The sequence below is a fragment of the Mastacembelus armatus genome, chromosome 19 (genome assembly GCF_900324485.2).
Source record: "Mastacembelus armatus chromosome 19, fMasArm1.2, whole genome shotgun sequence".
In the NCBI taxonomy this organism is placed as follows: Eukaryota; Metazoa; Chordata; class Actinopteri; order Synbranchiformes; family Mastacembelidae; genus Mastacembelus; species Mastacembelus armatus.
Genome location: NC_046651.1, coordinates 4612839 through 4677987, shown reverse-complemented (window position 1 = coordinate 4677987; position 65149 = coordinate 4612839). Strand labels below are relative to the sequence as shown.

At 42.7% G+C, this 65149-nt stretch overlaps 1 protein-coding gene across 5 annotated transcripts; it reads right to left on the bottom strand.

Moving 5' to 3' along the window:
• Positions 1–16538: 16538 nt before the first annotated feature.
• On the bottom strand, positions 16539–61284 carry acbd4 (acyl-CoA binding domain containing 4). 5 transcript variants are annotated; one of them, XM_026315146.1, is made up of 11 exons: positions 61198–61284; positions 60046–60167; positions 48939–49059; positions 33156–33240; positions 30390–30513; positions 28085–28213; positions 19955–20052; positions 19561–19747; positions 19212–19423; positions 18047–18106; positions 16539–17325 (listed from the first exon to the last, which is right to left on the bottom strand). In XM_026315146.1, exons 2-11 carry the CDS (start codon positions 60134–60136, stop codon positions 17197–17199), a joined length of 1236 nt encoding a protein of 411 aa, XP_026170931.1. In that variant the 5' UTR covers positions 60137–60167; positions 61198–61284; the 3' UTR covers positions 16539–17196. The 5 variants fall into 5 exon arrangements, with proteins under 5 accessions (XP_026170931.1, XP_026170933.1, XP_026170932.1 ...); XM_026315148.1 differs by having other exon boundaries at positions 30390–30510; XM_026315147.1 differs by having other exon boundaries at positions 61218–61247.
• Positions 61285–65149: the final 3865 nt, after the last annotated feature.

The window sequence follows — 65149 nt, the reverse complement described above, 5'->3', positions numbered from 1 at the left end:
ACTCAATTGCAACCTTGCTCGCGCTTAAATATATCTCCTGTATCTCCTGTAGTAATCCATCAGAGTGGGTAGCTGCTCCTGAACAAACCACGTGGTTTGCATGAATTCACATGTGAAACAGTCTAAACTAATGCCAGAATTAATGTGGTTCTTTAACTCAAGCAAAAAGAGCAAATTCTTGTTTATTTCACAGACTAAATTCCATAACTCAGAGTCACTGTGGAACTATTTATTCACTAAACACTGAGAGCAGAAATACGTCATGTGGCTAATGCTAAACCAGGTTAAATACATCACTGACTGACACTTATTTAAGATGTTCTACCAGTAGGTCTGATTTTTACTCTCTGCTAAATTCAGTAGTTACCAGTTTTTCTAATGCTATAAGTTTTCATTGCACGTCTTGGTTATTATCAGCCTGTCAAATTAAAAATTTACAGAGACATAAATCTTGTCACTGTCTGGAGAGGCTTCTATAAGGTCATTAGTTAGGTTCAAAAGTAGACTCTCTACAGGAGGGTCTGAGCCAAGACAGCAGAACCAGAAAAAATATCACAAAATAAAAGTACAATGAATTAGATGGAGTAAATGCTCAAATAATCAAGATTCACACTGCATGAAGCATGGCATAAGGTTGGTAAAACAATATAAAATCATATAAAAAAGTATAAAATTCTTTAAAATACATACATGTAATGAATAAATAAAAGTTTACAAAGGATGGCATGATTGATCACGAATCCTAAATTTGAAGTGATTCCAATAAATATGGTATTATAGTTAAACTGGGCAACTACTTGAAGTGTTTTGTCTGTGCAATAGATGTCCTCACATTCAATGGAAGACAAAAAGCTCCTAAATTATATTCTACTACTAATCTAAATACGAATCTATACTAATTATATATACTAATACTAATTTTATCCATACACAGCAGTAGGATAGGTTAATTGCTGTTATGTGTCTGTGCATGAGATTTGTTGACAATCAGAATAGAATCACTAAAATTTCTTACTGTACACAGGGCAAGCTTAGATTAAGATTCTCTGAAAAAGTTGCCCAGTAGACCCAGTGCAGTTAATAGCAGGCCATTTCTACACACGTACCTTCCATTCTACCTTTGAATGCTTGCTGCTGGAAAAGAAAATGTTAATATCTGACATCTTACAGTGCAAATATTGATGTAAACTATGCCAAGCTCTCCAAATTCTATTCAAATAATCCTTGACCCACACTCCCCTCCAGAGAGAGGTCTTCAAAGTTGTTGCATACATTTCATAACAACTGAAAATTGAGAATAAAACTGGATCATTTTGGCTTCTTTAAATATCTATTCCTTACCAGATAATTGCAAGTCTTATCATTATTTATGTTGAACATGAATTTATTGCATTGTGAACGTGGTGCTGAGAGATTTTATTATCTGGACACCAGATGTTCAAGTGTAGATTTATGCCAGAATTGCATTCATTTTCAAGGCTGCGGCAGGCCAGTTGGTAATTAGCTGTCATAAAAGAGGCCTTAGGAAACCACGGACATGGGACTGAAGAATGAGCAAAACACTGATGACAGAAAAGCAATTCTGAATGCATTTACTTACAAAACACTTTGGCAAGATGTGAACTCAATTAAAATCAATGGAACGTCTTTCCTCACCTATTCCAAAAAAGACTCACTTATCAGTCTATGCAAATAAATCTAGTGCAGTCTGAGTCCAGGTGCCCCCTGTTAGACTGATTCATGTGGATAGCACAGTAAATGCTGGTTCATTTCAGACGTATAACTCAGATCTACTGATTGTGTGATCAATGTACAATATGTGATTATAATAGATCCCTTAAGTACCAAAATACTGTATTTCATTTTGTTTGATTTAAGGCTAGACAGTGCTAGAGGTCATGTCTAGAAGGATCAACCTGGAAAATTAATAGTATCATGAAAGGGTGTAATAAGTTTCAAAGTGGAGAACAAATGTGTTGACAGAGAACTCAAATCTGATCAAGAAAAGCGAAAATGTTTCACTGTAAGGGCAATACTAATAACTCTGTTTCCTGGTAAGTGTCTGATGCTGTTAATAAATTTAAGAAAATTATTCCATCTTTATTTACATCTATGCCAAGTATAAACATAGTGGAGGGCAGCTGCTTCAATCCCACTCCCTACCAAATTGATCATATTGTTGACAGCGCTGTAACCTCACTGCGTGAAACGCTTGATTCTGTGGCCCCTCTGAAAAAGAAGTTAGTGAATCAGAGAAGACTAGACCCATGGTATAATTTACATATTTGTACCTTAAAGCAGGCATCGCGAAGGCTGGAAAGGAAGTGGCGTTCCACAAACTTAGAGGAAATTTTTCTAGCCTGGAAAAACAGTCTACTAACATATAAAAAAGCTCTCCGTAAAGCCAGAACTACATACTATTCATCACTAATAGAGGAAAATAAGAACAATCCCAGGTTTCTTTTGAACACTGTAGCCAGGCTGACAAAAAGTCACAGCTCTGTTGAGCCCAGTGTTCCCTTAGCTCTCAGCAGTGATGAATTTGAATTTCTTTACAAATAAAATCACAACTATTAGAGATAAAATTCAGCAGATGCTTCCTATACCTGCAATAAATGAATCTTCTACTACAGTAGCTCTTGAATCATCTGTAAGACCTCATGTTTAGACTGCTTCTCTCCCATAGATCTCTCTGAATTTACATCAGTAGTTGCTTCATCGAAATCATCAACGTGTCTCTTAGACCCCATTCCGACTAGACTGTTTAAAGACACCCTGCCATTAATGAACTCATCTTTATTAGACTTGGTAAATTTTTCTCTAGTATCAGGCTACGTACCAATTCAATTCAATTCAATTCAATTTTATTTGTATAGCGCCAAATCACAATACAAATCATCTCAAGGCACTTTACAAAAACTAAAACTAAAAACCCAACAATTCCCTTATGAGCAAGCACTTGGCGACAGTGGAGAGGAAAAAACTCCCTTTAACGGAAGAAAAAAACCTCCAGCAGAACCGGGCTCAGTTTGGGCGGCCATCTGCCTCGACCGGTTGGGGTGAGTGGATAGAGCAGAGAGAGAAGAACAGCAACAATAAACAACAAATAGACACTGCAAGTTGGTGGGGCCAGTAACTGCACATCAGCGATAAACAGCTCCAGGACCAGGGACACCTGCAGAAGGTACAGAGAGAGAGAGAGAGAGAGGGAGGGAGAGAGCACAAACTAGGGGAGAGAGAGAGCACAAGGTTAGTAACATTCAATGGTGGAATATACATGAGGTGGGAGAGAAGGGGGGGGGGGGGTAGGGTAGGGGAGCTCAGTGCACCGATGGTCCTCGGGCAGTCTAGGCCTATAGCAGCATAACTAACTAAGGGATGGTTCAGGGTTGCCTGAAGCCAGCCCTAACTATATGCTTTGTCAAAGAGGAAGGTTTTAAGTCTAGCCTTAAAAGTACAGAGAGTGTCTGCCTCCTGAACCCAGGCTGAGAGCTGGTTCCACAGGAGAGGAGCTTGATAGCTAAAGGCTCTGCCTCCCATTCTGCTTTTGAGAACTCTGGGAACCACAAGTAGGCCTGCACTCTGAGAGCGAAGTGGTCTATTGGGATAATATGGTACTATGAGGTCTTTAAGGTATGAAGGAGCTTGATTAGGAAGGGATTTGTATGTGAGAAGAAGGATTTTAAATTCTATTCTATATTTTACAGGGAGCCAATGAAGAGAAGCCAATATAGGAGAAATATGATCTCTCTTGCTAGTTCCTGTCAGGACTCTGGCTGCGGCATTCTGGATTAATTGGAGGCTTTTTATTAAGATATTAAAACATCCAGATAGTAATGAGTTACAGTAATCTAGCCTTGAGGAAACAAACGCATGGACTAGTTTTTCTGCATCATTTTGAGACAGGATGTTCCTAATTTTGGAAATGTTGCGCAGGTGAAAGAATGCAGTTCTAGAAATTTGTTTTATGTGTGAGTTAAAGGACATGTCCTGGTCAAAAATAACTCCAAGGTTTTTTACAGTAGTGCTGGAGACCAGGGCTATGCCATCTAGAGTAGCTATAATTTTAGAAAAGTTATTTCTGAGATTTTTAGGCCCAAATATAATGACTTCTGTTTTCTCCGAGTTTAAAAGTAAAAAGTTACTGGTCATCCAAGCCTTTATGTCAGTTAGACAGGCTTGAAGTCTGGTTAACTGGTTTGTGTTAACAGGTTTAATAGATAGATATAACTGAGTGTCATCCGCATAGCAGTGGTAATTAATAGAGTGCTTCCTAATGATATATCCTAAAGGAAGCATGTACAGGGTGAACAGAATCGGTCCTAGCACAGAACCTTGTGGAACTCCATAACTAACTTTTGTTCGTGTGGAAGGTTCATTATGGACATGAACAAACTGGAATCTGTCCGATAAATAGGATTGGAACCACTTTAACGCTGTTCCTCTGATACCAATCACATGCTCCAGTCTCTGTAATAAGATGTTGTGGTCAATGGTGTCGAATGCTGCACTAAGGTCTAGGAGGACAAGTATCGAAACAAGTCCATTATCTGAGGCTAAGAGAAGATCGTTGGTAACTTTCAACAGTGCTGTTTCTGTACTATGATGTGCTCTAAATCCTGATTGGAAATCTTCAAATAGTTCATTCCTGTGTAAGTGGTCTGATAGCTGCTTAGCAACAGCTTTTTCTAGGATTTTAGAAATAAGTGGCAGGTTGGATATTGGTCTATAATTAGCCAAGACACCTGGATCAAGACTAGGCTTTTTGAGTAAAGGTTTGATTACTGCAGTCTTAAAGGCCTGTGGTACGTAGCCTGATACTAGAGATAAATTTACCAAGTCCAATAAAGATGAGTTCATTAATGGCAGGGTGCCTTTAAGCAGTCTAGTCGGGATGGGGTCCAAGAGACACGTTGATGATTTCGATGAAGCAACTACTGATGTAAATTCAGAGAGATCTATGGGAGAGAAGCAGTCTAAACATAACTGAGGTCCCTTACAGATGATTCAAGAGCTACTGTAGTAAAAGATTCATTTATTGCAGGTATAGGAAGCATCTGCTGAATTTTATCTCTAATAGTTGTGATTTTATTTGTCAAGAAACTCATAAATTCATCACTGCTGAGAGCTAAGGGAACACTGGGCTCAACGGAGCTGTGACTTTTTGTCAGCCTGGCTACAGTGCTGAAAAGAAACCTGGGATTGTTCTTATTTTCCTCTATTAGTGATGAATAGTATGCAGTTCTGGCTTTACGGAGAGCTTTTTTGTATGTTAATAGACTGTTTTTCCAGGCTAGATAAAATTCCTCTAAATCTGTGGAACGCCATTTCCTTTCCAGCCATCGTGTTGCCTGCTTTAAGGTATGGACTGTGAACTGTACCAGGGAGCTTATCTCCTCTGATTCATTAACTTCTTTTTCAGAGGGGCCACAGTATCAAGCGTTTCACGCAGTGAGGCTACAGCACTGTCAACAATATGATCAATTTGGCTGGGAGTGGGATTGAGGCAGCTGCCCTCCACTGTTGGTACTTGGCATAGATGTAAATAAAGATGGAATAATTTTCTTAAATTTATTAACAGCGTTGTCAGATAAATATCTGCTGTAGTGGAATTTTCTTCCAAACGCTGCATGATCCATCATTTTAAATTCAGAGGTTATTAAAGAATGATCTGACAAAATGGGATTATGGGGAAAAACTATTAAATGTTCAATTTCGATGCCAACAAGATCAAGGGTGCGATTGAAACAGAGGGTGGGTTTATTAACATTTTGAGTGAAACCAATTGAATATAATATTGAATTAAATACAGTGCTGAGACTATTATTTTCAACATCTACATGAATGTTAAAATCTCCCACTATAATGACTTTATCTGAACCAAGCACTAAATCAGACAGAAAGTCAGGGAATTCAGTTAAACACTGAGTAAGGGACAGGTGGACGATACACAATGACAAGTAGAACTGTTTTTTGTGTTTTCCAGTTTGGATGCGAGAGACTAAGAGTGAGGCTCTCAAATGAGTTATAACTGTTCGAGGATGAAGGTTTAATAAGTTTGAGTGGAAGATTGCAGCTACTCCTCCACCTTGACCTGTGCTTCGAGGAACATGACAATTTATATGACTGAGGGGGGTTGATTCATTTAGATTGATATATTCATCCTGCTGTAGCCAGGTTTCAGTAAGGACAGAGTAAATCAATTTGGTGATCAGTTATCAAATCATTTACTAAAAGAGATTTAGATGAGACTTAATATTTAATAAACATCTGACTGTTCTGTTTTTCTGTTCGATAGGAGGAGTGGACTTATTTTTTATTAGATTTTTATAAATAACTCCTCTTCTGTTAACTTCTGGTTTATTTGATTTATATGTTCGAGGGGCAAACACAATCTCTATGTAGTTTGAGGGGGGTGACAGCTCTAACTGTGGAGAGGCGTTTTAGACTGAGTCTCTGCGCCCTGGTCCCCACTCTGGATTGTCAGGATGTAGGTCGGCTAATAAACTCGGCCAAATTTCTAGAGATGAGAGCTGCACCATTCAAAGCGGGATGGATGCCGTCCCTTGCTACCAGACCGGGTTTTCCCCAGAAAGTGGCCCAATTGTCTATGAAGCCCACATCGTTTGCTGGACACCACCTAGACAGCCAGCGACAGAACGACGACATGCGGCTAAACATGTCATTGCTGGTCAGATTGGGGAGGGGTCCAGAGAAAACTACGGTGTCCGACATTAATTTGGCGAAGTTACACACCGAACTCAATATTAATTTTAGTGACCTCCAATTGGCGTAATCAGGTGTCATTGCTGCCGACGTGAATAACAATTTTTCCATATTTCTGATTAGCCTTAGCCAGCAGCTTCAGATTTAACTCGATGTCGCCTACTCTGGCCCCAGGAATACATTTGTCTATTGTTGCTGGTGTCTCTAGCTTCACGTTTCTGACTCTGGAATCGCCAGTTATCAGAGTCGGTTTCTCAGCCGGTGTGTCGCTGAGCGGGGAAAATCTATTAGAAACGTGAACAGGCAGGTGATGAGCCATGGGCGTCTGCTTAGGAGTATGTTTCCGTCGGACTGTCACCAGGCTAATTCTCCAGGCTGCTCCAGAGCTGCTCTTGGACCGCTAACAGACTTTGAGCCTGAGCTCGGTGGCTTCACACCTGCTAACGAGGCTAGGCTAGCTGGCTTTTGTTCAAAGTTGCGGAGCCGTGCTTCAAAATCAGTGATCCTCGCCTCCAAAGCTAGCAGAACGGTGCCCTTATTGCAAGTATCATTATCACTAAAGGAGGCAGAGGAATAACTAAACATGTGGCACACAGAGCAGGAAAGAGAGAGAGAGGGAGAAGCCATGTTACTAGCTAGCTAAGCTAACTGGTAGGCTAACGAGTGCTAAGTCAGGAAATAGTAATAAATACGGTCAAAATCGAAAGGTACTTGCCTAGTACCGGAATGTAGCGGTTAAAGAATTGTTTAGAGAGTTTAGTTCATTTTTAGGTGTGTTAGACTAAAGCTAGTCTATTGCTAATCTGTAGACGAACTATACAGCACAACGCGCTTGCAATAGGAAGTGATTTACTTACCCGGAAACAGACGGAAAGTTGCTCGTGGGAAACAAATACCTTGTTTAATAATGACTTAATATGAAGAAACTACTTCAGACAGAATAATTTATATTTATAAATTTTAAAGATAAAAATGTGAACTATTTTAGGTGACAGAGTTCAACCTTCTGAGCACCCCATCACACTCCACTGCCATGTTTCCAGGTGCAAGATAGGGTACTGTGGCCATCGCCATGAAGAGAGAGAGAGAGAGAGAGAGAGAGAGAGAGAGAGAGAGAGAGAAAGAGAGAATATGTAGAGTGATATATATTACATCTTGAAGACAACTTATATTTCATTTGGGGAGATATAGCAGTGTATCATAAGCAGCAATGTTGAGACATGCTCTGTTTTTAAAAAAAAATTGACAATTTTGTTGTATCATAAAATGAAAAAAACAAAAAAAAAAAACAGGTCAGTATGGGGCCTAAGATCGAGCCTTATGTACCACAGAAGATGGTAAGGAAGATGAAAAATTGTCTGTTTTGATCGATACAAATTTATATTGCAAATGTGATGTGAACCAGTCTAGAGCGTAGACATAAAAGTCTATAATATTTCTGAGACATTTCAAAAAAGTGGGATGGTTAAGTGTTGAAGGCTGCACAAACAACGGAGACAAACTGTGAAAGAATAACTTTTTCCAGGATCTTAGACTGAAACAATAACTTTGAAATGGGCCAGAACTTAATGAGTACAGTTGTAGTTCTGTTTTAATTAAAAGTTGAATTTTAACTGGTTTGAGTGTGTCCATAGAGGTATCCTGGCTTTCTTTACATGTTAAATGTTCTAGAATGGCACCTGTTAGGTGGCAGCCTGTTACAGCAGCTCCTCTGTTTGTTTTTTGCAAGTTTTTTATCTGTTAATCCAAGTCAAGATCTATGCTGTCTCTCTGATAACGGATGAAAGTGGATGAGTTAGGATCTTCTAATTCCAGTGGAGAGACATATGGAAATTATGGAAACTGCATCAGAAAATATACGTTTCTGTGGCAACGGCATCTATACAAGGGAGCAACTGTTAGCTCTCAAGGGAACAATTCAGCTTCTTGGTATAAAACCTGGAATTCCCCAAGACCTGAGGAGCTGTAGGAGGGGCTGCAGAGCAGGAGTGAAGCATCGAGAAAACCGTAGGAAATTTAAACCATTTCTCCCAAAAATTATTATTGGAAATGTGAGATCACACTGCAACAATGTGGATGAACTTACAGTTTTAGCTAGCAGCCAGCGAGAGTACAGAGAGTGTAGCTTGCTTTGCTTCACTTCACTGAGACCTGGCTGCATGAAAATATACCAGACAGCTCGCTTTAATTGCCTGGGTTCTCACTAGTGCGAGCGGACAGAGGGAAATAGAGTGGCAAGAAAAGAGGGGGTGGTCTCGCAGTTTTTGTTAACTCTAAATGGTGCAACCTTGGACATGTAACAGTGAAAGACTGCATTTGTACTCCAGACATTGAGCTGTTGGTGGTTGGACTGAGGCCATACTACCTGCCCCGTGAGTTTTCACACGCCATTGTTGTGACTGTTTACATTCCTCCATCAGCTGCAGCACAGAGCGCATGCGGTATCATCCACACAGTTGTCGCTGCTCTCCAGACAGAGCACCCCAGTGCTCTTATATTAATTAATGGGGATTTTAGCCATGTCAGTATTTCGGGAACTCTGACCAACTTCAAACAGTATGTGGACTGTGCAACACGAGAAAATAAGATTCTTGATCTCCTTTATGCCAATGTGAAGGAGGCATACAGCTCTTCAGCCCTACCCCCACTTGGTGGATCAGACCACAACTTAATATATTTAGTACCAACATACAAGCCCGTAGTAAGACAGCAGTCTGCTACCAAGAGGTATGTGAAAGTTTGGTCAAAGGATGCTGAGGAGGCCCTGCAGGAGTGCTTCAGGGTTACAAACTGGGACCTTTTCATGGACGCTCATGGTGAGGACATCGAAGGCATCTCTCACTGCATCACAGATTACATCCACTTCTGTGAGGACAATATTGTTCCATCCAAAAAGTTCGTTGTTTCCCCAATAATAAGCCATGGATAAATAAGGACATTAAAGGCCTCCTCAATAAGAAGAAGAGGGCATTCATGGCAAGAGACTAGGAGGAACTCCGAGCCACACAGAAGGAACTCAAGAGGAAGCTGAGGGAGGCAAAGCAGCTCCATAGAGACAAAGTAGAGCACAAGTTGAGCCAGAATAATATCAAAGATAATATCAATTCAATTCAATTCAATTTTATTTGTATAGTGAGAAATCACAAAACAAATCCTCTCAAGGCACTTTACAAAATCACAGCAACATGGTGGAGTGGATCAACCTCACTGGGCGGCCACAGTTTGTTCGCTTAGATGGCTGCATATCTGATGTGGTGATGAGCAGCACCGGTGCACCTCAAGGAACTGTATTGGCACCATTCCTGTTTACACTCTACACCTCAGACTTCTGCTGCAACTCAGGAACCTGTCACCTCCAAAAGTTCTCTGATGACTCTTCAATCATTGGATGCATCAACAATAATAACGATGAGGAATACAGACGCTTGTTAAAAAGCTTTGTTGATTGGTGTAACAACAACTGTCTAAAGCTCAATATCAAGAAAACCAGAGAACTGGTGGTGGACTTTAGGAGGAACAGGAAGACCCCAGTCCCTGTCTCCATCCTTGGAGATGAAGTAGAGATTGTGGACTCCTACAAATACCTTGGAGTCCACATTAACAACAAACTGGACTGGTCAAACAATACAGACGCACTCTTCAACAAAGGACAGAGCAGACTGTTCTTCCTCAGGAGACTCTGTTCTTTTGGTGTGTGCAACAAGGCATTGAAGATGTTCTATCAGTCTGTAGTAGCAAGTGCACTGTTCTTTGCAGTTGTGTGCTGGGGAGGTGGCATCAAGGCTGGTGAGGCCAACAGACTAAATAAGTTGATCAGGAAGGCAAAATCTGTTGTTGGACTGGAACTGGACAGTCCGGAGGCTGAGAGGAGGATGGTGGACAAAATAAACTCCATATTGGACAATCCTGCCCACCCACTTCATGAGGAACTGTGGCGAATGGGAAGTTCATTCAGCCACAGACTAATTCCCCCTAAAGCCAAGACTGAAAGATTTAGGATTCAGGAAGTGTCCACGGCCATAAGACGTGTGTGTGTGTGTGTGTGTGTGTTATAATTCCTCAATATAAACAATAACACACACACACACACACACACACACACATGCATGTACGCACACACACACACACACAAACCCCCCCAAATAAATAGTTAATTACTTCATTACTTTATTAATTACTTTATGAATTACTATTAATCAATATAATTTAAATAATCTCAAATTTAATAACTGCTGTAACAATTTCTTCTTCTTCTTCTTCATATGATACCTTATTGATTGTCTTGTATCGCTGTATCTCTCTGGTTTGTTTTTGTACAATACACCTCTGATATTCAATTCAATTCAATTCAATTTTATTTGTATAGCGCCAAATCACAATACAAATCATCTCAAGGCACTTTACAAAAACTAAAACTAAATACCCAACAATTCCCTTATGAGCAAGCACTTGGCGACAGTGAAAAAACTCCATTTAACGGAAGAAAAAACCTCCAGCAGAACCAGGCTCAGTTTGGGCGGCCATCTGCCTCGACCAGTTGGGGTGAGTGGATAGAGCAGAGAGAAAAGAACAGCAACAATAAACAACAAATAGACACTGCAGGTTGGTGGGACCAGTAACTGCACATCAGGGGAGGGGAAGGGAAGGGCGGGGAGGGGGCGGGGAGCTCAGTGCACCGATGGTCCTCGGGCAGTCTAGGCCTATAGCAGCATAACTAAGGGATGGTTCAGGGTTGCCTGAAGCCAGCCCTAACTATATTCTTTGTCAAAGAGGAAGGTTTTAAGTCTAGCCTTAAAAGTACAGAGAGTGTCTGCCTCCTGAACCCAGGCTGGGAGCTGGTTCCACAGGAAAGGAGCTTGATAACTAAAGGCTCTGCCTCCCATTCTGCTTTTGGAAACTCTGGGAACCACAAGTAGACCTGCAATCTGAGAGCGAAGTGGTCTATTGGGATAATATGGTACTATGAGGTCTTTAAGGTATGAAGGAGCTTGATTATGAAGGGATTTGTATGTGAGAAGAAGGATTTTAAATTCTATTCTATATTTTACAGGGAGCCAATGAAGAGAAGCCAATATAGGAGAAATATGATCTCTCTTGCTAGTTCCTGTGAGGACTCTGGCTGCGGCATTCTGGATTAATTGGAGGCTTTTTATGGAGATATTGGGACATCCAGATAGTAATGAGTTACAGTAATCTAGCCTTGAGGTAACAACTGCATAGACTAGTTTTTCTGCATCATTTTGAGACAGGATGTTCCTAATTTTGGGAATGTTGCGCAGGTGAAAGAATGCAGTTCTAGAGATTTGTTTTATGTGTGAGTTAAAGGACATGTCCTGGTCAAAAATAACTCCAAGGTTTTTTACAGTAGTGCTAGAGGCCAGGGTTATGCCATCTAGAGCAGCTATAATTTGAGAAAAGTTATTTCTGAGATTTTTTGGCCCAAATATAATGACTTCTGTTTTCTCCGAGTTTAAAAGTAAAAAGTTACTGGTCATCCAGGCCTTTATGTCAGTTAGACAGGCTTGAAGTCTGGTTAACTGGTTTGTGTTAACAGGTTTAATAGATAGATATAACTGAGTGTCATCTGCATAGCAGTGGTAATTAATAGAGTGCTTCCTAATGACATATCCTAAAGGAAGCATGTACAGGGTGAACAGAATCGGTCCTAGCACGGAGCCTTGTTCGTGTGGAAGGTTCATCATGGACATGAACAAACTGGAATCTGTCCGATAAATAGGATTGGAACCACTTTAACGCTGTTCCTCTGATACCAATCACATGCTCCAGTCTCTGTAATAAGATGTTGTGGTCAATGGTGTCGAATGCTGCACTAAGGTCTAGGTGGACAAGTATCGAAACAAGTCCATTATCTGAGGCTAAGAGAAGATCGTTGGTAACTTTCAACAGTGCTGTTTCTGTACTATGATGTGCTCTAAATCCTGATTGAAAATCTTCAAATAGTTCATTCCTGTGTAAGTGGTCTGATAGGTGCTTAGCAACAGCTTTTTCTAGGATTTTAGAAATAAATGGCAGGTTGGATATTGGTCTATAATTAGCCAAGACTCCTGGATCAAGACTAGGCTTTTTGAGTAAAGGTTTGATTACTGCAGTCTTAAAGGCCTGTGGTACGTAGCCTGATACTAGAGATAAATTTACCAAGTCCAATAAAGATGAGTTCATTAATGGCAGGGTGCCTTTAAGCAGTCTAGTCGGGATGGGGTCTAAGAGACACGTTGATGATTTCGATGAAGCAACTACTGATGTAAATTCAGAGAGATCTATGGGAGAGAAGCAGTCTAAACATAACTGAGGTCCTACAGATGATTCAAGAGCTACTGAAGTAGAAGATTCATTTATTGCAGGTATAGGAAGCATCTGCTGAATTTTATCTCTAATAGTTGTGATTTTATTTGTAAAGAAACTCATAAATTCATCACTGCTGAGAGCTAAGGGAACACTGGGCTCAACAGAGCTGTGACTTTTTGTCAGCCTGGCTACAGTGCTGAAAAGAAACCTGGGATTGTTCTTATTTTCCTCTATTAGTGATGAATAGTATGCAGTTCTGGCTTTACGGAGAGCTTTTTTATATGTTAGTAGACTGTTTTTCCAGGCTAGAAAAATTTCCTCTAAGTTTGTGGAACGCCACTTCCTTTCCAGCCTTCGTGATGTCTGCTTTAAGGCACGAATATGTAAATTATACCATGGGGCTAGTCTTCTCTGATTCATTAACTTCTTTTTCAGAGGGGCTACAGAATCAAGCATTTCACGCAGTGAGGTTACAGCGCTGTCAACAACATGATCAATTTGGTAGGGAGTGGGATTGAAGCAGCTGCCCTCCACTATGTTTATACTTGGCATAGACGTAAATAAAGATGGAATCATTTTCTTAAATTTATTAACAGCGTTGTCGGATAAACATCTGCTGTAGTGGAATTTTCTTCCAAACGCTGCATGATCCATCATTTTAAATTCAAAAGTTATTAAAGAATGATCTGACAAAACAGGATTTGGGGGAAAAACTATTAGATGTTCAATTTTGATGCCATAGGTCAGAACAAGATCAAGGGTGTGATTGAAACAGTGGGTGGGTTTATTAACATTTTGAATGAAACCAATTGAATCTAATATAGAATTAAATGCAATGCTGAGGCCGTTATTTTCAACATCTACATGAATGTTAAAATTTCACACTATAATAACTTTATCTGATCTAAGCACTAGATCTGACAGGAAGTCAGGGAATTCAGTTAAAAACTCTGAGTAAGGGACAGGTGGACGGTACACAGTGACAAGTAGAACTGGTTTTTGTGTTTTCCAGTTTGGATGTGAGAGACTAAGAGTGAGGCTCTCAAATGAATTAAAATTGTTCTGAGGATGAAAGTTTAATAATAAGTTTGACTGGAAGATTGTAGCTACTCCTCCACCTCGACCTGTGCTTCGAGTAACATAATAATTTTTATGACTGAGGGGGGTTGATTCATTCAGACTGACATATTCATCCTGCTGTAACCAGGTTTCAGTAAAATAAAGTAGGTCAATTTGGTGATCAGTTATCAAATCATTTACTAACAAAGATTTAGATGAAAGGGACCTAATATTTAATAGTCCACATTTGACAGTTCTGTTTTTCTGTTCAATAAGAGGAGTGGTCTTCACTTTTATTAAGTTTTTATGAATAACTCCTCTTCTGTTAACTTCTGATTTATTTGATTTATATGTTCGAGGGGCAGACACAGTCTCTATGTGCTTTGAGGGGGGCGGCGGCTCTAAGGAAACTGCAGAGAGGCGTTTTAGACTGAGCCTGTGCGCCCCGGTCCCTACCCTGGATTGCCAGGCTTTAGGTTGGCTAATAAACTCGGCCAAATTTCTAGAGATGAGAGGTGCACCATTCAAAGTGGGATGGATGCCGTCTCTCGCTACCAGACCGGGTTTTCCCCAGAAAGTGGCCCAATTGTCTATGAAGCCCACATCGTTTGCTGGACACCACCTAGACAGCCAGCGACGATATGACGACATGCGGCTAAACATGCCATGCTGGTCAGATTGGGGAGGGGTCCAGAGAAAACTACGGAGTCCGACATTAATTTAGCAAAGTTACACACCGACTCAACATTAATTTTAGTGACTTCCGATTGGCGTAATCGGGTGTCATTGCTGCCGACGTGAATAATAATTTTCCTATATGTACGATTAGCCTTAGCCAGCAGGTTCAGATTTACGGTGGCCGAGAAGGGCAAACGCGCTGCAAAACAAAAATGCTGCAAAAGAGAAACGCTGCAAAACAGAAACGCTGCAAAAGAGAAACGCTGCAAAACAAAAACGCTGCAAAACAGAAACGCTGCAAAAGAGAAACGCTGCAAAAGAGAGAACACAACGGAAGTGCGCCAGGCCGATAGGGGGACCCCGAACTGAGGGGTGCAATGAACAAAGAACTTTTACAGAGGCGAGAGAGACACATGTAGTGACATAAGTCACGTCTCATTTTGGAGGCTGCGTAATGACGCAGGTTATAGTGTTGAATTGCAAAAGAATTGAATGAGCGACCTCTGATGATTGTTCTCATGTGCTAATATGTGCTAACATGCTAACAATGTTCTGTTACATTTGTTTACTGGATCAAAATGTCATACAACGTCGGGAGACGTGGCGGGGGGCGGGGTGTGTTGCAGGGTGGGAGATCTGAAGGTGCTGTAATGACTATAGGTAGTTGTCTTGTTCAGGGTGTTCTTTGGGGAGTCGGTAGGGTGAGCTAGAGGGAGATGGGTCAGGGAGGAGGGAAGAAGTGTGTGTGTTTTCTCTTTTGCAGCGTTTCTGTTTTGCAGCGTTTCTCTTTTGCAGCGCGTTTGCCCTTGTCGGCCACCGTACAGATTTGACTCGATGCCGCCCGCTCTGGCTCCAGGAATACATTTGACTATGGTCGCCGGCGTCTCTATTTTCACGTTCCTGACTATGGAATCGCCAATTATCAGAGTCGATTTCTCAGCGGGTGTGTCGCTGAGCGGGGAAAATCTATTAGAAACGTGAACAGGCAGGTGATGAGCCGTGGGCTTCTGCTTAGGAGTACGTTTCCGTCGGACCGTCACCCAGGCTAATTCTCCGGGCTGCTCCGGAGCTGCCCTTGGACCGCTAACAGATCCTGAGTTCGATGGCTCCACACCAGCTAACGGGGCTAGGCTAGCTGGCTTTTGTTCGAAGGTGCGGAGCCGCGCTTCCAAATCAGTGATCCTCGCCTCCAAGGCTAACAGAACCTTACACTTATTACAGGTATCATTATCGCTAAAGGAGGCAGAGGAATAACTAAACATGTGGCACACCGAGCAAGAGAGAGAGGGAGAGGCCATGTTAGCTAAGCTAACTAGCTAGCTAAGCTAACCGGTAGGCTAACGAGCACTAAGTCAGGAAATAGCAATAAATACCGGTCAAAATAGAAAGGTACTTGACTAGTACCGGAATGTAGCAGTTAATGAATTGTTTAGAGTTTAGTTAGTTTTTAGGTGTGTTAAACTATAGCTAGTCTGTTGCTAGTCTGTAGACGAACTATACAACACACACAACACGATACGCTTGCAAGACAAAAGTGATTCGCTTACCCGGAGAGCAACACCAACAGGGGGCCACTTACACTTCTCCCCCCTCCCCCTCTAATATAATGTGATTGGTAAAACAGCCAGTATCACCTAAAGTTTGACAATCCAAAGTGGGGACCGGGACGCAGAGACTCAGTCTAAAACGCCTCTCTGCAGTTTCCTTAGAGCCGTCTCCCCCCTCAAGTTTTTATTTGAACAGAAATAAGCACAATAAAACATTAATAATTTCATTTTTATATTCCTTTTTATATTCAATCTAACCCACAACAAATGAACACATATATATCACTATTTTGTGGATTTTTATAACATTTGCTTTAAATCACAGAATAACAATAAGAACGCAAAACAAAACAAGAAAACAGAGGTCTTCATTTGTGGAGTCTAGTTGTAGTTAAGTAAGAATAGTAAGAAAAGTCTTAAAACCAGTTTTGACTGCATCATTGTGTATTGTGATGTGTTTAACTATTTGTGCTGAAAGGCATTAACAGAATAATGAGATGATGACTATTAATCCATGAACAGAAATTCAGGTAATTTCAGCTCTATATACCTTATCAATGTAAGCTATATTAAACAAGTGAAGTGCAAGCATAAACAAATGCATAAATATTACATGATAGAAATTATCCTGCCAGTTAACATTGTGGAGTCAAAAATGTTTCTATTTCATATAAGCATTATGTAAATACCCAGTGTAAATTTAACTCATGAAAAGGTGATCATTGTCTATCTGCACAATCTTGTCAATAATGCCTTGAACTCACAGGGCAATTTCTGGGCTGTATCTGCATCCTTAATCCAAACTGATCCTTTCTTATGTTATGTTATCTTGCACTAGTCCTACAGCAGAGGATTTGTTACATGTCTTCTGCAGCCTATTTTATGGAGTTTTGCGACCTCTCTTCTGGGCTTTCTTCAAAAGGTAGATCAAACCCTGAGCAATAAATGGCCACAACAGGAAGAGGAGGACAGTCCGCCCCGACACGTCAAACAGCCACCACCTCTTCACCTGAGAGAAAAATGAAACAGCTCACAGATCACAGAAATTATAAGCTGTCACAATGCTTTTTGTCAAATAACATCACACATCTGACAGCTGGCTTTCACTACATATTCAGTGTGTGTAATTTTGTCTATACACTGGCAACTGTGACCATAAATAGCAGCTTAACAGGAATGATACCAAACCATTCAACATAAAACCACAGTTCACTGTTGTTTGCCAGTGTGTTTTTATCACTAGGTGGCAAAATCTGAAATGGTTGAATTAAACTGGATAACTTATGTAACATGGTACACATACACTTTAATCCAATATCAATAGTCCCTGGTCACTTTGGGACTGCCTAGCAAGCTGTAAATTAAACACTGATATCACATTACTTATTTTCTGGCTAATCTGTTTGTACACACAACCGGCAGACACATGATCTTGGAGTGTTGGTGGCCTTTATTATTTCTAGACATACATATAAAGACAAACCACATTTGTTTGCCAAACAATAAATTCTTGACTAGGTTTAACTTTCTTGCCATTTTCAGTTTTCACATTTTATATCAACAATTACATGGTGACAGAAACTACATCTCTTAATCAGAAGCCTGTTTGAATCTTTAGTACCTTTAGTAAGTTCAGGAACAAAACCAAAAGTTGACAGAACAAAGTGAAATTTGAACCTGAATTACTTCTCAGGGTATCTAGTAGACTTGGGTAAATTTGATGCTCTCACCTGTTGTTGTGAAGCTGTGGCTCCACACTGTAGACAAGGTCTCCACTCTAAACTGTGAGCCTGTCCCACAAAAAAGAGCAGCAAGTTTAGAACACTGTATTTGTAAAAATCAAAGCCTGATCTATCTTCCTGTGCCATAAAGCTCACAGCAATCAATGATTACACTGCTAGGTGATATGTTCCTTTACTACCAACACACAAGCTGTAGTTTATTTTGATTCAGCCACACATACATACATTATGCTGGTCCACCAAATACTCACTAGAGCAGTACGTGTGTGAAAATGATGCACAGTGCTTTAAAAATTAAAAATATAATTGTGTTTTTTGTGTTCTTAGGAACCTATGGGCTTGCAACTGATAGCCTTTGATTTGCTATGATTTTAGATTTTAAGCTTATATATTTATATTTTAAGCTTACAAACTATTCATTTTTGGAGAAGAAAACCTTTATTTGTCCCACAATGGGGAAATTTGCATTGTTGCAACAGCAAAGTACAAGTACACAGCAGAGTGCCAAAAATAGCAAAGATGTGAGATAAATAAGAAATTAAAAAATATTAAAAATGATGGTCAGACATTTTTTCCTCTTCCTCTGAGTTTCCAGCAGGTTTCTCCCCTGAGTCCCGGACTAGCTCTTCGCCTCAGTTTCTGGCCAGCTTCTCTCCTCAGTCTCTGGCAGACCCGTCACCTGGTTTTCCAGCTGGTCCCTCACCTGAGTCTCCAGCAGGCCTCTTCCCTGAGACTCCGGCTAGTCCCTTGCCACAGTCTCCAGCCAGCCCTTCATCTGAGTTTCCGGCAGGCTTCTCCCCTGAGTTCCTGATTAGCGCTTCGCCTCGGTTTCTGGCCAGCTCATCACCTCAATCTCCAGCAGGCCTCTCCTCTTCGTCTCCAGCCAGCTGTTCACCCCAGTCCCCGGCCGGTCTTTCACCTCACTTTCTGGCTAATCCCTCATCTGACCCTCAGGCTAGCCCTTTACCTCAGTCTCTGGCCAGCTCTTCTCCTGAGTCTATGGCCCGGCCCTACCACAGACCCCATCTACTTTAATGTGAAAAAGCAATTAGTCTTTCTCTCTAATGTCTATAAAGATTCTCAGTGTTCCAGGTGAAGTTATGTACAGGTTGAGTCATGGCAACTGGACTTCTAGTTTTTAGGTCGAGCTTACGTGTATGGCAGCAAGCCTCTCCACCACCTCCAGCCTGTCCATCACACTTCTCATGTCCTCTCTGAGCCTCCGAAGAGCCAGGATGATCTGCTGCTGTAGCTGGGTGTCATAGAGCCTCTCTGTGGCGCCCTCTAAACCATCTCCTCCTCCTCGTCCAACCCCGCCACCACTGCCCAAGGCCCTATGCCTTGGACTGCCCTGAGGTACACCACCTGTGGGCCATGATATAGTCCTGATTTACCAGACAAGCATTATATACACCGCAGGGTTAACAGGCATGGAGCACAGCACCACTGTTGTGCTTTTCCAGCAGAAGATTACATTGGAAGTATCAGTAGAAATAGCTTACGGTCTCTCCAGTTATGATAGGAACCTTCCCGCTGACAGTCTCGATGACTTCTAATGGGACCCTGACCTTTCTCATCCTCAGCCCCCTCTCCACCTTGACCTGCTCCAACCTGTCGGGCCTCCAGAAGGAGAGATGACTCCAAAGACATGTGGCCATTCTGAAAACCACTGGATTTGACTACTGGAATCTGTAAACAGAAGTCAGTCTTCAAAATAGTATTTTGAAGTATTTCCATATATGGAAACGCTTCGATTATTCTTTTCATTCTTTTGAGTTGAACTGTTCACTGGACTAGTAATTGCACAGTCTGAAATCCAGCCATCGTGTTAACATGCTCTTTATGTTACCAGTGTCATAATGCTATAACCTTTTTAAGGATGTGAGTGAGTTGTACCTTAATGTTACGGAGTTGCTCCACTGAATCCACAGAGTCACAGAAGATTTCACTCTCTGAGTCGCTAGTCAACACTAAACCCTCAGATACTTCAGACTCTGCAAGAATACAACATGTATTGTGGACATGTAAGAAAAACTTTTTTTTTGAGCGAGATGAATCATGTCTATTTATATTTGATTTAATAAATTTTAGTCTGGTGTGCCTGAAAACAAATGTGAAAAAAATCTAATAATGAACACAATGATTACAGTTATTATAGGTATATAAAATACTAGCTCAATTGATTTTTTTGGTAGGTGCCTACTAGGGCACTGTGGGAACCACAAAGCAGCCCCCCACAATCTCTACCTACTGTACCTATTTCCTTAAATCTAGTTGTGGTGCCCTCTCTCTGTACCTTCTGCAGGTGTCCCTGGTCCTGGAGCTGTACATCGCTGATGTGCAGTTACTGGCCCCACCAACCCGTGTCTATTTGTTGTTTATTGTTGCTGTTCTTTTTTCTCTCCTCTATCCACTCACCCCAACCGGTTGAGGCAGATGGCTGCCCAAACTGAGCCCGGTTCTGCTGGAGATTTTTTCTTCTGTTAAAGGGAGTTTTTCTTCTCCACTGTCTGCAAGTGCTTGCTTATAAGGGATTTGTTGGGTTTTTAGTTTTTGTAAAGTGCCTTGAGATGATTTGTATTGTGATTTGACGCTATACAAATAAAATTGAATTGAATTATACAGTGACAAAACTGCAGTGGATAAGAGATGACATTGTCCTTGCAGACCAGAGAACTAAGAGCCTTGTGGTATACATACTGATGTGCCAGTCATAAGCAAGCTATGGTCATTTTTATCTGTGATCAGCTGTTCTGACCCAGTTAATATTTATTGCAAATCATACAATTTTCATAAAGAACTAGAACTAAAGATACACTATTTTCCTTACTCCCCCAAATGTCAATGGATCTTCACCAAACTTGCTGGAGGAAACAAGGTCTGTAAATCTGTTATGTGTTCGGTGGTGCTGGAGAGAAGAAGGAGAGGTAGGACCCAAATGCAGAACAAACAAAGCTTTATTTCCTTCCTGGAAATTCCAGGGTTCAGGGAAAATGCAGAAAGTAGCCGAATGAAATGGAATACAAACATTAACCAAATGAAACAGTAGCGACAACCAAAAAACATGGAATACTAACAATGCCTTTGCAGTATATCTACAACACATATAATGCTTCTGCACAGAAAGGGCAGCAGGGAAGTATTTATAGGGGGTGAAACAAAAGGTAATTAAACACAGGTGAAACAAATTAACTTAATTAACTGGTAACGCTGCCGGGAACCAGTGCGGGAAAGAGGAAATCTCTACACAGTACAGTCATGACAGTACCCCACCCTGGCTCCCAGACGACCACAGTGCTGACCAAAATCCGGGGGGGGGGGGGGGGGGATAAGAGCCAGAGGGTGGGGGGAGGATAGTCCACAGTCTGGGAGTCTGCCCCCATACTGGCGGACTTAGAGGACCACCTTCAGGGTAGTTGAGCGAGGAAGGTTGCTCTGGAGGTCGACCTCTTCGGTGCTTGAAGATCTGTGGAGAGCAAGATCTCCTCTGGCAGGTCTAGACGACGGCCCCTGAAGCTGGCAAAGGTCTGAGGCCATTCAGGAGATTGGCCCCCGAGGCGGATGAAGATCCGGGACCATTCGGGAGGACGGCTTCTGAGGCAGACGGAGGTCCGGGGTCGTTCGGGGGGACAGCCACAGGGACGGGAGAAGGTCTGGGGCCCTTCGGGGGGACGCCGTCTTGGAATGAGCGAATGTCCGGGGCCGTTTGGGCAGGCGGCCCCTGAAGCAGGCCTGGTCGGAGGGCATTCGGGAGAATGACTTCTCAGGCTGGCATGGATCCTGGACCGTCTTGAGGAGTTAGGCCGAGGAGATGGATATGGAGGCCATGGAGATTCAGGCCGAGGTGGCGGCATAGGCTCTGGAGACTAAGGCTCGGGCTGCTGCGGGTCTGGTGGCTGAGGCTCGGGAATGGGAGCTGGAAGGCCAGACGGGAAGGATGATGACCCAGGCATGGAAGCCGGAGGCCTGGGTAGGAGAGCTGAAGACCCAGGCATGGAAGCCAGAGGCCTGGGTAAAGGAGGCTGTAGCATCAGACTGCTACTCTGGAGGTTCCGGTGGTGAGGAGAATTCTGACTGAGCAGTGAAGAGAGGCTCTGGCTGGGCAGCGAGACGGCGCTCTGGAGATAGGCTGACCATAGCTTGAGGCAAAACGCTGGCAGGAGGCTTCAGTGAGTGGCCAGCTGGAAACTCAGGTGAAAGGCCTGCTGGAGACTGAGGTGAGGAGCTGGCCCGAAACTGAGACGAAGGACTAGTCGGGAACTCAAGGGAAGGGCTGGTCGTGGACTGCGGCAAAGGACCAGCCGGAGGATCAGATAAGGGCCGGGCCGTAGACTCAGGAGAAGAGCTGGCTGGAGACTGAGGTAAAGGGCTAGCCTGAGGTTCAGATGAGCGCACCCTGCCGGCTTTCTTTATTTAAAAAAAAGCACGTTTTGTTGTTATTATGATGGTATACCACTAAAACTAGACCCTTTGCAGATTTGAATGATATACTTCTTTTATCTGTACGATCAGAATTGACGGAGTAATTTAAGTTTGTTTCAGCCTTATCAGAAAAAGATGCGTCAAAACGCGCCGGCGCGTGCGTCGACCCCAGAGGTCATTGTCATGTTGGAAGGTGAAGCTTCGGCTCAGTCTGAGGTCCTGAGCCTTGGCAAACAGATTTTCATTGAGGATATCTCAATCACTTTGCTTCATCAGCTTTCCTTCAACCCTGACTAGCCTCCCAGTCCCAGCTGCTGCTGCTGCAGAAAATCCACAGCATTGTGCTTCACTGTTGGGATGGTACCGGGCAGCTGATGCGAGGTGCCTGGTTTCCTCCAGACATAACATTTAGAACTGAGGCCAAATGGTTCAATCTTGGTTTCATCAGACCAGAGAATCTTGATCCTCACAGTCTTAAGGTGTTTTTTTGCAAATTCCAAGCAGGCTTTAATGTGTTTTGCATTGAGAGGATTCCGTCTAGCCACTCTGCCAGTGATCAAGAGAAATGGGAGCGGATCAACTAATTTTGACGTTGTTGCAAAGGGTCTGAATACTTATGCAGATGAGATATTTCAGTTTTTTGATATGATATGATGGCCCGCTGCCATCACAGCAAAATCACCAGTGATAAGTCAACACAACTAGGGGCGGTGGTGGTTCAGGAGGTAGAGCAGGTTAACCATGAACCAGAGGGTTGGTGGTGGCTGTTCCACCAGTGTATGAATGTATGAGCGAGTGGGTGAATGGACAAACAGTGTAAAAATCAATTTGAGTACACTTGAGTGTAGAAAAGTATGAGACAATTTACCATTTACAAAACATTTAACCTGACCTATGGACAGTGGAAACATATAAACACCTTTTAGTGTTAAATTGAACACTTTGAGTTCATTTAACACTGGCAATTAGTACAAACCACCAGTCTCTTTTCTCTGTGATCAGCTATATTTTGTTTTAATGAAGTAGAGTTGACAATATTTTTGCTGATAATATTAAAGACAAGATATGGTTGTAACAACAGCCACACGATCACATTGAGTGTTCAGAAATATGTTTTAATTCTAGCAAACTTTACATAGTGTTTACTATTTTAGTAACTTATGGTGTTGTAGTTCATATTTAATTGATTTTTGAGTAGATTACTGTATGTTTTGCAACACCTGGTCGCAGAAAGGAGAACATGTTGGGACTTTGTTTTTTTTAGCCTGGATTAGATACAGACCTGTCATGAGACAGCAGGGATCCTGCCGTCTCCTCCCTTGTCCCTCCCTCTTTTTCCCTCTCTCTCTGCTACCGCTCTCCCTCTGCTCTCAGGTAATGGGTTCCAGCGGCGGGAGGCTGATTAGCGAAACTCTCAATCAACACACTCAGCCCATAAAAGCCCGGATCTCCTTCGGTCTCATCGCCAGTTCGTCCGTCTACTTACCTTGGTAGTTATGTACAGTCCGGCTTCGCACTATTAAGACAATTCAAGCTAAATTCCCTCTTCTCTTTGTTCCCAGGCTTCCAGTCCTCCTTCGCCTGCCTGACCACCTCTTTGCTCCTGCCGACTCGTCGGGCCCACTCCCCGGCCCGGGAGCCGCTCCTGTTGCCAAGACTCCCCAACGCCGCAACCGGCCTCCAGGATCCCTCTCCCTCCGGAGCTCAAGTCATTAAGAACTGAATAAAAGCTTATCGAGCGGTACCTGCTCTTGGGTCCCGAGTGTTTTTCTCCTCCCACACCTGACAGAACGAACTGGCCATCATGGACCCAGCGGACACCGCGTCAGGAACTCTCCCTTCGACCTCGGACCTACACCATGCCCTCCACAGCCAGGGGCGCCTCCTAGGGGAACACGACCGGATGCTGCGGGCACTCACAGACACTCTCCACCAACTCCAGCTGACGGATCAGCTGCGCACTCACCCCGCGCCACTGACCCCTCCTAATCCCCAGCCGGAACTCCGTTCCCCAGCATCCTCCGGGGCCAGCGCCTCGCCTCTCTCTCAGGGTCCCTGCGACACTCTGGTCCCGGATCCTTACCCCTACTCCGGAGAGCCAGATAAGTGCCGTTCCTTTATTTTTCAGTGCACCAATGTATTCAAGGCTCGTCCCTCTAGTTTTTCCACTGACTTATCTAAGTTATTGTTTTTTTCTGGACTATTAAAGGACGAGGCCTTGACATGGGCGGAGGCGGAGTTAACCGTCCGTCCTATAGAGACGCAGACCTTTGAACAATTTTTATCTGCGTTCCGAGGCACTTTTGATTATGCCGATCATGTTGGTACTACGGCTCAAAGGCTGCTCGCTCTCCGCCAGGGAAGCCGGCGGGTAGTGGAATATGCAATTGAATTCAACACGCTGGCCACCGCCATTAACTGGGGAGATAAGGAATTGAGGGGAATCTTCATTCGAGGGCTAAATAGCAGGATTAAGGACCTACTGGTGGGACGAAGCGAGGAATCCTCACTCAATGCTCTCATTTCTCTTACAGTTTCCCTAGATAACCAGCTAAGGGAGCGGCGGAGTGAGCGAGAGTCAGAGCTGGCATCCACGCGGGGACACTCGGACATGCCTACAGCCACCATGCCTGCCCTGCCTCGGAGTTCCCCGGAGCCGGAGGAGCCGATGCAGCTGGTCGCGCCCGGCTCACCCCCGCCGATCGTCAGCGGCGTCTCCGCCAGGGGTGCTGCCTTTACTGCGGGGCTCAGGGTCACCTCCGCGCTACCTGCCCCAGCCGCCCAGACCGCCCAAAAGAATAGGCTCGCCGGTTAAGGTGGGGGAAAAGGCGAGTCCACTCCGGAACTCCACCCAGAACATTCGCTGGTTTCTACCAGCCTCAATTTCAATTGGAACTCAGTCACACTCTCTCTCGGCCCTGATTGACTCTGGGGCCGATGACAATTTCTTAGACTCAGGCCTGGCCCACCGGCTCGGGGTGGCCCCGCAGCCCCTGGCAGAGTCGCTCCGAGTCGAGGCGCTAGACAGGCGGCTTCTTGCCAACGTCACACACACCACCGTGCCCCTCTCCTTACTCCTCTCGGGCAATCACTGGGAGGAGATTCAATTTAAGCTTATCTCCTCCCCAATCTCCCCACTAGTCCTCGGTCGCCCGTGGCTGGTCTTGCACAACCCTCACATTGACTGGCGACAGCATAAAGTGACGGGGTGGAGCGCCCTCTGCCACGCCACTTGCTTGCATTCCGCTCAACCCCCGGCCGGGTGGGGCCCCCTCCGAGCCCTTCCCGGACCTCGCCAGGGTCCCTGAGCTCTATCACGATCTCGCTGAGGTTTTCAGTAAGGATCGGGCCGTTTCCCTGCCTCCCAATCGCCCGTATGATTGTGCCATCGACTTCCTCCCGGGGTCTTCCTTGCCGTCTAGCCGGCTCTATAGTTTGTCCCGCCCCGAGAGGGAGTCGATGGAGAAATACATCCAGGAGTCCCTGGTGGCGGGCCTTATCCGATCGTCCTCCTCCCCGCTCGGATCAGGGTTCTTCTTCGTTGCAAAGAGGGATGGCTCTCTCCGCCCCTGCATTGACTATCATAAAGTTAATGACATTACGGTAAAGAATCGCTACCTGTTGCCTCTGCTTACCTCCGCGTTTGAGATCCTGCAGGGGGCGGTAATTTTTACCAAATTGGACCTGCGGAATGCCTACCACCTGGTCCGGGTCCGGGAGGGGGACGAGTGGAAGACGGCGTTCAAGACACCTCTCGGGCACTTCGAATATCTCGTCATGCCCTTTCGGCTGACTAATGCCGCAGCAGTCTTTCAGGCTCTTATAAACGACGTGCTCAGGGACTTCCGAAATCGTTTCGTTTTCGTGTACCTAGATGACATCCTCATCTTTTCCCAGTCCCTAGCTGAGCATCAGCACCATGTACGCGAGGTCCTCCAGCGCCTCCTCGAAAACCGCCTGTTTGTGAAGGCCGAGAAATGCGACTTCCACTGTTCGGAGGTCGCGTTCCTCGGCTATATCATTGAGGCGGGTAGGCTCCGCCCCGACCCTAGAAAGATTAAGGCAGTGGTGGACTGGCCGCGACCCGATAGCCGGCGGGAGCTCCAGCGGTTTCTAGGCTTTGCCAATTTTTACCACAGGTTCATCAGGGACTATAGTACCCAAGCACAGCCTCTGACTCTCCTCACGTCCACCAAGGCTCCTTTCCGCTGGACCCTCCAAGCTGAGACAGCCTTCCGGGCCCTGAAGGCTCGGTTCACGACCGCCCCTATTCTGATTCAACCAGATCCCCAGCGCCAATTCATTGTGGAGGTGGACGCCTCCAATGTGGGCGTCGGGGCGGTCCTTTCTCAACGGTCCGAAGAGGACCAGAAGGTACACCCCTGCGCCTTCTTTTCGAAACGCCTGTCTTCCGCTGAGCAGAATTACGACGTAGGGAACCGAGAGCTGCTAGCAATAAAACTAGCTTTAGAAGAATGGAGACATTGGTTAGAGGGAGCAGACCAGCCGTTTCTAGTCTGGACAGACCATAAAAATTTAGAACACCTACGGTCAGCCAAGAGAATTCCCGTCAGGCTCGGTGGACTCTGTTTTTTAGCCGTTTTAATTACACAGTAACCTTTCGTCCGGGCTCCCGTAATCGGAAACCGGACGCCCTCTCATGGCAGTTTCCCCAGTCCCCCCGGGAGGCCCATGCCGAAACTATTCTTCCTGCCCAGAGGGTTGTCGGCGCCCTCACCTGGGATATAGAAACCCGGGTCAAGGAAGCACAAGGCCAGGAACCGGACCCTGGAGGAGGTCCCTCGAACTGTTTAATTGTCCCATCCACTGTACGTCCACAGGTGCTGCAATGGGCCCACGCCTCCCGGATCGCCTGCCATCCTAGGGTTCCCAGGACCCGAATTCTCCTACGACAGGGCTTCTGGTGGCCCGCTATGGACTCGGACGTCCGAGAATTCGTGGCGGCTTGTTCTGTCTGTGCTCGGGGAAAGGCCTCCCATCAAAGAACTGCCGGACTGCTTCGACCTTTGCCTATTCCGTCCCGGCCCTGGTCCCACATCGCCATGGATTTTGTCACAGGGCTTCCTCCCTCAGAAGGTAACACAGTCATTCTCACCTGACACAGACCAGACCTGATGCAGTGCCACTGAGAGGGTATCGCAAACATACCGCGGTGAATGTTTTGAATCACTACAATTTTAGGTGTGCTTGCAATGATATAATACTGCTTCCCTTTCTGCTACTCAGCTGTGTATGTGGCAGACATATACTGTAGCACCTTCTATTGGCTTGGAAGCATGAAATTTGGAAAAGGGAAACATTTCAGGAAACATGGGTGCACAAGTCATCCACGTTTGGTTGAAATAAACCATTTCATTGATGAGTTGTCCCAAATCAACCACCAAACCAGTTTTAATGCTGAAATAAAATGCTTTTTTTAATAAACATAACTGCAGAGACCCCCTCCCCACCCCCCCAAGTGCATCTCACAGAATAACAATAGTTGTACTTAGGTCCTTGGATGCCAGCACACCTAATTAGACAGCACACAAAATCTCAGTCCAGAAAAGATGTGTTACCACTGGAGGTTCACTCATTACTTACCAGTGGGGATGGTGGTGGTACACAGGTCTACAACCTCAGAGAAACTGAACTCCTCTTTTGGCCCCTCCTGCACCTCATCATTCCTCAACATTTCTGCTGGTGTGTCAGGATGCTCAATGCCTGTAAGACCTAGAGCAACAGATAAACACTCTTTTGTACATTCTGTTGGTAAGTGCGTTCTTTTATGCTGCAGTCTGCTGGGTGGGTGGACAAACGGACAAACTGTCTGAGTTTACCTGCAATCTCTACATGGAAATGACCCTGACAATCTCCTTGGTGTTTTTATTGACAGTTATTTTAAGTTTGACAAACAGATCAGTTCAGTGGTCAAGTCAAGCTTCTTCCAGCTTAAGACTTGTTTATTTTGTCCCGCTTGGACTATCCATCCATCCATCCATTTTCTATACCCGCTTTTCCTGGCTCAGGGTCTCTGGGATCTGCTGGAGCCTATCCCAGCTCTCTCTCGGGTGGAAGGCAGGGGTACACCCTGGACAGGTCACCAGTTCATCACAGGGCCACATATAGACACACAAAGATAGACAACCTCACACACTCACACTCACTCCTACGGGCAATTTTTAGAGTCATCAATCAACCTAACATGCATGTTTTTGGACTGTGGGAGGAAACCGAAGTACCTGGAGTAAACCCATGCAAGCACGGGGAGGTGCAAATTCCACACAGAAAGGCCGGGTTGCAAACCCACGGCCTTCTTGTGTATTTCAATGAATAATAAAAATGAATAGCCATTTCAATGAATATCAGGCTCCTATTCTTGCAGAGCAACTCTGTCTGGCACTACAAGAAATTCAGAACTACCATTCTATATTCTGTCATGTTTACCATGTTTAGAGCATAGGTTCTGTCTTTGTTTAAACCTTAACCTGCCTTTCGTTTCAGCTTTACATTAACATCTTCTGTTGAAATACTGTACTTTTATTAAGTTATTCAAACAAATCTATTTTAAGTTGTTGATACATAGATAACTGAATTTGATTAAATGTGTTTGTTGTGCTTCAGTAGTAAGTCTGCATTCAGTAACAGATACATACATACATAAGTTTAATGTCAGTATATTTTTTACATTTGCTACAAGTATACTTAAAATGTTTGAAGTATATTTTAATAGTAGTGTACTAATTTGGTAAGCAAAAGTACCCAATAATAAGTGAAAAATTTAGCATTTCATGCACTAAAACAGATTTAGGTCATTGTCACACCTAATCAGCAGACTCGATTGCGGACCAAGTTGCAACATTTGATACATTTTCAGCTGGTTTGCTTTTAACACAACCTCAAGAATAATGAAATTTAACGTTTAAAAAGTATACTGAATACATTTTTAGAAAATATAAAAAATATATATATATTTTTTCAGTTGGGTGATAAGTTTTCTGTGTTATAAAAACACTAGACCTTCACAGATTTTCACCTGTTTGTCCGCCAATATCTGTCGTATTTAAAAAGTTGCCTTGGATGGAATCAAATCTCTGGCCTAAATCTATGTTTCAGTCGGCCCCTTTTGTGAACTCTGTGGTGAACCCTGCTGTGGCAGCATCTTTAAAAACAACTCCAGACTATCTCTGGGATGTGATTGTTAAGACGTGGTCTGTCATCAGAACGTGTGCGTATGCGTGTGTTTTCATCATCAGCTTGGCAGACACAGGGGCTAAAAAAATAAATAAATAAACGTGTCAGGGGAAATATAGAAATGAAGCCTATAAAACACAGAGGTTAGGCATGACATGGATCTGATGCCATGTCTTATAGTCAGAGTGGACTGACATAAGATAAAACAGAAGTCTCTCTGCTCAGTGAGATGCCCAAGTTACTGTCAATTGGCCTGAGAACCGTAAACATTCTACTGGATGACTGATTCTCTGACCACATTAGAGAAAAACTAGAACAAGAAGGTACCACCGCTGTCCACATAACAGTGTGAAAAATTGGATCCAAAACTACTACGTGACTTTCATTCTTCTGTGCTTCTGCCATTTTTGTGTCTGAAGTTGCTCACCCTCAGTGTGCTGCTGCAAACAACTACGTCACTAGATCTAATTTAATCAATAAATACATTTTTTGCCAACTATTTCAATAATCAAATTTGATAATATTGATTAATTGTTGCAGCCCTACTGAACAATAACACAAAAAGCATTAACAAAAGCTTTGTTTTTATTCTGACTGTTGGTTATGCTCTTCAGATTTACACATACAAATTATCAGCTGATCAGCATGATCAGCTTTAACTGTCAAATGCCTTGAAAAAGTGGCTTGAAAAAGCTTTGTTTTGTCAATCACTGACCTTGTCTGCATGTGAGGAGGGACTCTGGAGGATGTGGCATGTCATCAATCACCCGGTAGAGAGGTTCAAAGTAGTGGAAGAGTGAGGCTGTCTTCTCATTCATAGGCATTGTGTCAATGACCTGCTGAGTCACCACTGCTAATGATTAGTAGTTAATGCTGCTGAGAGACATTTTATCTTCTGTCTTCTTGAATGCCCTGCTTTATGACACCAATATTACTGTGAACAGGTTTGATCAGGAGACCAAGGAAACAAGCAATAACCTGTCCTAAACATAGTGGTGCTAATAAAAACACTGCAGGATGGATAAATGTGGGCTTGATGAATTAAGTTGTAAAAATCTTTCACTAACAGTTGGCATTGTTTCTGTTTCAATTTTCTGGTTTTCTGCATAAATTGGTCATGAAACGTGGCCTAATCTTCACCAAACTCACAACAAAGAAAATATTTCTAACAAACAGCTTTCGTTTATGCTTTTATTCAACACACCCATTAAAAATACAAAGTCATCATGAAAAAAGTACTGGCAAAAGGGTTTTAATAACTGGTTGAAGCATCTTTAGCAGCAATAACTTCAAGCAGGCACCTCTTTTAAAATGCAGCCTGGATGATTGTATTACAAGTGGACACCGAAGACACATCACCATCTATACCTGCTAATATACATGTCTGTGTCTGACCACTTGCTTTTGGATTTCATTTGCTGGTTAAATTGGGAAAATGCACACGATGTCACCCTGTTGCGCTTTCATTTGAGTCATAGAGGTGAACTGTAAAATTTTGTACATATATGGGCTTTTGACAGGACAATAAAATTTGTTATGTGCAAAACAATGTAAAATTATATGAAGGAGAAACATTATTAGAAAATTGTTTTTCACTGCTGCTATGAGAGCTACAAGTCAAACATATTTCTGTGCTTGGGAGTGTTGCGTTGCTATGCGGGCATTACAAAGCCAGTATCTGATGATAGAAACTATAACAAAATGTTTTTTTTTTCCCATGACATGAGAAAGGCCTAGAATGTTATTTGCCAGATATGAGACATTCAAAACGGGCAGTATGGTGGCTTAGTGGTTTGTTTGTCTCTATATGTGGCCCTGTGATGGACTGGTGAGACCTGTCCAGGGTCTACCCCTGCCTTTCACCCAAAGAGCTGAACTAAAATGTGACTAAAACTAATAAGTGTTTTCATCTGAAAAATAAGACTAACTATAGCTGCCAAAATTAACACTGCTTAAAACCAAGTATAAACTACCAACTTAAAACCAAGTATATTACTATCATCAAGGCTCATTGCCACTACATTTTCCACCATCACTTTTTATGGGCATGTTAAATAAAGACATGAAAGATCATGACTACACTTCAGTTTAGAAATATTGTGTTTGTTGACATGTGTGACTTTGGTGAACATCAGATTACATTTCATACCCAATTTATGCAGAAAATCAGAAAATTGTACACAATGCCATTACTTTTTGCAACTGTACAAACAAGACATTCACTAAAATGTACATTTAACCCTCTGGGGTCTGAGGGGGTTTTTGGGGCCTGGACAAATTTTGACATGTCCTGACATTTGTGCTTTTTTCAGTGTCTTTTAAACATATTAATGTCTAAAGTCTGATAACACTGTAATCAGCACAAAATTGGCTTCAATAATATGTGAGCAGCAAGTTTATACATGATTGCGTTTTTGAGAAAAAAGTTGTAGGCTAAAGTGTTTACTTCAGAGTGCTGTGAATGTCATCTTGTTCACACATTCACAGTAAACAATACACTGATTTAAATTTTCTAAGACACTTTTTGTCCAGAAAGGCCATATGCAAGAGGGTGTGTCTGAGGATGAATAGTCATGTGATTTACCTGAGAACATAAAAGACGCACTGAACGACCAGACAAAGACGCGCATAATGAGCCTTTCAGTCAATGTTTATGGGACGGATTAGTGCAGCACAATACAACACAATGAGGAGCCAAACGATCCTCATTTGAATTAAAATCAGTGTTTTTAGTCTGAGGACAAGCTAAACTATTTGTCTCTGTGTGGAATACAAGAAGCACTTCTTCACGTCCGTGACGCTCTATCATCCAAACGCGCAGAAAAAGTGATTAAATTCTATGATGAAGTTTGATATTTTGTGTCATTTCTCGGGGGTGTGCACATATTTACCTGGTTCACCTGAGATTATTTACATGTGAACAGTGGACAGTGTACAAGGCGGGACCGCATTACCTGTAATGAGGTGAGACAGGAAAAAACGGACTTCTCCTTACGTTCATACGGATTAAATAAAAAGTGATGATTTGTTTTTGACTTGAATTGTTTCACTCAAAAGAAAACATTTCAAGCTTTCTAGCCATATAATTCTTATTTTTATGAGCCAAGTATTCGCTGAGATTCTGGTTGTTTTATTTACGCGTCTGTGAAGAGAAATGGCAGAGACAGAAAAGTCAGAGAGCGCACCCTGTCGGCTTTCTTTATTTAAGAAAAGCACAACGTTTTGTTGTTATTATGATGGTATACCACTAAAACTAGACCCTTTACAGATTTGAATGATATACTTCTTTTATCTGTACGATCAGAATTGACGGAGTAATTTAAGTTTGTTTCGGCCTTATCAGAAAAAGATGCGTCAAAATGCGCTGGCGCGTTCGTCGACCCCAGAGGGTTAACCAACAAATTTTCCAAAAACAGCCTGGCCACACACACAAATTGCAGTGGTGAAGGAATATTGTGAACAAAATAAATCTGACACGTACATCCTGGGCTACTTTCTTCATCTCCTCCACATATGCTTCCATGGCACTCTCACTGCTCATTTCTCCCAGCCGGCTCCAGGCATCCCTAAAAAAATACACAGGTGCAACCAGTCAGAAAAAGACCTTCTATCACACATCAATATCTGATTAAACCGTAATATTTATGGACATGTAATACTATACTACTATAATGCAGTGTGTGCATACAACATGAATTTTAAACCAGCGTCTTTATTTTCAAAAATGACACATTCCTGATTTTCCATTACTTTGGTTGAAAAAAATCTTTTTGTTAAAAAAGATTTAAAATTTGTACTTTTCTTCTGTGACTATATGTGATGCCCTGATAATTCTTACACAACCAGGAACAATGCTTGGGGTCATTGTCTTGCTGCAAAATGGTTATCCCCAATCCATCGTTGCCCAGAGGGAATGGCATGCCTTTTCAGTATGCAGCGGTATCCATGCTGATTGAAGATGCGTTGCACACGATGCAGATCACCCACTCTCCCATTGCTAAAGCATAATGTTTCAACCTCCATGCTTCATTGATGGTGTTAGGATGTCATATATCATCTTTTCTTGAGCTCCACATCTGACATACATTCTTTGCTTGGATCCAAACACCTCAAACTCAGATTCATCAGTTCATAAGACTTGCAAGATGACTTATAAGTCATCTAAAGTGAAATTTTTCTCCATCTGCTGCAACCTTTTCTTCCAAATGGCCGACCTTAGTAGGGTTTTTTTCTTGGCAACTCTGCCTATGAGGCCGAAATACCTGGCGCAGGTGCAGAAGTTTCATTGAGAGTTACAGAAATCACTATCTATCTATCTATCATTTCAAAAGGCTGTGCAACAAAATATTATGTTATGGGTGCCATTATTTTTGTCCAGGCCAGTTTCATTAGTTTCTTTTTAGGCTCGAGCAAGGACCAAAGGTCCCAGCGCAGGGACTATTATAATCGCTCAACGTGCAAGGGACGAATAAGCAGGGGGTGGGGGGAGGGGTTTCAGGCATCGTCTAGCGTCTACCCGCACCCCACCATGACGTTACTGTGCGTTAGACCTTTATGAAAATGTATATATTATGATTGACAGGTGGCTGTGGGCCTGGAAATCGTTAGGATTATTTTTCTTCCCTATTTTATTATTATTTTTCTCCGAAACAACCTCAAATTTGAACCCCTGAACGTGTGTGAAAACTCACCAAAATTTGCATGCCACTCAGAATCGCGTGAAAATTTGATATTTTATAGGTTTCATAAACAAACCCTAACCCTAACCTTAACCCTAACCCAGTTGCTTGCGGTGAGCGGCGGCGAGCTGGTGTGGGCTTGCTCATCGCTCCCCAGCTCAGCCGCCACGTGTTGGAGTTTTCCCCCCAGAGTGAAAGGGTCGTTTCCCTGCGCCTTCGGGTCAGGGATAGGTCTCTCACTGTTGTTTCAGTCTATGGGCCGGACAACAGTGCAGGGTGGTGTTCTGTTGCTGGACTTCTTTGCTAGTCACAGTTTGTCCATAACGAACATCATGTTCAAGCATAAGGGGGTCCATCAGTGCACATGGCACCAGGACACCCTAGGCCAAAACATACTGTGAGGGTCTGTTGGGAATGTTTGGCCGAACCCACTGTCAGAGAGATCTTTAACTCACACCTCCGAGAGAGCTTCTACCAGATCCCGGGGGAGGCTGGGGACATTGAGTCCGAATGAACCATGTTTTCCACCTCCATTGTCGACGTGGCGGCTAGGAGCTGTGGCCGTAAGGTTTCGGGTGCCTGTCGTGGCGGCAATCCCCGAACCCGGTGGTGGACACTGGAGGTAAGGGATGCCGTCAAGCTGAAGAAGGAGTCCTACCGAGCTTGGTTGGCTTGCGGGACTCCCGAAGCAGCTGACAGGTACCGCAGGGCCAAGACTGCTGCAGCCCAGGCAGTGACGGCAGCAAAAACTCGGGTATGGGAGGAGTTCGGTGAGGCCATGGAGAAGGACTACCTGTCGGCCCCGAAAAAATTCTGGCAAACCGTTCGGCGCCTCAGGAGGGGGAAGCAGTGCTCTACCAACACTGTTTACAGTGGAAGTGCTGAGCTGCTGACTTCGACTGGGGATATTGTCGGACGGTGGAAGGAATACTTCGAGGATCTCCTCAATCCCGTCAACACGTCTTCCATAAGGGAAGCAGGGGCTGGGGATTCGGAGGCTGATCCATCCATCACCCAAGCCGAAGTCACTGAGGTAGTTCGGCAGCTCCTCAGTGGCAAAGCACCGGGGGTGGATGAGATCCGCCCCGAGTACCTTAAGTCTCTGGATGTTGTTGGGCTGTCATGGCTGACACGCCTGTGCAACATCGCGTGGCGTTCGGGGACAGTACCCCTGGATTGGCAAACCGGGGTGGTGGTTCCTCTTTTTAAGAAGGGGGACCGGAGGGTGTGTTCCAACTACAGAGGGATCACACTCCTCAGCCTCCTGGGGAAGGTCTATGTCAGGGTGTAGGAGAGGAGGATCCGGCCCGTGGTCGAACCCCGGATCCAGAAGGAACAATGCTGTTTCCGTCCTGGGCGTGGAACACTGGACCAGCTCTACACACTCTCGAGGGTGCTCGAGGGTTCATGGGAGTTTGCCCAACCAGTCCATGTGTTTTGTGAACTTGGAGAAGGCATTCGACCGGGTCCCTCGTGACATCCTGTGGGAGGTGCTCCAGGAGTATGGGGTCCGGGGCCCTTTGCTGAGGGCTATCCGGAGCAAACGGAGCAGGAGCTTGGTTCTCATTGCCAGTAGTAAGTCAGACCTGTTCCCAGTGCACGTTGGACTCAGGCAGGGCTGCCCTTTGTCACCGATTCTGTTCATTACTTTTATGGACAGAAGTTCTAGGCGCAGCCAGGGGCCGGAGGGAGTCCAGTTCGGGGACCACAGGATTTCATCTCTACTTTTTGCAGATGATGTTGTCCTGTTGGCTCCATCGAGCCAGGATCTCCAGCGTGCGCTGGGGTGGTTTGCAACCGAGTGTGAAGCGGCTGGGATGAGAATCAGCACCTCCAAGTCCGAGGCCATGGTACTCAACCGGAAAAAGGTGGCTTGCCATCTCCAGGCCAGGGAAGATATCCTGCCTCAAGTGGAGGAGTTAAAGTATCTTGGGGTCTTGTTCATGAGTGAGGGAAGGACAGAACGCGAGATTGACAGACGGATCGGGGCATCGGCAGCAGTAATGCGGTCGGTGTACCGGTCCGTTGTGGTGAAGAAGGAGCCGAGCCGGAAGGCGAAGCTCTCGATTTACCGATCAATCTACGCTCCTACTCTCACCTATGGTCATGAGCTCTGGGTCATGACCGAAAGAATAAGATCGCGGATACAAGCGGCTGAAATGAGCTTCCTCCGCAGGGTGGCCGGGCGCTCCCTTAGTAGAGCCGCTGCTACTCCACATTGAGAGGAGTCAGTTGAGGTGGCTCGGGCATTAGTTTCGGATGCCTCCTGGGCGCCTCCCTGGGGAGGTGTTCCGAGCATGTCCCACCGGGAGGAGGCCCCGGGGAAGACCCAGGACACGCTGGAGGGACTATGTCTCCCAGCTGGCCTGGGAACGCCTCAGTGTCCCCCTGGAAGAGCTGGAGGAAGTGTCCAGGGAGAAGGAAGTCTGGGTATTCCTGATTCGGCTACTGCCCCTGCAACCCGGCCCCGAATAAGCGGAAGAAGATGGATGGATGGATGGATAAACGACCTCAAAAGAATGGCTCCTCAGCACCGCCGACAAAAGTCAAAATACATTGCGCCAATGGGAGCCCCGCTGACATTTTTGTCATCGCACAGTCACCAGCTTTGGCAAGTGTCTTCTTCATGTCAGGTCAAGCAAAAAAGCTTATCATGTCAAGGTTATATTACCAACAGGAAGTCCACCAGTTGGGAGTTTATCTTGAGGTCATTGAGTTCGCTGTTTTTGCTCACCTCAAACTTGAACGAACTCCTCCTTGGGCTTTTCACCAAATGAGCTCATTTTTGGTCAGCATCACCTAGACCCATGGGGCTGCAAAAGTTATCCAAATTTCTTGAATAAGTTTTACGGTTTTCCTTTGGCGGGCGCGGCAAGTTGACAGGTTTTTGGCACCTTCGAGGTGTCGCAGATCGCGCACGCATTGTCGGATTTGAATCGGACCAACTGATGAATTGTAGACTCCGGGGGCCTGAATCCAGGTGATTGAACAAAATCACAGTAGGCACTATAGCGCCCCCTGTATAACAATTTGAAAATTTGCAAAAATTTGAATGGAGAGCCAAAATTTACTTTGTCAGAAATGGACCAAATTTTGCACACACATCCTTTAGGGCATTCTGAGCAAAAAAGCCAATGAGAGTCATGATCTATTTTCCACACTGTTGCCTTGGAGATGACAGACACCCACCATTCATTTCCTATTGTCAAATTTTAATCACTTACACTCCCAGCGGGCCTGAACCCACGTGACCGATCAAAGTCACAATAGGCGCAGTGGCGCCCCCTTTGTAAGGGCTTTCAAGTTTGAATGGCGAGCCACATTTTAGTTTGTCAAAACTGTACCAAATTTTGCAGACAAATCCTTTAGAGGATCCCACTCAAAAAAGCCGATAAGAGCCATGCTCTATTTTACACGCTGTGGCGATAGCAGACAGCCTCCATTGTTTTCCAATGAGAGTTTTAAACTTAAAGGTGCAATAGCTGAATAAATGTCTACTGCTGCTGCCGTCCTGCATTTCTGTGTGTCTGTATGTCTGTCTGTATGTGCCTGTATCACTGTGGCCTAAGAGATGTGCCCTCTGCAACAGTTAAAATCCAACACCTCACCTTTCCGGGTTCAAATTCTCCTCTCACTTAACCCTCTGAGGTCTGAGGGGGTTTTGGGGGCCTGGACAAATTTTGACATGTCCTGACATTTGTGCTTTTTTCAGTGTCTTTTAAACATACTAATGTCTAAAGTCTGATAACACTGTAATAAGCACAAAATTGGCTACAATAATATGTGAGCAGCAAGTTTATACATGATTGTGTTTTTGAGAAAAAAGTGTTTATGCATGGTTAGTGAAAAACTACAATTTTTTACTCACTGAAATAAGACCATAAAACACAAACAGAACATTGGTTCACAAGACTTTGGAGACCTGCATGTTGTAGGCTAAAGTGTTTACTTCAGAGTGCTGTGAATGTCATCTTGTTCACACATTCACAGTAAACAATACACTGATTTAAATTTTCTAAGACACTTTTTGTCCAGAAAGGCCATATGCAAGAGGGTGTGTCTGAGGATGAATAGTCATGTGATTTACCTGTGAAGACAAAAGACGCATTGAACGACCAGACAAAGACGTGCATAGTGAGCCTTTCAGTCAATGTAGATGGGACGGATTAGTGCAGCACAATACAAAACAATGAGGAGCCAAACGATCCTCATTTGAGTTAAAATCAGTGTTTTTACTCTGAGGACAAGCTAAACTATTTGTCTCTGTGTGGAATACAAGAAGTTTAATACATTTAAGTTTGTTTCGGCCTTATCAGGAAAAGACGCGTCAAAACGCGCCGGCGCGTGCGTCGACCCCAGAGGGTTAAAGAAAGAAAAACCCACAGTAGTCACTGAAATAACTTGAAACTGACAAAAGTAATACTAAATACATAAAGTAATAATAAATTAAAATTTACTAAAAAGTAATGTGAATATCATCGCTTTTGAATTTTGGTTCAACAGAAACAGCCATCCATCCACCTTCTTTCACTCATCCAGGGCCAAGTTGCGGGGGCAGGAGCCTAAGAAGGGATGCCCAGACTTCCTTTTCCTTGGACACTTCCTCCAGCTATTCCGGGGGGACACTGAGGTGTTCCTAGGCCAGCTGAGAGACATAGTCCCTCCAGCGTGTCCTAGATCTTCCCCAGGGTCTCCTCCCGGTGAGATATGCCCCGAATACCTCCGGAGGGAGGAGCCCAGGAGGCATCCGGAACAGATGCCCGAGCTACTTCAGCTGGCTCCTCTCAATGTGGAGGAGCAGCGGCTCTACTCCGAGCTCCTCCCAGGTGGCTGAGCTCCTCACCCTATCTCTAAGGGAGCGCCAGGCCAATCTGTGAAGGAAGCTCATTTCAGCCGCTTGTATCCGAGATCTTGTCCTTTTGGTCATGAGCTTTAGGTGGAAGTAGGAATGTAGATTGACTGGTAAATCAAGAACTTCGCCTTTCAACTCAGCTCCTTCTCCACCACAACGGACCAGTACATCAACCGCATTGCTGCTGCCGATGCACCAATCCATATGTCAATCTCACGTTCCATCCTTCCCTCACTTATGAACAAGATCCCAAGATAGTTAAACTCCTACACCTGAGACAGGAACTCTCCCCTGACCTAGAGATGCTAAGCCACCTTTTTCCAGTTGAGAACCATGGCCTCGGACTTGCTGATTATGGCATGAGTTATGGCATCGAAATTGAACATTTAATAGTTTTTCCGCAACATCCTCTTTTGTCAGATCATTCTTTAAGAACTTGAATTTAAGATCATACAGCATTTGGAAGAAAATCTGACAATGCTGTTAATAAATTTAAGAAAATTATTCCATTTTTATTCACATCTATGCCATGTGTCAACACAGTAGCACAGCAGCTGACTCAATCCTACTCCCTATCAAATTGATCATGTTGTTGACAGTGCTGTAGCCTCACTGCGTGAAACGCTTGATACTGTGCCCCCTCTGAAAAAGAAGATAGTGAATCAGAGGAGATTAGCTCCAGGGTACAATTTACATAGTCGTACCTTAAAGACTTAAAGGAAGTGACGTTTTACAAATTTAGAGGAATTTTTTCTAGGCTGGAAAAGCAGTTTATTAACATATAAAAAAGCTCCCCGTAAAGCCAGAACTGCATACTATTCATCACTAATAGAGGAAAATAAAAACAATCCCAGGTTTCTTTTCAGCACTGTAGCCTTGCTGACATGTAGTCACAGCTCTGTTGAGCCCAGTGTTCCCTTAGCTCTCAGCAGTGATGACTTTGAGTTTTTTTACAAATAAAATCACAACTATTAGAGATAAAATTCAGCAGATGCTTCCTATACCTGCAATAAATGAATCTTATACTACAGTAGCTCTTGAATCATCTGTATGACCTTCAGATCTCTCCGAATTCACATTAGTAGTTGCTTCATCTAAAGCATCAACGTGACCCCACCACGACTAGACTGCTTAAAGACACCCTGCCATTAATTAACTCATCTTTATTAGAATTAGTAAATTTATCTCTAGTATCAGGCTACGTACCACAGGCCTTCAAGACTGCAGTAATCAAACCCCTACTCAAAAAGCCTATCTTGATCCAGGAGTCTTGGCTAATTATAGGAACACATGAATGAACTATTTGAAGATTTTCAATCAGGATTTAGAGCACATCATAGTACAGAAACAACACTGTTAAAAGTCACGAATGGTCTCTTAGCCTCAGATAATGGACTTGTTTCTATACTTGTCCTCCTAGACCTTAGTGCTGCATTCGACACCATTGACCACAACATTTTATTACAGAGATTGGACCACGTGACTGGTATCAAAGGAACAGAATTAAAATGGTTCCAATCCTATTTATCGGACAGATTCCAGTTCGTTCATGTCCATGATGAACCTTCCACACACACAAAAGTTAGTTATGGAGCTCGACAAAGCTCTGTGCTAGGACTGATTCTGTGCACCGTGTACATGCTTCCTTTAGGCTGTGTCATTAGGAAGCACTCTATTAATTACCACTGCTATGCAGATAACACTCAGTTAACTCAGAAAAACCTCAGAAATACCTTTTCTAAAATTATAGCTACTTTAGATGGCATAGCTCTGCGCTCCAGGACTACTGTGAAACTAGTCCATGCTTTTGTTACCTCAAGGCTAGATTACTGTAACTCATTACTATCTGGATGTCCCAGTATCTCCATAAAAAGCCAGTTAATCCAGAATGCTGCAGCCAGAGTCCTGACAGGAACTAGCAAGAGAAATCATATTTCTCCTATATTAGCTTCTCCTCATTGGCTCCCTTTAAAATACAGAATAGAATTTAAAATCCTTCTTCTCACATACGAATCCCTTCCTGATCAAGCTCCTTCATACCTTAACCCTCTGGGGTCTGAGGGGGTTTTTGGGGCCTGGACAAATTTTGACATGTCCTGACATTTGTGCTTTTTTCAGTGTTTTTTAAACATATTAATGTCTAAAGTCTAATAACACTGTAATAAGCACAAAATTGGCTACAATAATATGTGAGCTTCAAGTTTATACATGATTGTGTTTTTGAGAAAAAAGTGTTTATGCATGGTTAGTGAAAAACTACAATTTTTTACTCACTGAAATAAGACCATAAAACACAAACAGAACATTGGTTCACAAGACTTTGGAGACCTGCATGTTGTAGGCTAAAGTGTTTACTTCAGAGTGCTGTGAATGTCATCTTGTTCACACATTCACAGTAAACAATACACTGATTTAAATTTTCTAAGACACTTTTTGTCCAGAAAGGCCATATGCAAGAGGGTGTGTCTGAGGATGAATAGTCATGTGATTTACCTGAGAAGACAAAAGACGCACTGAACGTCCAGACAAAGCCGCGCATAATGAGCCTTTCAGTCAATGTAGATGGGACGGATTAGTGCTGTACAATACAACACAATGAGGAGCAAACGATCCTCATTTGAGTTAAAATCAGTGTTTTTACTCTGAGGACAAGCTAAACTATTTGTCTCTGTGTGGAATGTAAGGAGCGCCGCTTCACGTGCGTAACGCGCCATCATCCAAACGGGCCGAAAAAGTGATTAAATTCTATGATGAAGTTTGATATTTTGTGTCATTTCTCGGGGGCGTGCACATATTTACCTGGTTCACCTGAGATTATTTACATGTGAACAGTGGACAGTGTACAAGGCGGGACCGCATTACCTGTAATGAGGTGAGACAGGAAAAAACGGACTTCTCCTTACGTTCATACGGATTAGATCAAAAGTGATGATTTGTTTTTGACTTGAATCGTTTCACTCAAAAGAAAACATTTCAAGCTTTCTAGCCATATAATTCTTATTTTTATGAGGCAAGTATTCGCTGCTGAGATTCTGGTTGTTTTATTTACGCGTCTGTGAAGAGAAATGGCAGAGACAGAAAAGTCCGAGAGCGCACCCTGTCGGCTTTCTTTATTTAAAAAAAGCACAACGTTTTGTTGTTATTATGATGGTATGCCACTAAAACTAGACCCTTTACAGATTTGAATGATATACTTCTTTTATCTGTACGATCAGAATTGACGGAGTAATTTAAGTTTGTTTCGGCCTTATCAGAAAAAGATGCGTCAAAACGCGCTGGCGCGTGCATCGACCCCAGAGGGTTAAAGACCCTATAGTACCATATTATCCTAATAGAGCACTTCGCTCTCAGACTGCAGGTCTACTTGTGGTTCCCAGACTTTCCAAAAGCAGAATGGGAGGCAGAGCCTTTAAGCTGTCAAGCTCCTCTCCTGTGGAACCAGCTCCCAGTCTGGGTTCAGGAGGGAGAAAATCTCTGTACTTTTAAGGCTAGATGTAAAACCTTCCTCTTTGACAAAGCTTATAGTTAGGGCTGGCTTCAGATAACCTTGAATCATCCCTTAGTTATGCTGCTATAGGCCTAGACTGCCCGAGGACCATCAGTGCACTGAGCTCCCCTACCCCTCCCCTCCCTTCCCTTCCCTTCCTCTCCTACCCCCTCACATGTATATTCCACCATTGAATGTCACTAACCATGTGCTCTCTCTCTCTCTCCCCTAGTTTGTGCTCTCTCCCTCTCTCTCTGTTCTCTCTCTGTACCTTCTGCAGGTCTCCCCGGTCCTGGAGCTATACAAATAAATTGAATTGAATTGAATGTTGCAGAGGGGTGTCAGCCATGACAGTCCAACAACATCCAGAGACTTGAGATAATTGGGGCGAATCTCATCCACCCTCGGTGCCTTGCCACCAAGGAGCTGCCGAACTACTTCAGTGACTTCAGCTTGGGTGATGGGCGTATCAGCCTCCGACTCCTCAGCCTCTGCTTCCTCTATGGAAGGCGCGTCCGTGGGGTTGAGGAGATCCTCTGGGTATTCCTTCCACCGTCCAACAATATCCCCAGTCAAGGTCAGCAGCTCCCCACCTCTACTGTAAAGAGTGTTGGCAGAGCAATATCCTGAGGCGCCAACCGATAGTTTCCAGCATGGCTTCACCAGACTCCTCCCAGACCCAAGTTTCTGACTCTGCCACTACCCGGGCTGCAGCACGCTCGGCCTGCTGGTACCTGTCAGCTGTCTTCAGGAGTCCCACAAGCCAGCCAGACTCAATAGGACTCCTTCAGCTTGACGGCATCCCTTACCTCTATTGTCCACCACAGGGTTCAGGGCTTTCAGTCACAACAGGCACCAGATACCTTATGACCACAGCTCAGAGCTGCTGCTTCAATAATGGAGGTGGAGAACATAGTCCATTTGGACTTCATGTTCCCAGCCTCCCTCGGGATCTGGTTAAAGTTCTCTCGGAGGTGAGAGTTGAAGACCTCTCTGACAGAGGGTTTGGCCAAACATTCACACTAGCCTCATAAAACATTTCGGTCTCTCTCATTCATTGGGGAAAACTCAAACAACTGGTGGCTGAGCTGGGAGCTATATGTAAGCCCACACCAGCCTGCCGCTTCTAAAGGCAGGCAGCTCCAGAGTAGGAGAGAGTCCAACTCCTCAAGGAGTTGGGTTCCAGAGCCCAGGCTGTGTGTGGAAGTGAGCCCAAATGAGCCCCCACACAAGCTCAGACTCCTTCCCCCCCAGGGAGGTGACATTCCATGTCCCTAGAGCCAGTTTTAGCATCTAGAGATCAGGTCATCAAGGCCCCCCCACCTTTGAGTACTGCCTGATAATGCACTGCCAACTTATGGATCCTCCTGTGCGTGGTGGGCCCACAGAAGGGCGGCCCCACATTGCCATGTTGGGCTTTACCCGGTTGGGCCCCACTGGGGGACACTCAGCCACCAGGCGCTAGCCTTTGAGCCTCAACCCCAAGCCTGGCTCCAGAGAGGTCCTTGTTTTCTTCTTCTTCACAAGGGACCACTGAACCAATCTTGGTCTGTTCCGTCACCTATGACCTATTTGCCTACTAGGGGTATATAGCCCCCGACAACATAGCTCCTAAGATTATTCAGACACTCAAACCCCTCCACCACTATAAGGTGGCCTTTTTTACAGAAATATTAAAAAAAAAAACTAACTAATGAAACTGGCCCGGACAAAATTGATGGTACCCCTAGAAAAGAATTTTCATCATAGGGACATGTTAAACAAGTGTATCCTGTATTTAGCATCACACATAAGTGTCTTCAAACTTGTAATCAGTCAGTCTGCCTCCCTCTGGAGTCTAAGGGTGTTTTGGGGCCCTGCACAAGTTTTGAAGTCTGATAACACTGTAATCAGCACAAACTGGGCTACAATAATATGTGAGCAGCCTGTTCATACATGATTGTGTTTTTGAGAAAAGTGTTTATGCATGGTTAGTGAAAAACAAAAAATTGTCACTGAAATAAGACCATAAAACACACATAGGACATTGGTTCACAAGACTTTTAGGAAATGCATCTTGTAGTCTAAAGTGTTTGCTTCCAACTGATGTGAAAGTCATCTTGTTCACTCATTCACAGAAAACAATACACTGATTTAAATTTTCTAAGATACTTTTTGTTTAGAAAGGGCATATGCAGGAAGGTGTGTCTGATCATGAATAATCATGTGATTTACCTGGGAAGACAAGGACCTGCACAAAGACCCTCATAATGAGTCTTTCAGTCAGAGATGTGGCTGAAAGGGAATTAGTGCAATACAATGCAAATGAGTCGTGTTTTTACTCTGAGGAGAAAGTAAGCTATTCGTCTCTGTCTGGAACATACGAAGCGCTTCTTCACCTGCATAGCGTGCCATCATCCAAACACACAGAAAAAGTGAGTAAATTCTATGTTGAAGTTTGACGTTTTATGTCATTTCAGGGGCGTGTACATAATTACCTGTTTCACCTCAGATTATTTCCATATGAACAGTGCGCTCAGTGTGAGGCAGGATCAGTTTAGCTGATTAGCACAAGAAAACGTACCGCTCCTTATGTTTATACGGATTAAATAAAAAGTGATGATTTGTTTTCGACTTGAATTGTTTTATTTAAAAAAAGAAATTTCAGGCTTTCTAGCCATATATTTCTTATTTGTATGAGGCAAGTATTTGCTGAGATTCTGGTTGTTTTATTTACGTGTCCGTGAATAGAGAGAAGAAAGAGAGCGCACCCTGTCTGTTTTTTTATTTTACAAAAGTGCAGCGTTTTGTTGTTATATTGAGTGTATACAACTAAAACTAAACCCTTTCCAGATTTGAATGATATATTGCTCTTATTTGTATGATCAAAACTGATGGAGTATTTTAAGTTTGTTTCGGGGTCATCAGGAGAAGATGCCACAAAACACGCCAGCACGTTCGTCGACCCCTGAGGGTTAAAGGCTGAAAAGTAGTCACTGTGCTGTTTGGTATCATGGTCTGTACCACACTGAACATGGACCACAGAAAGCTAAGTAGACAGTTGTCTCAGGAGATTAGAAATAAAATTATAGACAAACATGTTAAAGGTAAAGGCTATAAGACCATCTCCAAGCAGCTTGATGTTCCTGTGACTACAGTTTTGTACATATTATTCAGAAGTTTAAGGTGCACGGGACTGTAGCCAACCTCCCTGGACGTGGCCACAAAAGGAAAATTGATGACACTGAAGACAGATAATTACAAATGGTAACCAAAGAGCCCAAAACAACCTCCAAAGAGATTAGAGGTGAACTTCAAGGTTTCCCTGTTTGAGGGAAAGTGGACTTTAATAGAAGATGACAGAGGACTCCACTGTTGAAAGAGATTCATGAGACTTCAATTTTCCAAAATGCATACTGAAAAGCCACAAAGCTTCTGGGAGAATGTCCTTTGGACAGCTGAGACAAAACTGGAGCTTTTTGGTGAGTCACATCAGCTCTATGTTCACAGACGCAAAAATGAAGCACACAAAGACAAGAACACTGTACCAACTGTGAAACATGGAGGAAGCTCGGTTATGTTGCTGCTTTACTGCATCTGGCACAGGGCATCCTGTGCAGGGAACAATGAAATCTCAAGACTACCAAGGTATTCAGAAGCAAAATGTGCTGCCCAGTGTCAGAAAGCTTGGTCTCAGTCGCAGGTCATGTATCCTCAAACAGCATAATGACCCAAAACACAGAGCTAAAAACACCCAAGAATGGCTAAGAACAAAACATTGGACTATTCTGAAGTGGCCTTCTATGAGCCCTGATCTAAATATTATTGAAAATTTGTGGAAAGAGCTCAAACATGCAGTCTGGAGAAGGCACCCTTCAAACCTGAGACAGCTGGAGCAGTTTTCTCATGAGGAGAGGGCCAAAACACCTGTCGACAGGTGCAGAAGTCTCATTGACAGTTACAGAAATTGCTTGATTGCGGTGATTGGATGATTGATTGATCTGTTAGGGTGGCTGTGGATCAGGAAGTAGAGCAGGTCGGCCATGACACAAAGGATTAATTGTGTCTGCTTTCTGACCACCTAAATTATATAAATCAAAAATCAATACAAGAGAACAGGTCTGCAACAAATAATCGATAAAATTGATACAAATTGATTACAACAAATTACTGATTGGAATGATTAGTTAGGTCTAGTAATGTATCAGTTTGCCACTGCACATTGTGACACTTGTAGGTATCCCTAGCCACGGAGCTGGGTGTTTCTGATGTACAGTTCCAACTTGCACAGTGTTTGTTCTTTCTTGTTTCTGTTCTCTTTTCTCTCCTCTTTCCACTCACCCCAACTGATCAAGACAAATGGCTGCCCAACTTGTGCCTGGTTCTCTCAGAAGTTTCTTATATAATGCTGAGTTTTTCTCTAGTAATACTGTAACCTGACCTTACCAGGGAAAGTGCCTTGAAATGATTTTTTTGATTGTGTTCTATGATTTGTTTTGCTTTGCCAGGTACCTCAAGGGACCTAAGTAAACTCCATGAAATACAAAAACGAATGCACCAAACTTCCCAAAACTGTACAGGACATTTGACAAAAACATGGGCCATTGTGCTCTCTCTCCAGCACATGCTGATTAAAAACTATACTTCTCTGTCAACAGCATCTGAGGTTCACATGTCTGGCTGTCTTGAATAGCTTGCCATTTCTGTCCAGTTTCTTAACATGTTGTAGACTCTGCACAACAACTTAAGAGTCCAAATCATGCTGTAAATGTGCAGGACTACATCCCTATTCTGTTCCCCCACCATTGCTTTAAGGACAATTTCGAGTCTTTGTGGAGGTGGAACCATTGGTGGGATGGGAGATGAGTAGCAGATGGCTTGTAGTGGTTGCTTCAGGTGTGTGTGGGTTTGTCTGAGTGAGAGTGATTGTCACAGCTGGGATTAATCAGTATCAATCACTATTTAGGTGCAGTGGGCTAGAAGGTCTCTTCTTAACAACAGCCAAAGTGAGAGAGAACCAACGGTAGCTGAAACATAATATGTTATATGCCAAATTGAAATGTCATTTAAATGTCACTCCCATAACTGTAGAATGCCAGTATCTCTAAAAATAACATCCATACAACACATACATACACAATATTTGCATAAACAGTACACACAGCTATGTTTTGCTATGTGCCTTGGTTTGTTTACACAAAAAGAGTTGGTTATACAGAGGTGTATAACTAATATTGTATATGATTCTACTTGTCATTACTTTCATTTGGGTCTATGTATTTTGGGTGAATGGGCACCCTCTTCAGTAGCTGGTAGTGGTAAGTGTCCAGGACACAATGAGGAGATTGCCATTTCATGAGAGACGGGCACGAGTTGGGTCACAAGTGTTGGCTCGGTATTCAAATATTGTGTATTATTGTCCTATTTCCATTATATGATCACCAGCTAATGGCAAATTGTACCAGTGTCATTTGGAAGACTTATGAGTTGGAATACTGTACAATTGTTGAGCTTAATATCATTTTAATGGAGCAATACATGTTAGCATACAGCTAGCAGCTAAATCCAAATGTAAACTGCTATTCCCCCGTAGTGTGCTGCACCCGCCTGTGATGGACACGTCTGACCTGTACTTGTTTTGTTTCATACACAGATTAAACAGCACTAAACAACACCCCAGTCTCTAGGCCCTTATTCAAACAACGCAGAGTATGCATATTTATAATGAAGCCTGTTATATTTTATTGATGGTAATTGTGATTCTTGATCTAAAAGGCAGCCACTGTCATCATAAGTAATCCAATTACCTTACCATTGTTGTTAAATGCCTGGTTGTAATGTAATTTTAACTATATTTACACACAAATTTTTTTCCTACATTTTCAATATGTTTTTCATTTCAATCTTAAAGATTCCAAATTTATAGCTATGGTACATGCTATGAGGTTTGAATAGATTTCTGAGACTTAACAGTTATATCCACATTTTATTGTGTACTGCACCTTACCTTATATTGGTGATCTCTGGAAATGTAGCTATATTATCTACATAAGCTATACAAAGTTTTTTGTTTTACTGTAAACTTACAAACATAATGAAAACCCACCACCAGACTGAAAACACTGACTTCTTAAAGGAAAAACAGTATAATGAACAGTACAAAATGTAAGGGAGATTGTGTACATGCAATAGGACAACTATTGTGTCTGCTACTAAAGCGACCCAAACTTTGATTACAGTGATATACAATCACATACTCATACAGACCATTTGTAGCGCCCCACTGGGTCCCAGAAGCTGGGTCGAGGCACTGTACAGGGTCCACACACTGCTTGCTTATACAGACTGTAGAAACGCAGCATCACGTCATAGGATGGTCGGTAAGAGCCTGAAAGGCAACAGACATTTATCAAGTTAAACTGTCTGCTACTTACTGCTGTAGAATTTCCCTTGTACTAAATTGTGTTTCTGTTTGTCAGTCTTTATAACTACCGTATTTTCCAGACTATAAGTTGCTGTTTTTTGTTTTTACTCCTCTGGCTTGTAGAGCAACTGACATAGCAAAGTGACTTCTATGTGTACATTTACAGTAATTTTGTTAAGTAGTCACTAGCATAAAAGTAAAAATGCTCATGTTCACAAACTCTAACTCCTAGTGTAACACAAGTGAAAATGCTGCCCAAAAAATGCATTATATTGCAGACCTTAAACTGCAGGTAAAGTATGGAACTGAAACAAAGTTTGGAGTGAATGTTGGCATTCAGGCAAGCCATGACAGACATTACTTGACACAGAAGAATGAATTTCATAATTCACTTATGTTTATTCTTATGTCTAGTCTATGTTCTTCAAAATGGCATCTTCTCCTGATAACGCCGAAACGAAACTCTGACAATTTTGATAGTACAAATAAGAGCAATATATCATTTGAATCTATAAAGGGTCTAGTTTTATTTGTATACACTCATAATAGATTTGGAAATAGATCTCTCATCTGTAAGATGAACGAGACCACCCCTTCCCCGGTTGATGACTGCACTGGGCCACTCCAGGTCTTTGCCAGTAAGTCCAGTGGCCCTTGGACATCCCAACCATATTGGAGCTCAAAAGGGGAGAATCCAGTAGAAGCTTGTGGGACCTCTCGGTAATCAAAAAGGACAAAGGGCAACCAGTGATCCCAGTCACTCTGCGTCCCGGTCCCCACTCTGGATTGTCAGGCTTTAGGTTGGCTAATAAACTCGGCCAAATTTCTAGAGATGAGACCTGCACCATTCAAAGTGGGATGGATGCCGTCTCTCGCTACCAGACTAGGTTTTCCCCAGAAAGTGGCCCAATTGTGTATGAAAACCACATCCCGCATCCATCCCACTTTGAATGGTGCAGCTCTCATCTCTATCTCTGTTTTGTCAGATCATTCTTTAATAACTTTTGAATTTAAAATGATGGATCATGCAGCGTTTGGAAGAAAATTCCACTACAGCAGATGTTTATCCAACAACGCTGTTAATAAATTTAAGAAAATGATTCCATCTTTATTTACATCTATGCCAAGTATAAACATAGTGGAGGGCAGCTGCTTCAATCCCACTCCCTACCAAATTGATCATGTTGTTGACAGCGCTGTAACCTCACTGCGTGAAATGCTTGATTCTGTAGCCCCTCTGAAAAAGAAGTTAGTGAATCAGAGAAGACTAGCCCCATGGTATAATTTACATATTCGTACCTTAAAGCAGGCATCACGAAGGCTGGAAAGGATTCTAATCCTGCTAATCCTGCTCGTCCTCTGTATGCCAGTTGCCTGCACCTTTCTCTTTCTCAAATGTCTCTACCAGTGCAGCAGTCCTCTGGGAATACAACTCAGTTCACTGTTTGATCAGACAAATCGTTCGCTTACGGCTTGCCATCACACCACTGCCACCATACGTGACGGGGTCCTCAGTGTAAGAACTTTTGGCAGAGACCGTAGCTTGTTTTAGAAATTTATTGTAATTCTAAATCCTTGTGGGAAGAAAAATAAATCAAAATGTCTAGTACAGTCTCTCTTCACAATATTTACACTATTTATAAAGCACACTTCCAATCTGTGCAAAAACAACACAAAAAAAAAATACACAGTCCTTTCTTGACTTGTCTGAGACGCACTTACAAACAATGCAAAAACGACCAAAAAAACAAGAAAAATAGTCTTTCAATGACCTCTCCGTTACCCTTTCTGTAACTCACACAAATGTCGCCTCCTCTCTTCTCCGCTGGATGAGGTGTCTTTTAAAGCCTCCAAATCCTTGACGTCATGTCCTGTAATGATGAGCTTGGGCTTTATATATATGGAAATTACGTTTTTAATGGTTGGAACCCAGGACTTGTGAATGGAGTGAGGTGCGTGTTGTGCGAAAAATGTTTGAGAATGCTTAAAATTATGGCTACAATTGTGTAGATAGAGCAGCAAGTGTGCACCCTCGATGCCCTATAATAGGTGTTTCTGACCGGCAAGGACACTATGACAGAGATGAATTATAATGGCACTGTTTATGTATGTTTGTATGGATGGAAATGTGGCTGTTTGCGTGGTGACTACCAGTGCATTTTCATTTGGCTGGGATATGGGCTATTGTGAAGGACAGCATAGTGCTGCATATCAGCACTATGGCTACATACGTAGACCAATATCCAACCTGCCATTTATCTCTAGTATCAGGCTACGTACCACAGGCCTTTAAGACTGCAGTAATCAAACCTTTACTCAAAAAGCCTAGTCTTGATCCAGGTGTCTTGGCTAATTATAGACCAATATCCAACCTGCCACTTATTTCTAAAATCCTAGAAAAAGCTGTTGCTAAGCAGCTATCAGACCACTTACACAGGAATGAACTATTTGAAGATTTCCAATCAGGATTTAGAGCACATCATAGTACAGAAACAGCACTGTTGAAAGTTACCAACGATCTTCTCTTAGCCTCAGATAATGGACTTGTTTCGATACTTGTCCTCCTAGACCTTAGTGCAGCATTCGACACCATTGACCACAACATCTTATTACAGAGACTGGAGCATGTGATTGGTATCAGAGGAACAGCGTTAAAGTGGTTCCAATCCTATTTATCGGACAGATTCCAGTTTGTTCATGTCCATGATGAACCTTCCACACGAACAAAAGTTAGTTATGGAGTTCCACAAGGCTCCGTACTAGGACCGATTCTGTTCACCCTGTACATGCTTCCTTTAGGATATGTCATTAGGAAGCACTCTATTAATTACCACTGCTATGCAGATGACACTCAGTTATATCTATCTATTAAACCTGTTAACACAAACCAGTTAACCAGACTTCAAGCCTGTCTAACTGACATAAAGGCCTGGATGACCAGTAACTTTTAAGTTAAGTAAGTACTTTTAAACTCAGAGAAAACAGAAGTCGTTATATTTGGGCCTAAAAATCTCAGAAATAACTTTTCTCAAATTATAGCTACTCTAGATGGCATAACCCTGGCCTCCAGCACTACTGTAAAAAACCTTGGAGTTATTTTTGACCAGGACATGTCCTTTAACTCACACATAAAACAAATCTCTAGAACTGCATTCTTTCACCTGCGCAACATTTCCAAAATTAGGAACATCCTGTCTCAAAATGATGCAGAAAAACTAGTCCATGCAGTTGTTACCTCAAGGCTAGATTACTGTAACTCATTACTATCTGGATGTCCCAATATCTCCATAAAAAGCCTCCAATTAATCCAGAATGCCGCAGCCAGAGTCCTCACAGGAACTAGCAAGAGAGATCATATTTCTCCTATATTGGCTTCTCTTCATTGGCTCCCTGTAAAATATAGAATAGAATTTAAAATCCTTCTTCTCACATACAAATCCCTTCATAATCAAGCTCCTTCATACCTTAAAGACCTCATAGTACCATATTATCCCAATAGACCACTTCGCTCTCAGAGTGCAGGTCTACTTGTGGTTCCCAGAGTTTCCAAAAGCAGACTAGGAGGCAGAGCCTTTAGTTATCAAGCTCCTTTCCTGTGGAACCATCTCCAGCCTGGGTTCAGGAGGCAGACACTCTCTGTACTTTAAAGGCTAGACTTAAAACCTTCCTCTTTGACAAAGAATATAGTCAGGGCTGGTTTCAGGCAACCCTGAACCATCCCTTAGTTATGCTGCTATAGGCCTAGACTGCCCGAGGACCATCGGTGCACTGAGCTCCCCGCCCTTCCCTTCCCCTCCCCTGATGTGCAGTTACTGGTCCCACCAACCTGCAGTGTCTATTTGTTGTTTATTGTTGCTGTTCTTTTCTCTCTGCTCTATCCACTCACCCCAACTGGTCGAGGCAGATGGCCGCCCAAACTGAGCCTGGTTCTGCTGGAGGTTTTTTCTTCCGTTAAATGGAGTTTTTTCACTGTCGCCAAGTGCTTGCTCATAAGGGAATTGTTGGGTATTTAGTTTTAGTTTTTGTAAAGTGCCTTGAGATGATTTGTATTGTGATTTGGCGCTATACAAATAAAATTGAATTGAATTGAATTGAATATCAGAGGTGTATTGTACAAAAACAAACCAGAGAGATACAGCGATACAAGACAATCAATAAGGTATCATATGAAGAAGAAGAAGAAGAAATTGTTACAGCAGTTATTAAATTTGAGATTATTTAAATTATATTGATTAATAGTAATTCATAAAGTAATTAATAAAGTAATGAAGTAATTAACTATTTATTTGGGGGGGTTTGTGTGTGTGTGTGTGTGTGCGTACATGCATGTGTGTGTGTGTGTGTGTGTGTGTGTGTGTGTGTGTGTGTGTGTGTGTTATTGTTTATATTGAGGAATTATAACACACACACACACACACACACACACACACACACACACGTCTTATGGCCGTGGACACTTCCTGAATCCTAAATCTTTCAGTCTTGGCTTTAGGGGGAATTAGTCTGTGGCTGAATGAACTTCCCATTCGCCACAGTTCCTCATGAAGTGGGTGGGCAGGATTGTCCAATATGGAGTTTATTTTGTCCACCATCCTCCTCTCAGCCTCCGGACTGTCCAGTTCCAGTCCAACAACAGATTTTGCCTTCCTGATCAACTTATTTAGTCTGTTGGCCTCACCAGCCTTGATGCCACCTCCCCAGCACACAACTGCAAAGAACAGTGCACTTGCTACTACAGACTGATAGAACATCTTCAATGCCTTGTTGCACACACCAAAAGAACAGAGTCTCCTGAGGAAGAACAGTCTGCTCTGTCCTTTGTTGAAGAGTGCGTCTGTATTGTTTGACCAGTCCAGTTTGTTGTTAATGTGGACTCCAAGGTATTTGTAGGAGTCCACAATCTCTACTTCATCTCCAAGGATGGAGACAGGGACTGGGGTCTTCCTGTTCCTCCTAAAGTCCACCACCAGTTCTCTGGTTTTCTTGATATTGAGCTTTAGACAGTTGTTGTTACACCAATCAACAAAGCTTTTTAACAAGCGTCTGTATTCCTCATCGTTATTATTGTTGATGCATCCAATGATTGAAGAGTCATCAGAGAACTTTTGGAGGTGACAGGTTCCTGAGTTGCAGCAGAAGTCTGAGGTGTAGAGTGTAAACAGGAATGGTGCCAATACAGTTCCTTGAGGTGCACCGGTGCTGCTCATCACCACATCAGATATGCAGCCATCTAAGCGAACAAACTGTGGCCGCCCAGTGAGGTTGATCCACTCCACCATGTTGCTGTGATTTTGTAAAGTGCCTTGAGAGGATTTGTTTTGTGATTTCTCACTATACAAATAAAATTGAATTGAATTGAATTGATATTATCTTTGATATTATTCTGGCTCAACTTGTGCTCTACTTTGTCTCTATGGAGCTGCTTTGCCTCCCTCAGCTTCCTCTTGAGTTCCTTCTGTGTGGCTCGGAGTTCCTCCTAGTCTCTTGCCATGAATGCCCTCTTCTTCTTATTGAGGAGGCCTTTAATGTCCTTATTTATCCATGGCTTATTATTGGGGAAACAACGAACTTTTTGGATGGAACAATATTGTCCTCACAGAAGTGGATGTAATCTGTGATGCAGTGAGAGATGCCTTCGATGTCCTCACCATGAGCGTCCATGAAAAGGTCCCAGTTTGTAACCCTGAAGCACTCCTGCAGGGCCTCCTCAGCATCCTTTGACCAAACTTTCACATACCTCTTGGTAGCAGACTGCTGTCTTACTACGGGCTTGTATGTTGGTACTAAATATATTAAGTTGTGGTCTGATCCACCAAGTGGGGGTAGGGCTGAAGAGCTGTATGCCTCCTTCACATTGGCATAAAGGAGATCAAGAATCTTATTTTCTCGTGTTGCACAGTCCACATACTGTTTGAAGTTGGTCAGAGTTCCCGAAATACTGACATGGCTAAAATCCCCATTAATTAATATAAGAGCACTGGGGTGCTCTGTCTGGAGAGCAGCGACAACTGTGTGGATGATACCGCATGCGCTCTGTGCTGCAGCTGATGGAGGAATGTAAACAGTCACAACAATGGCGTGTGAAAACTCACGGGGCAGGTAGTATGGCCTCAGTCCAACCACCAACAGCTCAATGTCTGGAGTACAAATGCAGTCTTTCACTGTTACATGTCCAGGGTTGCACCATTTAGAGTTAACAAAAACTGCGAGACCACCCCCTCTTTTCGTGCCGCTCTGTTTGCCTCTGTCCGCTCGCACTAGTGAGAACCCAGGTAGTTCAAGCGAGCTGTCCGGTATATTTTTATTCAGCCAGGTCTCGGTGAGGCAAAGCAAGCTACACTCTCTGTACTCTCGCTGGCTGCTAGCTAAAACTGTAAGTTCATCCACTTTGTTGCAGTGTGATCTCACATTTCCAATAATAATTTTTGGGAGAAATGGTTTAAATTTCCTACGGTTTTCTCGATGCTTCACTCCTGCTCTGCAGCCCCTCCTACAGCTCCTCAGGTCTTGGGGGATTCCAGGTTTTATACCAAGAAGCTGACTTGTTCCCTTGAGAGCTAACAGTTGCTCCCTTGTAGAGATGCCGTTGCCACAGAAACGTATATTTTCTGATGCAGTTTCCATAATTTCCATATGTCTCTCCACTGGAATTAGAAGATCCCAACTCATCCACTTTCATCCGTTATCAGAGAGACAGCATAGATCTTGACTTGACTTGGATTAACAGATAAAAAACTTGCAAAAAAAAAAAAGGGGAGCTGCTGTAACAGGCTGCCACCTAACAGGCACCATTCTAGAACCATTCTATATGCAGAAGCTTTGAAGAACGTTAAAGAAAATGGAACATAATGGGGAAATAACAGAAGCACCAAAAAGGGATAACAATCCAGTAAATCAAGACAGAGCACCTTCTACAGTAATGAGAGGAAACATATCATATCAGTCATGGTATGCATTTAGGATATTAAATACAACAAATACATATGAATGTGTGGCTATAGAAGTATGGGGCTCAGAAGGAAATCTTAAGTTAATAAATTCTTGTAACACATGGCAGATGCTGAACATGGAAATATTCCAAAATATAGCAGGAGAGAATAATAAAACAGAAATATGGTGCGGACACTTTAACGCACATAAGTATTTATGGGGGAATACCTATACTGATAAAAATGGAGAGGTGACAGAAGAACTAATAGATGAGAGGTTGCTGGTTTGCTTGATTGATGGAAATGGCACAAGGATAGACATAGCAAGGAATAATACCACCAACTTTAGATTTGACATTAGTTAGTGCTGATTTAGCAAGCTCTAGTGAGTGGAAAGTATTTAAAAACATTAACAGTTGGAAGTTACCATTTCCCGATATTATTTTCAGAAACCTCTGAAAAGCGTTTTCAGTGGTAAATAATGATTACACTAGATGGTGCTTTCCTAAAGCTAAATGAGATCAATTTAAGGAATACTGTCTAGAGTTAAAAACATAACCTTAGAAGGTAATATAGATGAATGCACACATACAGTTATAAATATGATAATAAATGCAGTATCAAGACATTCCAAAAAGTAAAATAAATGTGAAAATAAAAATAGTACCATGGTGGACTGATGAATGTACCCAGGCTATTAAAGAATAAAATAATAATAATAATAATAATAATAATAATAATAATAATAATAATAATAATAATAATAATAGGAAAGGAAATCCAATTAAATGATGTTTGGACAATGTTAAAGAAAATGAGTGGCAAAAGAGCATATACCACAATTCCTGAAGAACACAATGTGGCAATAAATAATGAAGAAAAGACCAAATGGCTTGGGAAAATGGTTGCAAGTGCACATAGTGGAGACCATCTTGAAAACGGACATAGACAAATTAAAGAAAACCCAAATGTGAACAGGAAGAGTGTAAGGATGGAGTCAAGTTTAGATCTAGATTTCACAATGATGGAATTAAAAGGTGCTCTAGATGGAAGTGGATACTCTGCTCCTGAACAATATCAGATTTGCTATGCAATGTTAAAACACTTACCAGATGAGATGTTATGAATTATTCTAGAGTTATTTAACCTGATTTGGAACGAAGGGAATCTTCCCAAGACATGGAAAAATGCAATGATTCTATCATTTGTTAAAACAGGAAACGATCCAGTTAACGCAGGAAACTATAGACTACTTTAACCTCCCATTTAGGTAAGTTAATGGAAAAGATCATTGTGAAAAGACTGGTATACTATTTAGAACATAAAGGAGTAATAAGTCCATGTCAAAATGGCATTCGTAGGGGTAGGTCTACTATAGATGCTATAGTACAAATGAGTAATGATATAGCAAAGACTCTCAATAGGAAAGAAATAATGGCTGCAGTATACACAGATATTGAAAAAGCATATGACTATGTGGAAGGAAGGATTATTAATTAAAATGAGTAAACTGGGTGTAGAAGGAAAGATGTATAATTGGATAATGGACTTCTTATTGCGACATTTAGGGTTAAAGTAGGATCACGCATATGAATTTAAAATAGAAAACGGAATACCTCAAGGAAGTGTAATCAGTCCGGTCCTGTTTAACATTATGATAAATGACATCTATAGGAAAGTACATGCAGTCAACACTACATTATGTGCAGATGATGGGCAATATGGAAACGAGGGAGAAATGTTAACCATGTGATTAAAAATCTTCAGAAAGCTCCATATATTGTTGAAAGCTGGTCATATGAACGGGGTTTAAAATTTTTTAAGTAACGAAAACATTTTATGATATTTTCTCAAAAGAAAATACTGTTGAATATAGATATAATGATACATATATCGAGCCCTAACAAGATCTGTTGTTGATTACGGATGTTTAGCTTACGGGAAGGCATGTAAAACAACTTTACAAAAATTAGGCACGATTCAGAATAGAGCATCTAATGCTGTTAGAAGCTGCAGTTACGACTACACCTTAAACGAGAAAAACTCTCACTAGCATGCTGGGTCAGACTGAAAGGATGTGGAAATTGTCAAAGAGCCCAGAAAAATGGACATCGATAGTAAAATTAAATACAGGGAAAAGTGAAAGAGAGCAGCACTGTGGAACAGCAGTAAGCGGAGATGGAGGTTAGATAGAAAAATAATTCTGAAATATTGCTGAAAACCATTAAAACCAATCAAATTTTTAATCTTCAAACAGCCCTATTCTTCAAAGACCAAGGATGTTGTGAGTAGGATGATAGTTATGATAGGGAAAGATTAGAGATTACTGAAAGACTATTGTACTGTTGATTTTTATTGATTTTTAATACATTTACTGATTTTTAACATTTATTTTTTGCTGTTAGCGTTTGCATCTGCTAAATAAAGTACAACATCTGCAGTTAAAGTAAAACCTTCCTTGCTTTAATTGCAATTTTATAAGGGTTTCTTTAAAGCCTCTTCTTGTTGATGTAAAAGAAATAGGTTGTGTGTGACTAAGTCAGGCCCACTAGATGAAGGTTCTAGTCGATTTAGTTGGACTCTGAACTTAATATCTCCTAAGCAGTAAAAGTATACTTACAGCTTAAATATTTTCCAGCAACCATAACAACTGTTACTATAAGAAGGAAGCTACCGTTAACCAGTGTGACTTCACCAGTATCTGTAGGTTCACGGGCCTATGCAGGTGCTAGTGGGGGGGCAGCAGGGGGAACATTGGGATGAAGGTAGTGAACAGCTAGATGAATTCTTTCACCTCAGCCTAGAGTAGAAACCTGTTCTGTACAACCACAGGCAGGCTAGTAAATACCACTTTAATGGGAGGGCTGAACTGGACCCCAGTAGTGGAGTGCCAGGGTAAGAAAATGAACATCCCACCACCAAAGTGTTAGATGAATGTTGGGAATACACAAAATTGAATGATAAAGGATTTGGCTGGAATATTGGTAAGATAGCAGAGAAATAAGATCTAAACTATAGTCCATCTGTAGTACTAAGTAATGTTTGCCCATGGATTCTCCCAGATGTTCATGTTAATTTACAACTGCTGGAAGATAACAACAATTGGTTTGACAGTGATAATTTCCACCAAACAGTGGGAACTTATTTAAACAGACAGTTTTACAAATATAATATATACGGATGGCTCTAAGAATCCTGATAATGGACATGTAGCTACACATTCCAGAGTTTAATATCAATATATCCAAAAGAATAACAGATAAACTGTCAATATTTACAGTAGAGACCGTTGCTATAATTTTTGGCCTGCTGGTTCAGCCACTAAAAACTGTTATTTGCTCAGATTCAGCAGCAGCACTTTAGGGGTTTAACATCAGTACAGACTGTTAGAGAAGTCCACATGGCAGAAATATACATAATGCTATTACAGTTTATTACAAGTCAAGAAACAAAGACAGCTAGAAGGGCATTAATTTATTATATTAAGGAGACAGGATATATCAAATATAGGGATCTAGAGGAGGCTTCTTCATTTTATTTTTATTTTTTTCTTTCAACTAATTGGGAATAAATCACTTCAAAGCCATGATTCTACGCTCTCTGCTGCAGTAGGTGGCGGTATGCACCTTCTTGCTGGTTTGCAATCCAATAAATTGAAAGAAGAAGAAGAAGAGGAGCATAGTCAATACAACTTTGACATCTGGACTAGAGAAGCTAGGGATTGCACTTCCAATCCTTTGGTTCATGGCCGACCTGCTCTACTTCCTGAGACACAGTCACTGTAAACCACTGGATGGTGTGAGGATGTTTTAGAGACATTATTAACACTAGAAAGAGCTGTTTCGGTAAAATGCTCTTGAAAACCACATTGCAAACCTATAGCTTTGATAACATGTAAAGATACAGCTTACCTAGCTGCTGGTTGCTAGAAGAGCAGCACCCAACCTTTTGTACAAACTATCAGCAAACGTTTTGTTAGAGGGTGTGGTTGGTATGGGCATGTCTGTAAAATTCTACATACCATTTTTGGGGAGATTGTGGATGACATCCACAGCAGCCTGAAACCTTTTCTGATGATCAACTATGGCCTCTGCCATAGCTGGGACTGGCATGACACTTCTATGAGGATGGACACAGATGTGGCTGAAAAAGCACACAAACACACGTGGAAAAAAATGAGAGTGGAATCATCTGACCTTACGATGTCAAAAGCAACTGCTCTATTTATATAAATTTTTGTGACAATTGTTTAGCTTTATCGGCTTCAGTCTCTGCATTACTTAGCAGTTTTACTAGACTCTTGATACTCACTCCCTTCTCAAACAGCAGTTGCTGAGGAAAGGCTGTTTAGGTAGGGTATATTAGGGTGTATTATTTTTAAATTTATGAATGAACTTTGAGTCTGTCTCCATAATGCAGTACCAGCCCCAATCTCGTCACTCACATCTATTTAATCTAAAATAACCTTAGAACTTTGTCTTTTATTATAAATGTGTGCAACACAGGCACAGCAATGCAGTGTTCATGTCACACCACGGTGTGATTAAGGTTCGTCGACTGCACACAAGCTGCTGCTTTCTATCGTTGACTACATAATGGAGAGTGACTAAAGGACACGACCGCATCACGTTACATATTATCATTATTGGTTATTCTGTTGCTGTCACTGTGAATCCAGTTAACAAACGGACTACTAGTTACAGCTAAGTTTTCCTTATGTCCATCAACATGCTATGGGGCAGTTTTCTCAGTTGTAGATTCTCGACGTTTTGTGGTGTGTAGACATCATGTTTAATTGCAGGGTTTTGTTTTTGTTTTATTTTTTGTTTTGGTATGGCTCAAATTAGCCAACGTCAATACAGTTGTCGATGATTGACATGTATTGGTAGTCTGTTCTTTGAGGGATATTACAATATTTATACAAAAGATCAATGTATCGCCAACTTTAAACAAGACGATGCAACGATTGGGAACTAATTCAGGAAGCCGGGTGTAGCTTAGTACAGTTAGCTTGCCGATACCGTTAGTTAGCTCCGTGGCTACGCAACCTGTCAACAACACACCGCCAGCAACCATGTAAACAGTATCACGGTGAACATTCAAATACCAGTCGGATAGCAGAGACTGGCTTTAGCTTGACAACGTTTTTATACGAAATTACTCAAGATACTACCTGAACTGACAGTGACCTACTTTCTCCGGCCACTCAGACTGTAGCTAGACGAGTTCCGCATTAAATCACGTGACACGTACATGACCACGTACCACAGATATTTAAAGTGGCACCTCTGACAAAAATCTAGTTTATTTCCACGTAAGTGCCCGTAGAGCTACTGTGCGTGTGTGTGCATTTAGGCTGTGGATGTATATCATTAAGTTTTCCTAATTTTGTTCCCTGATTAAAAACGCACTGATAACTTGTTTTTCCTTTTTGCACTTTTTTTTTTACTGATTTGGGTTTTATGGCACTTATGTAGTATGTGTATATGTGTTATTGAAAACTACATGACACAAAAAACAAGGCGCAGAAACATCTATCGTTTATGCCTTATGTTTGACGTTGGGTCTGGAGCCCATGTTAAGTCCTGCTTTTTCATTAAAATTTCCGTTTTTGTTAAAACCGTTAAAATCGAAGCCATTTGTTCTCATAATTACACTTTAGGAAATAGTTGAGACGGTAGAACAGCAACTCAATCATTAATACGGAACTATTACCCTAATTAAAGTATGAGAGAGCAACTTAGTTTGTGATTTGTTTTAGAGATTAGTGAAGTGAAAGAAGAAATGCACGTCTCTAACTGTTATGGTGTGTGGCTGCGGTGTGACACTTTATTATGCCTGGATAGACCAGGCTCAGGCAAAATACATTTAATTTCGCCGCCACTCGGCAAGCGGGCAGGCAGGCAATAATATCTCTGCCACTCGGAGTAAAACAAAACCTTCTTCTTCCGTAACATGCACAGACGACAGTTAACCACAACTAATGCTCCGACGCTAGCGATAGCACGCTCGAGCCCGTCTGCTCACCACAGTATCGATCTTTAAACCAGAAGTGTCGCTGAGCAGTGTTTCGATCCCTCCTTCATGTCTAAAATCACGTGACCGCTGCGGGCGAGGCCTCGTTACGTCACATGAGTTGTATGAGATACTGTGTGTGAAAGGTGAGCCAGTGAGGAAGGGACATGGAGGAAGAACCAGTGCCAAAAAGAGCACGATCATATGCCTGGGATCACTTTGATTTGATTATCCCCAAAAAGGTCAAGTGCCTGATTTGTGCTCAGGAGCTGACATACAGCAGCAACACGTGTGCGACACGTGCCGCGACACCTGCACTCCAAACACCCAGAGACCACACCTAATACAGCAGCAGTAGCTGCTTTTTCTAAATAAAAATCTTTGAACAAATGCCAAAGTCACTGAAATACCCCATTTATAATATAAAAAACAAAGTTACCAGTACCAGCATCTGTCAGGTACTGGTGAGGTGCTGGAGAGAAGGAGAGGCGGTAGGACCCAAATGCTGGACAACAAAAGGTTTTATTCCTCCTGGGGCTTCCAGGGCAAAAATAAAATACAAAAACCTAGGGAACCGGTTAAGACGGTAAATCTGAGGATTGACCGGATGGGACGGTCGTCACAAAACACACAAACTAAATCACTACTCCTTAACTCAACTGTTAAGGAGTAGTGACCGGGGCGGAGGGCTTTCAGTCAGGAGTCTTAGACTCCCCCGTGCACGGTTTTTAGGTCCAAACCTGGAAGGAAGAGGAGATATTGGGATCCCGGACAAGCCCCCAAGTTGTTAGGTAAATTTTTTAACAAATAGACTCAGAGGACGAACTTCGGTAAGATTATATAGAAGTTTTACTTGCAAGGAGTAACAGTCACACAGCACCTTGGTACAGCATGAGGATCACTGGCTGCTTGCAGCCTAACACATCAGTTTTCATGGTAACACAAAAGGGAGGTGATTTCACACAGAAAGACATCTGGGCCCTTATCAAATAGTCAAGGTTAGAGCAAACTGTGCTCACTGAGAGCAACAATTATATTTCCACAATACACAATAGGCCCTATTCAGAAGTGTTTCAGTTATACTAAAGTAAGGTGGATCAGGTCACAGGAGGGTAAACATTTTAATTTCTCTAACACATCCCTCCTGTTTATGCTTAGCATAACTATTATATGAAAATGTTTAGCAAATCACAAATGATAATTATTCTGGTAAAACACAGTAAAATCATAATGCATTACTACTATGATTAAACAAACAAACAAGATCACAATCACAAATCTAAAATGATTAGCACACTGAAATATAACTTGTAGAAATGAGAAATAATCGTCATAACTTTCTGTCTTTATGGGCAAACAGTCATCATCACAACATCACTTTCTGAAGGAATTTTCAATGTTGGAGTCATTTATGCCTTACAGTTCAGAAGTTAAGACAAATCTATCATAGTCGGTGAAGGTCACAGTCATGTCTTCCTTCACTGGCTCTGGAGGAGTTTCAGGGTCCTGGTCATCCTGTGAAATGGACTGATACATTTGTTTGTTAATTGCTGTATCAATAAGGCGTTGACAAAGGCCTCTAATACATGGAACGCAACAGCAACCACAAGTAACTAAAATAGCAGTCATCACAGCCATTGAGATGAGTATGGACTGGATCAGACCACTCCATTTACCAAACATCCCCTCCAGCCAAGAAGTGAAGGGGTTGTCAATACCAGCATTCTCAGCGAGCTCCTCAGATAAGGCTTGGAGTACTTGTAAAGCTCGAGTGACAGATCCATCTGGGGAAGTGTTGTTATTAGGAATAAAGGTACAACAGTCAGATCCAAACATTTTACAAACACCTCCCTCCTTAGCCAGTAACATGTCTAATGCCATCCGATTCTGCCAGGTCATAAGACTAGTTTTACCTAACTGCTCTGCTAAGCCTTTAACAGCATGTCTAGTGTAGTTAATGAATCTCTGCTGGTTGTAATACAAATAATTTATCCAATCAACATTTTTGTTAATGGTCGACCACCAAAACAGAAAAGATTCAAACCCTGCTGCAACTTGGTTCCTAGCTTTGTACTCGTCGGGAACTCCTCTTGGCACTCCGATGGCATCAATGTACACTCACTTATCAAAACTGCCGGCTGCTGCAGTGTCTCTTTTCACACGGTGTGGGTTGTATAGGGAAGAACTGGACAGAGGTAACACATAAAATGGCATCACCAATTGTATAAGAGCACAGGTTCCCTGCCAATCAGGTGGGAGCACTGGTCTCAATTGGTTTCCCCCACAATACCACCACAGGTCAGCACGTGCAGTAACATGGTTCATGAACCAGGAAGGGTCATAGCCTGCCCCGGGAGTGGTCACATTGGTAGTGAAGTTGCACCAGTGGAGATCACCGACTTTCCTCCCTGAAGTAGAATTTCTCAAAAAACATCTATAATTAGCACTATAAGGTGTAAAGAAAAGTGGAGTAACAACAGGAGCAGGTGGCATCAAATAATGCAAAGACTGACATTGTTTACTGGCCGGAGGGGAGGTGGAAGTAAACAGCTGCAGTGTACAGTTCAGGCCTGTGGGATCATTGTGTGGATTAAGTCTAAAGGGCATAGTCCCTAGTTGTGGTCGGGCTGCTGCACAGACAATACAATCAGAAACTCGCAGTTGCTATGATGTGTAAGTGATCCAATTCAACCATTCATTTTTATCAGTGTAGCCCGTTTCTATATCTATATATATTTGAGGGTGGTGAGGTTTAATACTGTTAAAATGGGGGACTGGGATGGCACCTCTTCAGGTTTGTCTGTTCTTGGTGCCTTAGTAGGCTGGTTGGCACCAGCTGTCTCATGATGTGAGCGATAGAAGACCTTGATCTGGAATTGCCCCAGGGGATCAGTTCCAGGAATATTGGCCCCTAACACATAAAGGTCTGAGTCAATGGTGGTAGGGTCTTTGAGGGTCAAAGGTAATGGGTTACAGTGGCCTTTTGTGCAATGGGGAGGGGTCATGCCCTTGACTATTGAAAGTTGTTGCAAAAGGTTCTTTCCCTTATTCCACTTTCTCTGTGGTCGATATGTTTCATTCCTGTATTCCACCCTACATAAGACCATGTT

Coding starts and splice junctions, on each gene's coding strand:
- acbd4 (XM_026315146.1), bottom strand. CDS start 60,136: ATGCCAGTCCCAGCTATGGCAGAGGCCATAGTTGATCATCAGAAAAGG. Junction 49,060..60,045: donor CCACAATCTCCCCAAAAATG/GTATGTAGAATT, acceptor GTTGCCTTTCAG/GCTCTTACCGACCATCCTAT. Junction 18,107..19,211: donor AGAGGCTTGCTGCCATACAC/GTAAGCTCGACC, acceptor TTTGTGGGACAG/GCTCACAGTTTAGAGTGGAG.